The 71273-nt window shown below is 39.0% G+C and overlaps 3 protein-coding genes across 5 annotated transcripts; 1 reads left to right on the top strand and 2 right to left on the bottom strand.

The window, feature by feature from the left end:
• Positions 1-4265: 4265 nt before the first annotated feature.
• Positions 4266-22862, bottom strand: NUS1 (NUS1 dehydrodolichyl diphosphate synthase subunit). The gene is made up of 5 exons (XM_017829070.1): positions 22328-22862; positions 14150-14272; positions 11552-11704; positions 7496-7595; positions 4266-6797 (listed from the first exon to the last, which is right to left on the bottom strand). The coding sequence occupies exons 1-5, from the start codon at positions 22716-22718 to the stop codon at positions 6707-6709; spliced, it is 858 nt and encodes a 285-aa protein (XP_017684559.1). The 5' UTR covers positions 22719-22862; the 3' UTR covers positions 4266-6706.
• Positions 22863-25941: 3079 nt separating this feature from the next.
• Positions 25942-33505, bottom strand: LOC108503446 (nephrocan-like). Its single transcript, XM_017827395.1, has 4 exons — positions 33480-33505; positions 33039-33183; positions 29822-30723; positions 25942-26549 (listed from the first exon to the last, which is right to left on the bottom strand). The coding sequence occupies exons 1-4, from the start codon at positions 33503-33505 to the stop codon at positions 26102-26104; spliced, it is 1521 nt and encodes a 506-aa protein (XP_017682884.1). The 3' UTR covers positions 25942-26101.
• An 8864-nt stretch (positions 33506-42369) lies between these two features.
• On the top strand, positions 42370-69701 carry GOPC (golgi associated PDZ and coiled-coil motif containing). 3 transcript variants are annotated; one of them, XM_017829786.1, is made up of 9 exons: positions 42370-42639; positions 56000-56164; positions 58652-58675; positions 61957-62132; positions 62410-62575; positions 63818-63913; positions 64670-64834; positions 65497-65677; positions 66189-69701. In XM_017829786.1, the coding sequence occupies exons 1-9, from the start codon at positions 42370-42372 to the stop codon at positions 66305-66307; spliced, it is 1362 nt and encodes a 453-aa protein (XP_017685275.1). In that variant the 3' UTR covers positions 66308-69701. The 3 variants fall into 3 exon arrangements, with proteins under 3 accessions (XP_017685275.1, XP_017685283.1, XP_017685288.1); XM_017829794.1 differs by lacking the exon at positions 58652-58675; XM_017829799.1 differs by lacking the exon at positions 63818-63913.
• The last annotated feature ends 1572 nt before the right edge of the window (positions 69702-71273 follow it).

Raw genomic sequence — 71273 nt, 5'->3', positions numbered from 1 at the left:
TGCAGGAAAAGTGGGGTTTTGAAGAGGTGAGGACAAGGTGACAGGTGGTTTTGAGGAAGGGAGGTGTGTCTGGGAGACAAGGCACTGCCATGAAGGGCTCCTTGCTGCTGTGCTGGCAGGCACAACCCCGATCAGCCTTCCCCCTGAGGTGGATCAGCCAGGCTCTGTCCAGCTCCTTCCTGGGCACAAGTAGTCAGAGTACTAAGTCAACCCAACATTCAGAGTGTCTGGAATCGCTTTCAGCTGGAGGAAGCTGCAGACCTGCAGAGCAGAGATTGTTGTAGGCAGCCAGCTAAATAAAATGGGGTAGAAGCAAGATAATTGGAAGGTAGTGATCACCAGCAGACATGCTGTTTTATGCCTCCAGAATACACTTGCATAGAGAGGCTCATCAGACTGAAGAGGGCTTCAGTAATGAAGCCAAGGGTTAGGAAATGGTCTTGCCATTGCTGGACAGGATGGAGTAAAGTCCCGCCAGTCCCTGGTGTTGAAGCAATTTGGTGAGCAGTGAGCTGAGCCCACACCACTCCATCCATCTTCCTCCTGAGCAAAATTTTCCTGCAGTTCTGTATTGCTCATCATCATCTTACTCTGTTTTCTTTCACTGTCACTGAATTATCAAGAATCAGGACCAGCTCAAGTACTTAATTCTGTGTAATACATTGTTATTTCCATAATGCCAATATGACCTCCTGGGGTCCCAATTCCAACAGCGGACTGCTCTGTCATGATAGAAAGAGGAAGTTTTATTTGTATTTCAAGTTCAAATACTGCAAATTGCAGAATGACTCATGACATCAGTCTAACAAAAATGTCCTTGCATTGCCAGATTTAGAGAGAGGGCCCTTTGGTAATTACATTTTCAGACACCTTTGTTCTTGCAAAAAAATAGTAGGTACTCTACCAACAAAATGGCAACTTTTGCAGAATTATAGAATATAAAGCCTAATGAGAAGCTTTTATCATTGACAGCTGACTCAGAGAGAAATGTTCCATTAAAATTACAACAAACACCTGCAGCCAAGTAGTAAGACAAACGTTTTGTTTCAGTCTATCAGGTACTGGGCTAATGTTCACAGAATCACAGAAACATTTAGGTTGGAAAAGAACCCTGAGATTATGTCCAACCTTTGACACATCACTAGACCATAGCACGAAGTGCCACATCCAATTTTTTCTTGAACACCTCTAAGGATGGTGACCCTGGGCAGCCTGTCCCAGTGCCTAACCACTCCTTCCATGAAGAAATTTCTTCTGATGCCCAACCTGAACCTCTGCCATGCAGCTTGAGGTCATTTCCTCTCGTCCTGTCACTTGTTACCTGGGAGAAGAGACCAACCTCCACCTCACTACACCCTCCTTTCAGGTAGTTGTAGAGTGGTAAGGTCTCCTCTGAGCCTTTTTTCTCCAGGCTAAACAACCCCAGCTCTTCATATCACTTACCCTCTAGACCCTTCACCAGCCTTGTTGCCCTTCTCTAGACATGCTCCAGAACCATAAGCCCTTTCTTGTCATGAGGGGCTCAGAACTGGACATAGGACTCAAGTTGTGGCCTCAGCAGTGTCAAGTATAGGGTAGCAATCACTCTCCTGGTCCTGCTGGCTACACTATTTCTAATACAAGCCAGAACACCATTGGCCTTCTTGGCCACCTGGGCATACTGCTGGTTCATATTTAGTCAGCTGTCAACCACCATGCCCACTTCATAACATAGTAATAGAGTTCACCACTGTGAACTACACTACAAAACTGTTGTACTAGTCGTGTTTAGTTCAATTAAACATTCCCCTAAAAGTGTGTTTTCTATACAAGCAATCCATTAGGGTCTCCTGTTATGTGTGGGGGGTTTTTTTGGTTTTTCTTTTTCTCTTTTTTTTTTTTTTGGTGGTGGTGGGGGGTGAGGCAATATTTTTGCAGACCAGGCTGATAGGTGTAGAAAACAGAACTGACTGACTGCGCACGATTGGAGAAAATATGCTGTTTTAAAGCAGCAAGGCTTGTCAGGGAGATGAAAGAGCCCTAGCTTGTATTTGTACTCAGCCAGTTAGATAGTACAGCAAAAACCTCCAGGCAAACAGTTTCATTAAACATTAATTTGTGAAGCGCTTCAAAGTTAAGGTCGAGGCATGCTTCTCCATAATACATAATATTATTCATCACCTAAAAAAGTTGTTTTGGATGCAATTAGGGAATAATCCTACAGCTCTCAGCAGTGATTCAACAGAATTCTGGGAGGTCTTGCATCATTTAACACAGACAAACATACAGCAAAGGAAGGGCTTGCAAGTCTCTCTGCCTTTTAATTTAGCAAATCTGAGGGAAAAAAAGTTATGGGGTTTAAAGTGTGGCCTTTGATTCATTTGCTTTAACATTTCAAGCTTATCAAAGTACTTAGCTCCTAGAAGATAGCTAGGAGTTGTTTACACTCATTCACGTCAGCTGGCTTATTGTCAGCTTATGGTCATTCACGGTGTGGTGAAAATTGGAAAAATGGTAACCTCCGCAGCAACACTAGTTAGGTTTTGCATGGGATGGGCAACAATTCAGCCTTATTCTCCAGTTCCTTCCTCATCTCCGAGCTGAAGCTGCTGGTGTTGCATTAACTGCTTGGGGGAAGCAATAGGAACCTCTTTCCTAAAAGCAGAGCACTGTGGGGGCTGTGACCCCCGAGAGGAAGACAGCATGAAAGCCAGCGTGCTGAAGTAGAGCACCTGTCCCCGTGTTCCCAGTGCTCCTCCTGCCATAGGTGTTGGCTGGGGGACACAGTCCAGCTGGCAGTGCAGGACAAAGCCTACCTGCAAGGCAGCTGGTACCTCGGGATCAGTAGATGGGGACTAAAACTTTCTGTGCATACCCTTTGGTTTTATACATATACTTACCTTTATGTGCCAACGAATAAACTTGATTAATAGTGCAACATTATTTCAACTGTAAAGACAAAAAATGAGTCATTTTCTTAAACACACAGGACTATTCAAGGCTGTTAGGATTTCACACACAAGCTGAATTCATGAAATATTCAGGAAATCAAACCAGCAGGTTATACTTTCTGGTCACTTTTGTAAAGTACTTTAGAAAGCACTTAAGAGACATGCAAGTGCGTAAGAGTATATTTTCTTCTAAAAAGAATGACCTTTACATTCAACTTGCTTACCAGTCTTCATTCAGTATAGCATGCTATGGTGTACAGTTGCTCTGTGCACGTTCATATAAGAAGTCCTAAAAAGGACTTTCAAGAACTACTTTGTAGGCCTATTTTCTATAACAGCTGTATTATTGTCCATGTCCCCAAACTCCCTGCTGAAAAGCAACTATTTCAGAATCTCATCTGGCTCCTTCACTAGACCAACTACTGTGCACCACTGGAAGAGAAAAAAAGAAGAGGAAAAATATAGAAATTTGAATCATTTGTTGTGTAGCACTTACCGTGAATGGGAGCTCTCACTTCCAATGGGACGACTGAAGATGAATTTTCCACCACACAGTTCTAATATTCTTTGGTATTAAAATGACAACTGCAAGCCTCTGTTGCTGACTATTAAAAACCAGCTGAGACAGGAGAGCTCAGCACCATCACTGCTCTAGAGGTGGCTCCAGTTGGGGCCTTTCGCTGGACTAGGTTCACTAGGTCCATGTCTCTCTTGTACCAAGGAAGCCCAGTACTCCAGGGGTCTCACCAGATCAAAGTAGAAAGGATCAACTCCGTGGACCTGCTAGCAACACTCTTTCTAACACAAGCTGGGAGATTGCTGGTGTTTGTTGTAGGCTGGCTTATGGTCAGCTTGTCACGATTCCCAGTGTGTTTTGAAACCTACCTGAACACTACCCACCCCTTCCATGCTCAGTGCCCACACATCACTCAGATTGCAGAGGCTTCTGCCACACCACATCCCCACTTCACCCTGCTCCACAGCACACAGCTGGCAGGAGGCCCAGCACAACCCATGGCTCAGTCCTGACTCAGCAGCAGGGAGAGGAAGCAAGCTTTTTAGTAGCCAAGAACAAGTTTAGCAAGTTCCCAGGACTATCAAAGAAATATTTTTACAGTAAATGCTTTATTATGAAAGCTTTCATAAGAGCTTCTAATGAATTGGAAGTGATAGATAAAAAAGTTGTCCAGTTCTTACACTACAAAAAGTAATTTAAGAACAAAAAAGAGCACACCATTTGAAGTTCTCTACTTCTCCAGAGTGATGTAGCAACATCAATCAGGCTACATCTCCCCAGCCAAACCTCCAGAAGTATTCATGTATCACCATAGCCTGTAGAAAGATTATAGTCTTTTATTGATTTCTTGTTTTACAGATTCAGCTGTCAATAATAAAGTTCAATAAATTGATTCCCTAATCATAAAAACTCCTTTTACACATTATGTACAGGTACCCAAACAGCATGTTATAGCAATACCATAGACCTTCACACAGAACAAGCTAGGGTGAGGCGCTAACTGCAAGGATGTACATTCAGAGATCAAGTCATGGATATGCACAGTGCATTTGGCACACCTCACTGAAGATTGCCCACACAGGGACAGTAAAATAATCCCAACAAAGTGATAACGGGGATTAGTTCAACTACAGTAATTCCAGGAGGAACACTTAATTCACAATTAAACTAGCCATCAGAAGAGATTTGATTAAGTTGAATCAAATGCAGCTGAACTAATCATTTTAGTTTCATTAAGCAATCCTCTATAGACAAATCCTAGGCCTTAAGATCCGTCTCCAATATTAAACAAATCTCTTTAGCTGAGATATGCAGAAGTTTGAGAACTGAGGGGAACTCAGGTATTAGAAGTATTCTTTGGCAGTTTGACACAAATATAGAAAATACATTACCATTACTTTTGAGGGCTACACTAAGCTTTTCCCATTTTATATCTTTACTGCCAGCACTAGAACTGCTTCAGTGACACAGTAACACTTATATATGGTAAATTAAACACAACCTTACATTTTAATGAAACAAATTCATATTACAGATATATTTCAATACTCCAGATACCCTGCAACAGGCTATCCACTCCCCACAAAAAAGTTAAACTTAACATTCAGTGAGAAAACTTGCCTATGTCAATGACAGAACCCATAAAACACACTGCATTGTTGACCTTCTCTGCAATACAGGACCTGGCACACACAGGAGAGCAGTCTGCAAATGTTAGTCTGAGCATTCCAGCTCATATGGAAAGCAATTTGATGCCAAAACCATTAGTTAATTGAATAAACATACCTTTCTTTTTTATAAGATAAAGCAGACCACAGGTCTCCTGTAACTGCAATCTGATCTTGGTGTGATGAAAAACTGCAGCTAAGAGTTTATGCAATCTGCTTTGTAACATTACATCGAGCAACAACAGTTAATATACACCGTTTCACAGAGGCAGACATTCATTCAAAATGTGACAATTCCCTTTTAAAAGCAGTTGTTTTCCCTTCCAGTGACATGGCTATCCCAAAGGAGATAAAGCCACTCATTCTGAAGAGGTGGGGGGAGAGGGAAACAGGAAACACTTCCAGAATGAAGCGTCCAACAGTTCTACAGCCTGCAAGGCAAAAGGCTGCAGTATTAGTCTCCAGTAATACAGCTCTAAAGATATTGCTTTGTCCAAATGCTGCCATAAACTTTTAATTTCAAATTACTTCCAACAATAGGAATGTAACTCAAACAGGGCATTCCAAGATGAAGACCATTTAGCCAATATATTATCTCAGTTTTGAGATATTGTAGTGAAGCTTCACTTCATCTTCCATCTCGTCTGCTGCAGACCTCCATTCAAACTTGTAATGCTCAGTTCACAACAAACCTAATAAAAGGCTTAAGCAGTCTCCCTTGCTGGGTACAGAAGCAGCAAGTCGCATTATCCATGGAAGTTGACCCAGTTCATTTTCAAATCTTTCAGCAAGTGATGCCAGAGCCTTAGCCTGCTTGTTACCTTAAGTGAGCATTTTATGGGGCAAATAGGTATACAAACAATACATAGTACTGTTTATGCTTTTTCCCTATGAAAACTGAACTAAGAGATGTTTCACTCAAGACTGTAGGGAATACCTTCATTCAATCTCAAAGAGGGGGAACAAAAAAAAAAAAAGAGAAGATGACTAGTCCTACACAGACTGCCTAACTCACCATAGAAGCTTCCATTCCTTTTTATGGAATCTTCTTAGTATTTCTAGAACTTGACACCTACAACTGGCTTAGTCATCCCAGCCAAGTAGCAGTCTCTATTCTCAGTTAACAAAACAAACTTCTCTGGAATTCACATATTATATAGTAAATATATCCGAAGATAAACCATTAGCTCTGAAATGCCTGACCATGAAGAATTACGAAGAAACAAAGATGAGAGTTCTTTCTTGGATTTAAGGACCTTCAAGGCATGGAACTCCTATTTATGTTGTCCTGTAGATTTCACAAAACTTAATTCTTGCATGTTCTTTTGGTCACTTGGACATGAAAGTGAGGGTAATTCAGCTTTGAACAGCTTTGCTTACAACTGTCTTTTTTCATACAGGAAATCTACATATTCCCCATTCCCATAGATTCTGACGCATTCACACAGACTGTCTAGAAAGGTAAGACACTTTATTGAATTTTTTGATAAATTAAGAAAGGACTATGAACCAAACTTATGGGTCACAGGTGCTTGTAAACAGACATCGATTCCTTCCCATAGAAAGCCTGACTCCACGTGCTCAGCCAGAAGTCACTTTCCCCAGCGTTGCTCACAGGCTGCATAGTGATGGAGGGCAGAGAAAAATTCTTCATAGCTGATGTTTAGGTGGGAAGGCAAAGAACTGAGAAAAAAAAAAAAAAAAAGTTAAAATATGCTTTTATAAACACATTATTTGTGTGACCAGTCAGGAATATCATTAAAGGCAAGCTATTGTCTGAGCAACCTTGTGAAGTTGTTCTCAGCATGGTTATTGTCACTCAACTCTAGTAACTAAACCAGCTGTTAATATCCTGTCACCCTCTAAATTAAAGCCTCCTGAGCACACAGGGCCCTTCAAATTAGTGAGAAAGCTGGAGCTACAAAGGTGTGTCCTGATATTTCAATGCCCTATAAAATCTTTCAGATTTAAGAAGTACAGCAAATCCAGTCAGTTCAGTTATTGCTAAAATTGGAAAGTAACCCAGACGCACGATCATCTTATTTTATCGTATTTCCATTATATCTTTACTTTCCCCATTAGAAACCGGTAAGCCACTTGAAATCAACATAAGGAACACTGATCACTGAGACTAGGTGGTGACAGAAGTTATTCCTTAAACCTGAAGCACGAAGCCTGCTGTTGCCTAATCAAGACTAAAAAAACAATAATGAATGGTTGACAGGTTTCATTTCATAACTTTTAAACACCCTCAAATCTATCTCCAGACACTTGTTTAGATAAATCTCCTCTTACAGCTATTTCCATAAGCTAAGTCACATAAACGCTTGTTTAGCTAGATATTATTCCAGTCTGTTTCACAGCATTTGTAAGCAACTCACATGATCTCTGTCAGTCTGATGTGCCATGGAAGGAATCCTAATGTGCTGTCCACAGGACCAAACTTCAAGACTAAATCAGGATCAGGAAATCCATTTGTACCTGTAATAATAAGTTAGGTTTTATTTAATTCACCAGAGGATTTGTTTTAGTTCTAAACACTAAGGCATTTGCTTTTTTAGTAAACGCTTTTTTCCCCCCTCTTCTTTTAAATGAAGCTCCCAAGGACAAGTTAACAATTAAAAGCTCAAGAGGACAGACTGATCTTGAAACGTCTGACACAATCAACTGAACAAAAGCTTAGGTGGCCACTGCAGGCCCAGTTGGCCTCTTATTTTTATGCCAGGTAGTTTATAGAGACTTCATTTGGAAGTGACAGGAACAGTTACATTGTTTTGAACAACAGCAAACCTTAACAATGCAGTTTAATCTGATTTGCTCTAGTTTTGTCTTGGCAAACTCTATTTTAGTAGCATAGAACATGCTGTACCCTGATCCTACCTACTACAGTCCTTACTCAACTACATGGAGCTGCAGTCAAGTAAAAGGACTATTAACACAAAAAAAGCTTAAGGAGATTTCACTGAAGAACAACTTGATATTACAGACCATCAAGGAAACAAGTTGAAAAAATAATACCCTGTTAGATGACTCGTCTCTTTCTCAGTATGGGGCTACACAGAAGCTTTAAAACCAACTTTTACTACAAAATTTCAAGCAAACTGTTGCAGCTGACATCCTTCTGGTGAGATGAGTGAGGAAGAACAGGGCAGTATTTTTTTTTCTCTGTTACTATGTGGACATCGTGACCCATTTCAGGGCAGAGCTAGGTAACACTGATGAATTTCATCAGGTGCCCACACTTTTATTACTCATACCTTAAAACCCCAGCCACCGTCATTTCCTTAGTAAGAGCACCCTATTCATCTCTTGAGGCAGAAGATAATCAGTGGCCAAACACTATTGCCTCTGTCTCCCTTCCATATATTTCTGCAGTGCCTAGGCTACTCCAGGCTAAAATTGGAAGACAGGAAATAGGCTCAGAATGAACAGCATGAGTTCAGCTTTTCCTGTTAATTTTAGCAAGTTGATTAGAGCAACATGTGAAAACCAGTAGAGCACCCCAAGGGGACCCAAGAAGCTAGGCTGTTTTTCTTGCACCCAGCTAGCTCATATGAAAAGCATTCCAGCAGTCAAAACCCTGCTTTGCTATCATGCTGCAATTAGTCATGATTATTGCGTGCTATTTCTTGTCACCCCTTCCATTATTCACCAGTTCTGCAAGTTAGCTGCAAGAGTGCTTATACTGCATAATGACTACCTCTAGCAGATAAAGTTTAATACTGCCTATTTGCTCCAAACTTCAAGCATTTTCTCTCATTTTTTTCTCATTTGTTTAAAAAACAAACAAACAAAAAATAACACTAAACAAAAGCAGTCAAGAGCCTTTTAAAATTTCCAGTTTAGTTGTAGAGCAGCTTAACTAAAGTCCTATCACATTTTGCTCCACCCAGGTTTTCAAACTGAAGCTGGAGACTTCAAGAAGTTCACATTCACATTTTCCCTCCCCACGGAATCATCACAATAGTCATCCTTTTACTAGAGGTAAAAGCAAGTGCATTTCTAAGGAAGGATGAAATTTGCATACAAGTGTCTTGTGCCACAGTCCAATCTTATCTCAAAGTTAAGAAAAAAATTGTAAAGCAAAAGCCACTTATGTGTTCAGAAGCTAGCATGTTAGTGCAAAAGAGCTTTGCAGGGAAGCAGTGAATACTTAGAAGTGGGGACTCTGGAGGAAGTGAACAGCTTTACTCATCAGCTGATTCAGTAGCTGAGTACTCCTCAGCTGGTTCAGCGGCAGGATCTTCAATACTGCAATGGCTTTTCAAACAGGAAAAGACCTTCAGAGAGCCCAGTTAATTCTAACATTTCCTTCTGGTTCCTAGCTGAAGGAAAATGAAAATGCACACTGTAGTATTACTGTCAGAACAGCCTATTAAAAGACACAGTACACTCTGCTTCCCACTCTACACCTATTTCTCTAACTAAACATATCAGCACTACATATAATTTAGATTTGGAAGCTCCCTCAGAGCTGCTAGAGTTACAGCAGTCTTCAAGTTTAGAACACGCAAGAGAGAAGGATTTGGGAGCAGTCTTTAAAAAAAAGAGGCCAAAAGACTTGCACACTCAAGGGATGGGAATCTGGCAACATCCCTTCTAGGTCAGGAGTTGTGCAAGGGGAACATGAAGGAATTTGTAAAGCTGATAGCACAACTTTTCTCCACATAGATTTTACAGGGCAACTTGAGCAGCCTTAACTGATAGTTGTTTTTTACTGTAAGGCAGACAGCAAGTAGAGACAATATTACAATGCAGCTGGCACCTACTTTTTTTGAAAACAAGCTGGTTAGCTGAGGCATTGCTCAGAAGAAAGTGCTCTGACACTGCAGAAAACTCAAGCTGTAAGAATTAATTGCATGACTGGATTAAGAATGAAAAAAGCCATACCATTTTAGGACTAGGCTTCAATAACTGCATCCTAAACATGAACAGAAAGTTTAAAAACTACATTATCAGGTATTTAAATCAAAATGTGAAAGCCCAGAACTTACAGAAGACACCATGAACACAAACCCTAAAAATATAACTACTCAAGTATTGGTTTTCAGAACTCATTCTCAACTTAGATAAGTAACTCACAGATGTTTGCACTTGATACTGTTTCATTAAGGATGCACAAAAACTAAATCTGCCCACAACTAAAATGAAGTTTCACAAACGGCTGCTAAATAAGTCATGAAAGAATACTTCACCTCCAACAATGTCCTAAACATTAAACCAAAGCAAATTAATAAACAGGACTAGTTATAGATATTATCCTCAGTCATTAGCCACATAGATTAAGCAGCCTGTTTTCAAAGTTTGCAGTTTTGACAGGTTAAAAGTCTAGGAGATTTCTCCTTCTATGCTCAGCTAGCATGCAATACTTCAAAAATAAATATGCTTGTTTTAAGACTGGACCTAATACTTTTAATATATCCAGACACTTATACAGACAGAAGATCCCCCAACAAGTGTTTGAAAAGCTTCAGTTACACATAACTGGCCAAAATAGATAGATGGGTATCAATTGTCACCAGTTCAACATTTAAGTAGTGACTGTTGTAAAGAAGCAATTATTAATTTCCTTAAATTGCCTTTGGGGTATAACAGGATAGATGTCTTAGGCTACTTCTTAAGGTGCCTTAGTAAATATGTTTAATTATTCTGCTACAGGAGAAGCTCTGATGTAGCATGTTGACAATAGGGACAGAATTCAGGTTGAAGTGTCCAAACTGACACGGAAGTCCGTTCACAGAGCAATTCAGCTGACCATCCACTTGAAAAACAGAAATCACTCTCTACAGTCCAATTAATGGAAGCCAAACTACAATAATGTGCTCACAGGCATCCAAGCTGAAGCCTGCAACCCAAAACTTGAACCCTGCCAAGCTGCAATCGACATGCATTGATCACCAAGGAAAGCTGAGTAACTTATTACAGCTCCCTAGTACCACTGGAAAAGTGGACGCTTGTTCGAAACTGCTTTTCCCGGATGTGGTATTTAGAGCAGCCCTGCCCTTTTCACAGCTATTACATATAGCCACACACCTCAGCACAGAGTCAGGAACCTGCATGAATTAGTAATGAAGGAAACTAAACTAGTGTGGGTTATACAGCAACAAAAGATCACCAGGTGCCCTCTCATTTGCACTCAGGGTGGTAGTCAGGCAGCAGTAACAGCTTTAATCACTGTAACCAGATCTGGAAAAGACTGTGCATACCCACATTTGCAGCACGCTAACTTGCAAGAAGTTAAACTTTTTCTGCTTAAAGAAGCAGTTCAAAAGGGAGTAAACCAGTAAGAAATTTTTAACAGAAGACTGAAAGCCATAATCATAACTTATTCTGATAGACTAAGCATCAAGATGCATACATTCCAAGCAATAAGTATACTACAAATCAAATCTGTTATGGTTGAAGTACTCTTTCTCTATATACCATATTATACTTACTACTTAATAAGTTGTCTAACACATTCACATCCAGGTCTGTGTGTGTTCTTTGCTGCTGTGCTACCAACTGACAGAAGTTCTGAGCAGCTTTTACTATATCTGCTTTTCCATCTTCTGGAGACAGCACCTTCAATGTAGATTGGCATTTTAAAACTGAAAGTACAAAACACAGTTTAAAAGCAGCAGAAATATAATTGTTTTGCATATGCTTTAGATACTCACAGGAGGCAATTACAAGTAACTTGTAGTTTACTTCATATATTACAGCTAGCCATAAATAAACCTTATCTATCTTAGAGAACTGGGTAAGAGTTTTCCGGATTTGCTGTATTACTAAAACACAAGCTTAAGGCAACTATTTGGGGTAGTCTTAAGAAAAGGGGTTTCTTTAATTCAGTCTTGAAATGGAGAGTTTCCCAGGGAATCTGCATTGGTTCTTTATGCTGTCAGGCAAAGCACTGAGAGGAAAGGTGCCTGGATAGGAAACTAAGGGGTAGCAAGCGATGCAGAAAGACCTGCAGTTCAGGAAAAAGAAAAAAGAATAATCTAATTCCTACCTTAAAACAGAAAGGTGTTTTTAACAGCTACTGTGGACATTCATGTGTCACAATGATTAAGCCAGGGCCCTCCCTCAATGTGATCACAGATGTTCCAGCAGCACTTCAAAATTGATGCAAGAGTTACAATGTTGATCTAAGATTGCTACAGAGAAGCTAGGAACCAGATAATAGAGTCCAGAATTCACCTATTTATCAGTAATAATGGCTGCAACTTAGGAGGACACCTCACAATAATAACAACCTTAATGTCTGCACTATTGTGAGGCAAAAGTCTTCTCACGCTGCATGATGCATCACTGTCAGTTCTGGTAAGGTACCTAAGACGTAAGCTTACAAGGAAGCTGAAGGCTACATATAGTGCACTATAGTCAAATTGAAATAAGTGGGCTGAATTCTAGTGTATGAACACATTAGACTTATACTGAACTTAAGCTAGTTAAAACCAGATACTTTAGAACTGTAGAACTTGACTGCAAAGGACCACAGAGCACAGACAAAAGACTCATAAGATCACCTAAAAACCCTCAGCCACCACAATGAAAATAATTGTTCCTTGATATTGCTTGATTTGTCAAATGTCCTGTGTTAAAGAATATTTCTCTAACAGTGTTTATAAGTGTAAGATAAATCATTTTGCTTTTCAGAAGAAGTGAAAAACTGCAGGTTATTATAATAAACTGGATAGACATCAGTTTGTTCAGTTCAAAGCATGAAGGATCTGACCTGACTCTGAAGTCTTCTAAGAGAGAATGAAAATTTTAAAGAGAACAGAAAACACCCCTGCTTTTCACAGTTTCCAGTACAAAAGGTTCCTGAGACTTAAATGCACTCTTTCCGTCAACAAGTCCAAAGTCTCTCAGTAGTTCATTTGGTGTGAACATAAGTATTTTGATTTAGGTAAGTGCAGCTAAGCATGCTGGAGTTTAACATATTAACAGCCTCTCTACCCCATTTTCTGCTGGTTATTTCAAACCTCACAGGAATAAGAAGTAGTAACGTGAAACTTGGGTGCTTCCATGTAAATGCTAACACCTTAGGCAAAGTTGTTCATAAGGCAAGCTCACGCTACAACACTGAACTTTATACTGGAAAACTGGCACAAAGGATTATGGCACCCTGTCATCTCTTGTAGGGTAAGTAAAACTCAGTCAGTAGCATTTTAAATGCAGCTGGAAGGGCTACAGCTTGTGTAGTCTTTTCAGAAGTTTTTGAACTATGATGGTCTTTAAACATAAGGGTTGTTTGGCTTTTTATTACAAGATGTATTTAAATATTACGAGTTGTATTTAGGACAGCTGCAAGCACTAGCCTATCCCTTTAAGACAAATGCCTGCTTTCTTAAGTACATGCTTGTGATTTATTACATTTTGAACAGACTTCTAGCATTTGTGTTATGCAGCAGATCTCCAGTAACGAACACTTACAGTAGATATTATTGAATAAGGAACATTAACCTTGAAACATACTCCTGCCTTCCACATCTAACCACATGCAAGAGCTGCTATCACCAAATTTATTTGTTTTTTTTTTTAGAGTTATGCCCTTTACCTTCCTGGTGTCATTATATATTGTCATGACAACTAGCAGTTCTGCTCTTTCCCTTCTTCATCTCCAAACATACCCCTCAAAGTGGGAAAGTGGAAGTGTACACATTGTTAAGTTGACATCAGTTCTCCTGCTAGTATTCCGTGCTTTTTCAAGTTTCAGTAAAAGAATTCACTTCACTGAAACAGTGGGGCGTTGAGGTACATAGCTGCATTGAAGGGGTCATGGCACAGCAGTCAGGCTAACAGGAGAATCAGGCCACCCAGTAATGATTACTATGGCGAGGAGAGAGCAATGCTTAGCTGTTAGTTAAGAACAAATAAGCATAATCAAAGTTTAATACTAGCCCAGGAAGGTTGCATGTGTTCTGATAAACAGTGCTTAAAGAAGGAAAAGGTCACTGTACACAGGAATGTGTTTAAGTAAAAGCAGAATCATGATTTATATACAGCAATTTAGAGCCATAACAAGCTCCCCTTGCAGTTCATCTTACCTTGACCAGTTTTGTCTTGATTTGCAAATTCCACTGTGTACTTGGAACAATCTAGTCCTATGAGTTCTTGCTGCTGTTTTAAAATTTCATCCATCAATCTTGAATTATTCCTCTTGAAAATACCTTTAAAAAAAGTTGCATGTCAACCAACTCCTATAAAGCATGCTACAAAACAAATTTGACACTAGGCAGGAAGAAAAAAGTAGTCAGTACTGGTTTCAGACTGGAGTTCACAAGCACAGATAAGAATGCAAAGCAAATGCTACTGCACGTGACTTAATCTCAGTAACCTTGGAAAGAACTCATATGCTTTTGTTCCTCTTTCATCCACCTGATTTAAGTAGCAAGCTGAAATTGTGGAGGACTTACTTTGTTGTCCTTAGTATGCTAGCAATAGTTTGAGAAAGCAATAACCTACCAGGACAGAACCACCAAGTCAGATTAACACCAAATTTCTTCAATGCCCACATTGCTGAAGTCTGCTACCACTTAGTGCTCCACCCCAGGGCTGCAGGCTAACAAAGCAAGTCACCACTAAATCAGCATTTCAGGTCTTGGTAACCATCCACACTTACGCCATGGCCAATACCACAAATTTCCTAATAAGAGAATTTCACAAGCTGTATATTCCAAGCAGTTAATGCAGTCCGAGGCCTTTTCATACTTAAATAATTATGGCAGACACATTTTGAGTGCAGGAAATTACAAAAACTTGCTTAAGCAAACACACTTGGGTTCCTGTACTAAAATAAATTCTAGCTTTTAAGAAACATAATGCAGCAATTTCTAATTAAAAGCCACAGTAGAAACTAAATGTTACAACTTAAATATTTACAATCTAAAAGCATGGTTAGGCATATTACTTAGGAACTGGACAGTGCTTTCATGTATTATATTCAGAGGTTGTTACCAAGTTTCATTCAGAAACCTTATGTCAAGCACCTCTGTTGACCAGTCTAAAAATGCCCATACACTGATCTTACAAGACACACTGAATTTGTATGCAATTTTACCATCAGGCTTACGATTCATCACCTCAATCCGGTTCTAGCATTTGGAAATGCTACAAGTTTCCACATCAGCAGAGGTCAAACAGTATATAAGCACTGGATTAACACCATAATACACCAGGAGTTTGTTTGCAATATGAAGCGATACAATGCATTTATTTAACATGCTAGCCCTTAGGTCTAATGAGTTACTACTTTTCTACTGGTTTCATCAGAGGTTTTAATAGATGGTAAAGTATCCGTTTTTTTTCCCATACTGGATACTTCCTGTAAAATAAAATACTTTATTTCATTACAGAAGTTTTAGTGATGTTTATAACTGACTTCACATGCTTACAGGCAAGCAATCTTGGTAACACACCAACCCCCACAGAAAAGAGGGTAAATACTTTTGTCAAGTCTAAACTAAATTGTTAAGATTTCCTGCTCCTGCTTTGTAGTGTATATTTATACATAACAGCAGTTGAGAATGCTGCTTTGAATAATACTGTTTGATACAACTCCACTTGGCTAAGTCTGTTTTGTGTTAGGGTTAGCACTGATTGTCTTCCCTACACCTACAGCCAGGAGCAGTGCTGCTACTGCAATTGCTAATCCTGCACCATCTTCAACTAAGATCTGTACAAGGTCACATGTGCTTCACCTCTAAGACTCATTTGACTTCCATACACTTTGAGATGAGAAAAAAAAAACCTATGTTCAGTATCCAGACAAAGACATGACATAATTAGGAAAGGCTCCCAATCTGGGAAACAGGCAGTTGCTCCCTTCTTCCCCTTCTCCACCCAACACTAATAAAACCAAATACTTTCTCATGAAAGGTTTTTGCCTATTCCTGTCAAAGATCAGAATAATAGATTTAAGAATCCTCACTCTAGCTCTAAAGTAAATGAGGACATTTAGGACAACAAAAGAACAGACCAAGGTGTTTTCTGCTCAGTAAAACCAGACATCAGATAAAGGACTTGCTCCAGCTCTGAAGTGAAGGTCCTTAAACACACAGCAGATACAGAAGACTTGCTAAATGTGTTATTAAGATTTATCTGAGTATCACCCTTCTATTCTCCTCATTTATCTCACCCAGTTGTTGAAACTCGGGTCCTGTGTGGCTCTTAGAACAGCAGTTTAACAAAAGCAGGAAGCTACTGTAGTTGTACCATACAGTTTCAGTATCCATTTCTTGGAAAGGCCACCAAATCTAAATTCCCACTGATGCAGCAACGTTGACACATATGCACTTTTCCTGAAGAGAAGATCTTGAAGCACAGCAGAAGGTAGTAAAAATCCAAACTAACTGAAATCTTCATTTAAAACTAGTAGCATTTGGGAACTTTACTGCTTCAGTGTTTTGTCTCTCACTCAGTGAACAAGACACTTATGAATGCATATGACTGCAAACACAGTCCTGCCAAAGGCAATGTTCATGAGCCAAATTCATATTTGACTTCAAACATTTTATGTAGTTGTGGCTCAGATATATGTTCCTTTCCCTTGCAATATCTCAAACCCCCATTTGTCTAAAAGGTTCATTTTTTAAAACCTTGGAAATATACCTAAGTTAGCTCTGGAAGATGCTGCTGCTAATTTATACATGAAAAATAAGAGCAAACAAGTGCACAAGTAGACCAACTCACTAAGAGAATTAAAGTGTTCCTTTAATGAAAGTCAACAAAACTTAAGTCTTGATTTACTGCTGCCTTACAACTTTGTTCAGTCTCCCACATAAATTGAAAGAAAGTCCATAACATGATTTTAATGTTACAGAAAGTTAACGTTTGACAAATTTGAGCAATACAACAGCTGTTTGCTGTTAAGTGGAAAAGATTTCAGCATTACTACTATTTCTAATACGGAACACAAACATGAAATCATCATTATTTTCTCATTAGAAATAATTTCTGGTTTTGAAAAGCAGAAATCGTTTTGTTCAGTCAGAACTCCGAAGCCTTTGCAAGTTCGTGCAAATGAAGTGTTCTAAGAATTACACATATTTAAGCACTATAATTCCCAAAGCAAAAGTATAAAAATTCTAGTTTTGTGCATTTGTTTGTTTTGGGTTTTTTGTTTGTTTTTATTTTCAACTACTGAGAACCTGTGAGCTGTTTTCAGGGATAATACTTGCTTTTACAACAGAAGCTGCAAACATGCTGTTGCTCATTAGTTCCCACTGGAGCTGAGGCCAACCAAAAGTGTTTCAGCTTCCTGCAGTAGTCCCCCATTACACAGGTCTTTTCCAGGGCACATACCTTTTGCTTGGATTTACAGTAGCTACAAGCCAGGCCCCTTTGCTGGCAACCATGGTGGTGCAGCACTTTAGGGTTAGAGACTGACAAACGAAATTCGTAATTAAGAGGTTGAGAGTTCAGCAGAGGCAAAAGTGACAAGAATTGTGAACTAGAAGTCAAAAACTTTCAAGGCACAGAGAAACACCTGATGATGTCAAGCATTTGTTTGTCTAACTAGACTACAACAGTCACCACCTGTTAACACCTTGGTGGCATCTCAAAGTTCAACATTCTCAATTGGCCTGCTTTTTAAAGCAGCAGAATCTGGTAAAACACAGAATAAGAGTCAGCTCTTCCTTACAAGGGACGACCTTAACCAAAGTTGGGCATAGGGAAGAACATATTGCCACAGCATTCCAGTTATTTGCTTTTCTTCAGCTTCTTCCAGTGCTAACAAGAAAAGTTATTGTAATTGTTATGAGGTAACGATCTATTTAAAGCATCAAAATATTAGCATTTTGAGAAATGTCAAATCAATCCACTTCAAAGAATGTACAAGCAAGAAACTTTTTGAACACATGAACAAGTCTTGCCTACATCCTTGTGTTGGATCACGCTGGGTGATAATGGAGGATGACATGGTCACTACACTGGACCTCACAGGATATAGAAAGCCAGAAGAAAATACCTTTATTCCAAGAGCCTAGCAAAAAAAAAAAATTAATTCAAGTTTGAATACAGCTGAAGTAACTTAAATTTCAGCCAGATTAAAGCCACTTAATAGTGCTAACCAAACAAAGAATCTGAGTTAGAACCTTGTAGGTGACCATTCCTCACACAGTTCTTCTTGAAGGGGCATTCTGCACCAGAACAGGAGATCAGCAACTGAGAGAAGAGATACTACTTTATATCTCCCATACCTTTAAGGACATTACCTACTACAGACTAGCGTTAGCTCTTTTAAAAAATGTGGTCTGAGAACTCTTAACTCAACACCAAAACACAATTGTTGAACATGAAGTTTCACATGAGTGAAATCCCACAGCAGATGCCATGTGATAGCAGTATCTCAAGTGTTCCTGTGACACAAAACCACAACATACTCATCTTCCCCAGTTAAATGAACACACTACACATCCAAAAAATTTAATGGATTGATCAAATCAGACAACTACCAACTAATTTGGAGGAGACTAAAAGCCTACGTTTGGGGCTAATTAAATAATTTCTTTTGCATACTGGAGTACTCTAGCCTTTCAAAGAAATTCTAAGAGAAAACTGGTCAGAAGCAAGCAGTTCACTGGAAAGCTAAAGCTAGGATGAGGAAACCCAGGCTCTCAATATAGTCACACTGTACTGAGAACAAGAAACCTTCAACCTGAAGCATCTATTTGGGAACCCAAAGTACCCAAATATCAGGATTCAACAAGCTCCCAAAAATCACTCCAGACTTGTCCCCAGCTACTTCAGAAAAGCTTCACTGATGGACAGAAGTAACATTCAGGCAAGCTTTCCCAAGTGGCAAAACAACGAACAAAAGAAAAGTTTAAGTACATAGCACTGGTCAAATGCTTCTGCTCCCCAGAAGATATTTTAAATGCTACTACATAATTGCACAATCACTGCCTTTTGACTGCAGGAAGGCTTCAGTATTTCCTCAGAGATAAGGTCTTGACCAGCATGGCTGGATTTCTACCAACTAATAGGACTGGCAATACAGCAGACAACAGAAATAAATCTTGATCAAACCCCTACAATTTTAGTCAAACTGCATTTACTAACCAAGGCGCACCCTGCAGCATCAAGTTTATTATGGCTTCGTTCTGCTGCACATCAGTGAAAATCGGGATAATGAAAAGGGCCCCTCCACACAAGAGGCAGTAAAGCCGGGCCACCTTAGGCCTCCAAGTGTGCTGGGGAAGCAGAGAAAGTCTCAGTTCTGAGCCCTGCACAACTCCAGCCAAGTTGCCTTTACAGTTACTGGTGCAGCTGCTGTAGCAAACCGGCGTCAGCTGGAATACAGCTACTATTGGACACTGAAGAATACACAAACAACCCTCTATTTAATAATTTTGTTAAAAACATAGAAATTCATACTATAAACAAATAAAGAGCTTATCTTGCACTTCTTCTGCAAAGAACTTCATATGCTCTCTCTTCCTGTAGAGGTGGCAATTAAGGACACACTTTGAATTTAATCCTTCTGCAAGAAACTGACACATTATTTCTTCCAGAAAATGCAGCCATGGAAGACCACACTTACAATCAAAGTTTTCTGCTGCGATCCAAACAATCTCAGTGCTATAAACATGCAATGAAGGAAAAGGAAACAAATTAAAGTATACCTCACTACAGTTAACATTGATTCAGAGCACTCATCACTGGTTTTCCTTCTCCACCACAATCAGCATCAGTGGGGGCTTTCATAAGTCAATAGTTGGTACAGTTGTACGAACACAGAACCTTATAACTGAAGCACCTCAGCTTCAGTCCACAAGAGTCACCATCTGAGAAGACGGAAACAAGTGCACACTGTAATTAAGGTTCACCCCCTGCTACTGATAAGAACAAGCTGTACCTGACTTTATTAACCTTCACTATACCAGTGTTACTGTTCAGAGTTCCAGACATCATTATTATTCATGACCAGATTTAGCAGCAACTGCAACATCCTACTTAATGACAAGTCTATCTGGAAATGGTGTAGGCTCAATCGAGACACCATAAGGAGCTTAGCACCAAAAGAAAGGCAACGTATGTGCTATTACCAGAAGTAAGCATATACTAAATATACACGAATAACTACTTGCTCACGCTCTGAAATCAAGTCTAAAAAGCTCCGCTGTGCAACAAGCAATTGTGGCTGCTATCCTAGACAGTCCCACTGAACACCTGTGAAGGACATGGATGTGTAATGGCAGGCTGTTCTCATCCACCCTGAAAGTTGGGCTAAAGCCACTGATTTAAAACAGTTTAGTTCTCTGCATTGTCTTGCCTTCTTCAGTTATGCTCCAACAAATTGGAATTCAAGCTGGCAAATAAACTAGCATATTCTGGTATCAGATGATCAACAGAAGAACAAAATACTGAGAAGTATATGTTTCGATAATGAAATCACCAGATCGTAGCAATATTTTCAGATCTCAAAGGTGATAGCAAAATCTTTTAACACATAACTTCAGAATGAATGAAACAATACATAGAAACAGCAGAAAATAATCCGATTCTTTTTTTTTTCTGAACTGCTAGCAACAACAATTGTTCTGCAAGGTTATTTCAGCTCTTCAGAGGATAAAACCTTCTCATTTCTGGTCATGACACGTAGTCTTGCAACAGTCAGTCTTAGATCTGACTGGATATCAACACACGTTGGAGAAGCAGTAGTAGCTTCTCGAAAATTAATGCTTCGGACACTGCTACAGCACTGGTTCCACCTTGTTGGACAGGAGCTCAGCAGCAGTGGCTACCTAAGCACTGGCTGGTGCCTTCTCCCTCCTCAGAGTTGCACAGTAAGCAAGCTGAAAGCCAAAACCAACAAGAAACAAGATTCTCTGCTTCATCTGTTCCTCAGTCCAGTTCTCAGATGCATAATTTGTACAGTACAGTGCTGGAATCTAAAAAGGATCTAAACACACATACATATAAGACAATACTGCTCATAGCCTACTTGAGGTGAGAAGAAGTTAGAGATCCCACACAATAAAATGTCTCTCTTAAGGCTATGAGGGAAATTCTCACTTTTCTTTGGTACTAATGTTCGCTCTGCAGCATTACACCTGGCTGAATGCTTTCCAGAGCAAAAACTGTCAACATACAAATGACTTCTCAGAAGGCACTGTTTTCTGTATCCTTGAGATATTATACAAATATTTTATATCATTCCTTGACTTCCAAATGAGGAAGTGTTCTCCCTCTGAAACACAACATAATCAAGTTCCACAACAGCCTTGCACAGATGGCCAGTTTAAAGTGCTGACTGGTATTAAGCCCAGTTTCTTATAATAATCTTAGAGAAACTAGTGAAAGTCAAATCCTTTGAGTCTTGTTTCACACATGAAGGAACAGACGTGAAACAGAATTATAAATGGTGGTGCTTTAAAATAAAAATTAAAAAAAAAAATCACAAATGCCTATGCTCAAGGAAAGCTTTTAGCTTTTAGACAAAAAGGTTTTAGCTTCTCAATAGGAAAAGTGAGGAAGACAGATTTGTTGCATGACTACTTCAGATTGTTAAATCCAAACTCTGAGTTTATCTTTATGATACCCCATGATGTGGAATCAACATATCTGCAAGAGCAAGAGTTCAACAGTCTTACACCTGAGACCCAGTAATGAATAAAACCACAGAGCAGATATGAAAAAAACACCAAAGTTTCCACAAGCACTGGTTCAGGCTTAACTCAAATGCCAAGCAGCACCAAATGCAGACCACATAATGGTGGTCTGGAAGCACACAAGACACACATGATTACATTTAACTACCTGTCCATCCTATCTTTTCACATAAGAGTATGTGAAAATAGATGGCTACTTTCATTCATTCACTTCTGGAAATTCACATATAGCTCATGAACAGTGCTCATAAGAGCAGGCAGCTTAAAGCTCTTCCCTACTCCATCATGCTTTCAGGTGCCAGCAGCCCCTGCCAGCCCAGGGCTAGGGACAATGCTCTAGAAAGGCCCTACCTTCTGTTCCCTTCAGCGTGCGGGCAGGACAGGGTCACCCCGACACACGAGCCGGGGCAGGAGGGCCATTCCCCAGGCTAGGAGCGCTGCAGCGGCCAAGCAGCTCCAGGGGACGGGAAAGGAGCTGCTAGCACCGAGGCTGGCACCGGGCTTGGGAAGACCCCAGGAGAGGGCGGCCCCCTGGCTCCGCGCCAGGAAGCGCTGCTGGGGCAGGCACCGCCGGGGGCCTGGACTCGGGGCTGCCGCGCCGCCGCTCACCGTTGTGGTCGTAGACGCTGACGTAGGAGATGCCGACGGCCATGCACCACACCACCAGGCTGGCCATGTCGGCGTAGCTCGGCTCATCCTCGGTCACCACCAGCCCCACGTGCACCGGCAGCTTCCCCAGGGCGCGCCCGTCCGCGCGCCACCGCTGCCGCCCGCGCGCCGCCGCCGCGTGCCCGGGAGCGCGCCGTCGCTGCCGCCGCCAGACCGCGCGCGCCTCGCGGAGGCCGAGCGCGCGGGCGGCAGGCGCGAGGAGCGCGCAGGAGGCGGCGGCGGCGGCGGCTGCGCGGCCGCGGAGGCACGCGAGCAGCGCGCGCTGCAGGCAGAGCAGGGCGCGCACCAGCGCGTGCAGCGCGCGCCACGCCAGCCCGCCCGCCCCGCTCATGGGACCGACCGACAGGAACGCGCGGGAGGTGCCTCAGCCGCGGCGCGCCGCCCGCCTCGCCGCCGCCATCCCCTCACAGAGCCCGCGTTCCCCGCCCGGCAACCACCCGCGCCGCCATCTTCCAGCCGCCCCGCCTGCTCTTTCACCTCTCGACCCGCCACACGCCAAGCGCCCGTTGGCCGCCGGGCGCTAACGTCATTTCCGCCCGCGGAGCGTGAATTACGTGGCCGCGAGGGAGGGAGGGGGCGGGGCCAGGAGGGGAGGTGGGTCCGGGAACGACCCGGGGCGGACCAGGGAGGGGGCGGGGCGAACCGGGAAGGGGGCGGGGCTGGGGCAGGGCTGGGGCAGGGCGGCGGCCCCGCGGGTACCTGGTCGGGGGTAGAGAGAGTGGCGGTGTGTGGGCGGGGGGCGTGGGTTCGCGCTGACCTCTGCCCGGCCCTTGACCATTTCTCGGGCTGGGCCGCAGCGCTGTCCAATCTCCCGGCTGCTCCAGGGGCCCGTTCCTCTCTCCGAACACACGCCTTGGTCTTCCTGGCGCCCGCAGCGCCGGCGTGTGAAGCGAGGGCGGGGAGCACATCCGAACGCCGGAGGAGCGGCCGCGTCTCATGGGTGTCTTTACTAAACAGCACGTTTCAGCGTCAGAGCGTCCTGCGAATGCTCACTGGTGATTCTGCAGCACGGGCGTGGGAAACGGGGGGCGGCGCAGCCCCCGAACCTCGGCGAGTGTGCCCCTGCAGTGGCCGGGACCCACGTTTTGCAGTCTCCCGCAAAACCTGCAGTTCCCGGGATTTTGCTGCCTCACTAGGAGGTACCTAGTGAGGTAACAAACTACCTTGTCTTGTGACGGCCCAAAGGTCCGAAGATGGAAACGCCGCTGCAGGCGAAAGATAGAGCAAGAGCTAACAAGCCGGCTGGCTGCTCTCAGGCACATAGGTGGGCTGAAATGACACAATGAGATATTTAAAGCACTCTATTGAAAGAATCCGCCAATGTAAAATTAAATGAAAAATTGTGTATCAGGAAAATATTTTTCTTGCTCAGAAAATAGCTACTTCCCAGTCTTTTAATACAGACCAGCATTAGCCAGCAAAAATGACACAGTCAAACCACAAGAAAGGCTTGTGCTATTCCATAAATATCTGAACGCTTAGCTACCAAAAAGTGTGGGTGACTGACCATATAATCATAGAATCATTGACGTTAGAAAAGGCCTCTAAGATCATCAACTCCAACTGTTAACCCAGCACTGCCAAGTTCACCACTAAACCATATCCTTAAGTGCCACATCCACATCTTTTGAGCACTTTCAGGGGTGGTGATTCCACGACTTCCCTGGGAAGTTGTTCCAATGCTTGACAATGCCTTCCATGCAGAAATTTCTCCTAATATCCAATTTAAACCTGCCCATGCACTGCTTGAGGCCATTTCCTCTGGTCTTGTCACTTGTTTCCCTGGGAAAAGTAACCAACCCCAACCTTCTTCAACCTTGCTTCCAGTATTTGTAGAGGATAAGGTCCCCCCTGAGCCTCCTCTAGGCTAAGCTGCCCCAGCTCCCTCAGCTGCTCCTCATATGACTTACTCTCTAGACCCTTCACCAGCTTTGTTGCTCTTGTCTGGACCAGCTCCAGCACCTCAACATCTTTTGTGTAGTGAGGGGCCCAGAACTGGACAGAGGACTCAAGGTGCGGCCTCACCAGTGCCAACAACAGGGGAAGAATCACTGCCCTGCTCCTGCTGGCCACGCTATTTTGAATATAAGCCTGGATGCCATTGGCTTTCTTGGCCACCTGGGCACACTACTGGCTCATATTTAGCCAGCTGTTGACTAGCACCCCCAGGTCCTTTCCCGCTGGTTAGTTTTCCAGCCACTCTTCCCCCAGCATGATGGTGTTGTGATCCAAGGGCAGGACCTGGCACTTTGTCTTGTTCAATATCATACAGTTGGCCTTGGCCCATTGGTCCAACCTGTCCAGATCCCTCTGTAGAGCCTGATGGTATGTAAATGTAAAGAAAAATGAGCTTAGGTCTTTCTGTTCCAGTTGCATAGCTTAATGTGTCCAGTTGCATAGCTAAAGAAACCCAAGTGTCAGTTGCATTTGCATAGGTAACATAAACAAATAGCTGTGCTCTAACACCTGACAAATCAGCCTCTGTGAAGGTGAGTGATTGCTCGGTTACTGAACGCCAACAGAAGATAAAAAATAATAGAAACTGTTTGCTTTGAAAAGTAATTTGCTGATGTAATTACTCCTCAGTTATCACCTGAAATCATGAACTGCCAGGAAACCCTTTAGGTTACTGTTTGTAAGTCACTTCTTTAAGTGGACTCAGTAATCGAGTTTTGTTTAATTTTCACACGCTTTGGGAACTGCTTGATAAAATTTGTGCATGCATCAGAGTTAATGCATATACCATTAAGTAATTTCTTTTTGTGCATGTGCAAAAGTCTGGAAAGTTCCTGCCAGTGAAGGGGGACACTTGCAGTGTGTATTTGCACATTAAATACACCTAACCCAAAAGCGTACACACAGCATCTTAAGCTATATTGTAACCAATTAGCTATTCAGATACCAAAATAAACTCTTACAAAAATTCACCTCACTTGATCTTATCCTAATATTTGCCAGAGGTAGAGATCTATTTCCTGAGAATCTTTCTTCTTTTGTTTACAACAATTGAATAAGGTCAACTTTACCCCACAGTTTTCAGTCCTCATTATTAATAAACTTTGGAACTAATGTTAAATCTTATTAACCAGGACACTGATTCTTTGTTTATTTCATTTGCTGTGATGAAGATTTTGTGCTTTGCCTGCAGCTCAACTAATTTTGTCTAACATCATTTAAAATAGTCTCAAATAAATGAGGCAAATGTTACAGAAAAACTGAAATCAGTTTCTCAAAAGAAAGAATTTCTGAACAATCTCGAGAAATTTTTCACATCAGTGTAACTCTCCATCTCAAACTGCAAACCCATGAGTTTAAATGTGTTGAATACCAGACTCCCAGTAATAGCATCTTGTGGTATTGCAAGATTTTATTTGTGGGGGTTTTATGCAATTATAAGAATTATAAGAATGTTCTACTATAAAAAGGTCCATACAGAGTTACAGGCTGCTTTTCTAAGAGATAGTATTTGTATTCTTACTTCCCTCAAACTACATAGTACTAATGGCATAGATTAACAAATAATTTTTTTTTTTACAATATGCAGTTCACAATGGCATCCTTACTTCAGACCTTCTCTCACCAGTTATTACCTCTTATAGTACAAATAAAAGAGGAAAACTAGTGGCAGATGAGAAGGCCGCTTGCCAGTAGAGACACTGGTGGCAGTGGGCAGCTCTAGACAGCTTCAAGATTCAGTACAGATAAACCATGGGGTTAATCTAATTCATAATCATAGTAATCATCATCTGTGTTTACTCCAATGCTGGAGGCCTCATTGGGTTTCATTTTCTTTCTATCCTCTTTATCTGTTTCTGTGGAAGATAGATTGCCTTCACACTGCTGCAGAATCTTTTTGGAAGACATCCAACTTTCTCCTCGGCTTTCTGCTGGCGCTGCACACTGCCCTCCCTGGACATCCGTTCCTTTGGCCACCAGCGCTCTTCTGGTTCTGAGAAGGTCACAGGTGCAGTTCCAAGGGTTTCCATCTAAATACAGATGACGAAGACGGGGTAAATACTCCAAGACTTTGCGATCCAAGGCAGATATCTTGTTATTCCGTAAATTTAAAACCTGAAGCTGTTTCAAGTCCTTCAACTCTTGTTCTCCAACATCCTCTATGCCATTTCCTTTTAGATCCAATCTGGCAAGGGTGTCTGGAAGTCTGAATAAAAATAAAACAACAGAAAGATGTTATGTTCTTCATATTGTTTCTGTTTCTGTAAGTGGTATTTGCTGATGGTTACTTTTCCAGGCACATCTGATGTACTAAAATAAAACTATCACTAAAAAATGCAATCTTCTGCAAATAAAGATGGTCATGTTGAATTGTGAGTATTTGGGGGGTTTTGTTTGTTTATTTATTTGTTTGTGGGTTTTGTTTGGTTTTATAAGTTATAAGTATACTGCCTGTGTACCCTTGAACTCTTTTCCCAAATTACTGCAGTTCTGACCTGTACTGACTGTGCTTGTGGAGCTGAACTAAACAGCAGCCTTGCTGTGCTATACTATGAAGAAAATTATGTTTGAGTGTCAAGCTTAAAAATGCATTTTGTACTCTTCAATGCCATAAGCATGCCAATGACCAAATTATAGCACCATGAAAGATCAAAAGTTTAGAGAATCATGACAATGTTGCTTTTCAAGTGCTCCTATATATGATTTGTTTAAAAAGCTCTTTTTATTCATAAAGAACTAGAATTTTTCTTCTGTTTTGTTCTCCTGCTCCCATAAGACTCAAACATTAATCATCACAGCAGTAGTCCATCTGATGACATGCTGTTAATAAATCTGCAACAGGGAAAATACAAGTGCTTCTTGATGGTCTTTTTAAATTGTACTTCGGAGAATTAGAACTGGTTATATTTAAAAGAAAAAAAAAGCTGATAATCTCTGGACAAGATACTAGACAGGTTAGTATAATTCTTATTTTCATACATATTACAATTTTTTATGATAAGACTATTATTTCAAAAGTCTTGCTCATTTATGACCTAATTTTCTTCTGCTATAGTTAGTGACAAGTGCTTAACAGAAAAGCCACTTACTTGGTATGGAATATCTTTAATACAATTTATTTGAAAGTATCTTAAAAATCACTTTCGTATGGTAGTATTCAAGGTGATGAAATTAAAAGTCATAGTTAGAGATTTTAAGGAAACTTGTTGACTGAAACTCTCAGGGAAATTATAAATAATACTACCAAGACCTATTTATAATAGAAACAGCAGTATACCACAACTGGTATAGGTTCATGTGATAGTTTCTCTCAATGTAATAATATGAGATGCCTTTGAAAATGACTAAGAGGTTAATTGTGACCCTCACCAATTGTTTTTTGTGAAGCTGAGTTTGACCTCTTAAGCTGAAAAATGGTTCCCAAATTTATGAAAATCTGACATGTTCAGTGGTACTAATTCAAGAGTAGTGCAGATCTGTATTTTGCGATATTTCCAGTGGAGATGAGAATTTCACGTGTCGATACAGTGATTCACTCCACAAAATTTGATCTTACCAAATGCTTGTGCCTGCAATAAATCTGTTTTGAATCCTAACCACAGGCAATGACTATATTTGCTCAATATGACACTATAATGTCAGAAGGGTACTCTGGGGCACCCAGAGTGCCACTAATGTCAAGGGCAGTGGGAAATCATTCGAGATGTTTATCCAGACTGATTGCAGTCCAAAGCCTGACCAGCAAGTCCTTAAGCCTGTTAAGAGTCCTATTGTACTAATGTTAGACTTAGGCTTTGTGGCCATGTTATTTGACTTGAGGTTATGTAGATCTTGAGAAAATAATGTCACTGGAGTACATGATGACTGACCCTGCTGCTAGAAGATGAGCTGTGCTCACTCAGGAGCTGACTGTGGCAGCCACCTTGTGCTACTACCACTTTAGGGCACATCATCAGACTCTTCCCCACACTTGCACCACTCCCTGCAAGATTTTAGAAAGTACAGACTCTTCTCTAAAAGTCCTGAAAATACTTGGACTTGTGGATTATTTTCTTCTCAGAAAAGAAACAAAAGAAGTTTTCTTTGTCCTCATTCCTGCCAAAAAAAAAATGCTAGGACCTATTCACTTTAGCATATTATCCATATTTTTTAACCTTTTACAGTGGTGACAGTTCTCAGATAGCTGTCAAAAGTAATACTTTTATTTCTGTATATCCGTTCGTACCTGGTCATCATCAGACAAATAAATTAAGTACATACATTTTACATCTTGTAATTTTTTCCCCTCTTATGTGTTTACAGCCCTCCCTGGAAATCTGTATTCATTGTTGAATTGAAAATAAAAGCCTCCGATATCTCCTTAAAAGTTGTACTGTTTAAAGACTAATAGAGAACTCCTCCCTGTTAATTCTCTTCACTGCGAAGGTTGTAAAGTAAGATGGATTAGACAATCCTAAAGTAACTAGAAAGCATTAAACATTTCTGTCAAGCTAGGTCAAATCAAATATTTATACACCACTAAATCACTTTCTGATTTTAAAGCTGCTGCCAAATAGATTCAAATGCTAAAGGACCTTATGCTAAACGAATTGAAATTTTACTGCATTATTTATTTGGGCTAGTTAAACCTGTCCACAAGCCATAAAAATAAAGTTTTACAGTGCAGTTTTGTTAAAGACGTTGATGTTAATGGAATTACTTTGGTATTTTTATGCCATCTTATTGCACAGCTTTTTGTAATAATAAAATTGCCACTTTATATCAGAGCAACCTCCATTTGGCTTCATATGCTGTCTCTAATAATGGCCACGACCACACTTAGATGAATGTGAGACATCCTCTAAGCAGGGCATTAATGAACACAGTGTGCCCAAGGGATGTTTCTTTTATGCTGTTTTGACTGGAATTTTGCTTATAGCCTTAAGCTGGAGACTATATATGCATTCCAAATACCTCATAATGTGTGAATTTAATGAAGTTAGGAATGCTATTATCACTGAAAGAGCACATTCTTTTTGACCAGACTCAGTTCCTGAAATCTTAATATTTTAACAATAATAAACTCAGCATGGATTGGTGGAAACATCAGCTTTAAAATTGCTCTAGTTCCTTTCTATCAAATGCTCTATTAATTTTCTTTTGTAGGGAAGATAAATCTAAGTAACAGTACAACTTCTGTTGCATTCTCCTAGCAGGTTCATCTTATTCATGTGCTGATTAAACAAAGTGGTCTCACTGGCAGGAAGAGATGTGAAATGAGCAGATTCACTGGGGACCACAGATGTAATGAAAACAGCTCTACTTCTATTCTAAGACTGCTAACAGGAGTGCTAATTAGCGCTAGTTATGGCAGTTGGTTTATGCTATGGATAGACTTCTACCATGACTGGGGCTGAATACAAATTTTTGGCTTTTATTCTCATAATGCAAGGAAGGAGAGATGACACCTTGGAACCAGCTGCACTCAGATTCACTTGCCTCAGCGGAATAGAAATGAGGAGATTCTGTTCCAGCGCCAGATTTGAAAGCTGTGCACACTGTTGAAGAGCTCCCGCCTCAAACATGCTCATAGCGTTGTTGTCGAGAAACAGGTGCTTGAGGTCTTGTAGTCCTTGGAAGTCCTGGGCTGTCACCTTTTGAATCAGGTTATTGCTGCAGTCGAGTTTCTGCAGTCTGCCAGGCAGCCTGAATGGCATACTGTGGAGCTGGTTCTTAGAGAGCTCCAATGTTGTTAAGTTAGGAAGAAGCTGGGCACCATCTATTGATGTTAGCCGATTTTCTGACAGGAAGAACTCAGACAGGTTTTCTAGATGTTTCATGTCTCGAAGTCTCACCATTTTAAGTCGGTTTTTCTCTAAATTCAGTGACAGCAGGGATCTAGGTAGGTCAAGAGGCACTTTTGTCAGAAAGTTTCCACTTAAACTGAGAAACTGTAGATTTTGAAAAGATGCAAAGAAGTTGGTTGGGAATGAATTCAGTTTATTATCAGCCATGCTTAGATACTTCAGCCTAGGAAGCTTAAATGGTGCAGACACGGATTCCATGTTGTTGCCATCCAGGATCAGACTTTGTAAATTGCAAAGGGAAGAAAATGCACTTGGAGGCAGAGTTGCAATCAAGTTGTTCCGAATATCGAGCACCCTTAGTTTCATCAAACCTGCAAAATCAGTCGCATGCAGAGTGTTGATGGAGTTATCAGCGAGTTTTAAAATTTCAAGGCCAGATGGGAGAAAGGTGGGTATTTGCTTTAGCTGATTTTTGCAGAGTTCCAGGGACTTCAAGGAGTTCAGAGCTTTGAAAGTGTTGTTTTCTATTGATTCTGTGCCACTGCATGACAGGACCAGCTCTTCAAGGACAGACATTCTCCTGAAGTCAGTAAACTTAAAGAGAAAAAAAAATAAATTCATGTGATAGTACACCATCTATTTATAGATATCCTCACTGGTTACTTCTTCTAGATGCTCTGACAATTGCTAGTATATATGGAAAAGCTATATATTTAGAATGAGAAACAGATAAGTGGTAACTATAGAGGTGTTAACTAACTATAGGTGCTTGCGGTTTGTCACATTTCTAGAATTTTGTTAAGTCTATACTGTGTCTGGTTTTGAGCAAACACATCTTTTATTTCTGCCTGGTGGATTGTCTATATAAAATAGAGAGCTAATACAACCAGTGGCAGAAGTCTTTGCAGAGAGTAGATGGCTGTTAATATTCACTGTGCTCAATGGAGCTTGCTGAAGCAATTTTGAGTTTATCATACAGCCATTGCCGTATATCAACAGTATTGTCATTGCAGCATGTATTCCCCAGAGGAAGTATGCATGGATATCTTTACCTCTTGCTGCTATAAGGTTTTGGCAGGAAACTAGAATCCAACACAAAGCATGTTCTACAGCATAATCTCCCAGGAATCTGAGTGCAGTACGAGGTGGGCAGTACAAGTTTTTTGCAGTACAGGTTCTGGGTAGTAATTATTTTCTGTCATCCTGGTTGAATACATACTTGTGTATATGAAATCAGCTTATAAATATGACTGTTAAAAGATGCCTTCCAGCTTCATTAATCCAACTCCTGCATGTTTTGGGTTTTATCTCTTTATCTTAGCTATGCAGTTTTATCTGCATTTAACTTCTGTTAAAATTAAAGCCCAAACAGCTCTGAAAGAGGAGTCAGATTTCATTTTTTTTCTGATGCCCTTAATTTTTCCTTCTGATTAATTTTATTCTGTCTTGTAAAGGAATTCCTGAGCACTACCAGACTGGATGCAGTAAGGGAGAAAGTATAGATATGGAACCTCTATTGATGCAGGTTTCTCCATCAATTATGTTTAAATTCAATAAGGAAATGTACTCCATTAAAAACCTTATATTTTCAACAGCAATTAAAGTTGTCAGAATTGTATTTTTTGTTCTATAATGCAGTTTTGTGGTTTTTGTATATGTAGCTGTATAGCAAAATCAGAATTGCATGTCCAGTTTTGGTCATGATTAGGAGGCTAATCTTGTAAAGCTTTACAAAGAGAAGTCCCATAGGAATGAACTGCATTGCTCAAGAGTACAAAAACATAATCATATGTAATTATAAAACCATCTTAAGGAAATTGAAACAATTGTGAACCTTGACAATTCAACACATTTTCTCCTATTAATTCAAAAGCAGTATTTTTCTGCTTTTCCTCAGTTGATTTCTATAAGTCTCTAAGAGGCTTAATTTTCATCTTATTAAGTGACAGAGAGCTACGTGAAGGTCAATGTACAGACATTCACTCTGTAATGATGTTAGACTTCTTAATGTGTATTATTATAATTTCTATTTTCCACCTATTTGGCATGCTTTGCTAAGCTTTGTGATCATGCTGTTTTTAGACTTAAACATTTATCCATGCTGTTACAAACCACCAGTCTTTCTAATACAAATCAAGACATATTTGAAAGACTATCAGCTCTTTTTTTGCTAGAAAGTGGTGTTTTATTCTCTAACTGGATGGTCTGTGAAGTGATACTAGTATAGTTTTACATTTTAAAATGTTGATCTCCTGAAAATGGATCTAATATACTATTTTTTTAATAGAAACATTTTAATCAATTTGTAATTTTTAATGACTTTTTTTTCTTTTAGGATTGCTGTGAACTGGGATTTGTTATAAACAGTTTTTTAAAACAGTCCTCTGTTGTGGAGGCAAGATAGACAATTTTCTTTTAGCAGATAAAACACCACTTATTAACACAGTTAGAAATAAATTAAATCTTTAAGTTATACCTGACACTTGCAGCTCCAGAGGGGGAAAAGAATTTCCATTTCACTCATTAGGGAAATGATTCTAATGACATAAAACCTTTCAATTTACAGGCTAAAAAATTACTCTTAAAGTCAATGTTTATTTGACCATATATAAAACAAGTCACTATTTGATTCCTAGTTGTAAATTACTATTTTTTTGAGTTTCATAGAAAATATGAGTGTGACAGCATGAACTACTGCTTGGAGATTGCAGGGTAATGAAAACACTACAGGAATATATTTACATATTCTTAAAGAGTAAGTAAAAATAAAAAACCAGATCTGTCAGCATTTCACCAGTTTTTAGAACATGGAATAAGATTCTCTCCTCACTTGAAAGGCACTACCATCTGGGAAGCCCAACTTTCAGGTACAGTGCACTACAGAAAGTACTTTTGCTGAATTTTCCTACCTGGAGTTGTTTAATTTTGCTGTGGCTGATGTAGAGTCTCCTGGTGGTAAAAGGAATCTCTCTGGGTATCTCTGTAGCTCTGTAGCATTGCACTGACTGGGCAGGGTCACAGCTGCATCTTCTTGGGCAAGTGGTACTTAGACCACTGTGAAAAGAAAAGAAGACGACTAAAAGATATGACAAATACATCTTCCAAAACAGAAACTCTGACATTGTCTCAGCAACAGGCGGCTTGAATTAAGCACCAAAGCCCTTTTATACCATGAAATCTGATAAAAGGATATTATGACTGTGTATTTTATCCCAGTGAAAAAACAGCAAAAACAATACCGTAATTTGCCTGGGTTAAAATGTTGGCAGGCAATACAAAGACTGAGAAAATTAAACAGTGATAAGGTGCCTTTACATTTGTAGGTATGCGAAATTAGTGTTATTTATTACCTGACATCTAATCTGCAAACATCCATATTATCTCCAGTTTCCTAGTTTTGTTAAATGTGACACCACAGAATTAGTGGGGAAAAGATAAAGAGCTGTTTTATACTGGGGCTGTAAAACCTTTGTCTCTTCTGTGACCCAGTATTAGAAACAGAAAAAAACACAACTACAGCCAACACTAAAGCTTTTTCGCTCTTCTTCTTGCATTATGCAGATCACACACACACACTCCCCTAGACTCCCCAAACTCAGGCAGCTATTATTTTAAAGTGAAAATGTTCTATTCACTTTTTGAATATCTGTGGTACAGCTGAGTGCTGCTGGTTGGACAAAAAACTAAGTCACCTGTATTTGGGAAATTCCCATAGATCATAATTTAGTTATTCTTATATTTGAAAATTATAAATGTGAAATGCTTGAAAGCGTTTAGTACAAATCAAGTGACAGATATCAATAAGACCTATTTATCCCATGACAGATGGAGAACACCAAAGTTCCCCTCAGAGTTTTCTTTCTACTTACTGGTGTTTCTTTACATATCTGCTAGCTGTGCCAGCTGGAAATGTAAAGTTTCGAAAGGCATACAGTTTGAGTTGTGATTATTTTCCTTTGCACTGAGCAATTTACAATGTACAAACTTGTGTCTTTGCAAACCTTTGTACCTTAGTGATCTGCTTTGCACTGTTACCTGCTTCCTTCCATCCTCTGAATCATATCTTCAGTAGTAGCTAATCCTATTCCTTAAATGCAGAACTAGGCCACTTATTTTTCCAAGCTGAAGATAATGTCAGTTTGATTTGACAAATGGATAACAGAAGTGAGGACAGTCCTCGATGGGAATGCCTATTGGATGCAGCTGGGCTTACACTGGACAATTGCCATATTCTTTCCTGGACACACTTTTGTCTTCCTAATCCTTTATACTGCGAGTACAGAACTGCAACCCAGCATCTGCTAAACCAAAGAGCAAGAGCAGAAACCTTTTCCAAAAGCAACCTGTCAAATTGGCATGTTTAACAAACTATGCAGAAAAATCATGCCTGACTTATGCCATAGTGAGCACATGAGCAAAAATGAGTGGATGGAGAATTAGCAATTGTGCATTAAAACAAATATTTTAATGTGTCTCGATCTAGAGTTTGGTACCTGGCTTGTGGTTTTGCCTTTTTTTTTTAGCCCTTAGAAGAGTCAAAGTGCTCTAACAAAACTGTAAATCCTTCCTGCATCCTGACAGCTACTTATGTATTTCTTTGATCCCATCTTTCCATTGACATGGGTTTAAATGCTGATGTCACCTAGACAGTAGTGCTCAGTATCCTATGTAGGGATTTGTCTTCCTCAAAAATGTTGTCAGAAAACAATTCCTTTTTGCTCAAGCAGAGTCAAAAGGAATGAAGATCCAACCATATGGTTTGCAGTTTACAGCTCTAGAGTAACAATATGGTCAGTCTGCAAATCTCTTTAAGTAAGAATCATAGATTGCATCCTTCCCTATTTTGTAAATTTTCCTTTAAGTAAGAATCATAGATTGCTTTCTTCCCTATTTTGTAAATTTTAAGTCAGTCAGCTAATGTCAGAACTCATAGCTCTAGTTACAAAGTAATGCCACAGTAAGGTGTAATATTTTTGGCTCTTGGCCAAAAGTTTTGAGTAATATAATCCTTGGTCTTTACAAACTAATGAAAGGATACTTTATCGATTTAATAGTTTTTTTCCATTATATTAACAACAATGATGTAATCAATAATGATTAAATTTGATGATTAAGTTTGAATGATTAAATGATTACAGAAATTATGTATCCATTGATTTCTGATATGTGTGCGCTTTTGGCAGCTAGGTTCACCTGCCTGTAAAAGCTGCAGGTGGATCCCTTGTAATGTGCAGGACTTGTAATGTGCACAGACTGCACAAGGGAAGATGCAGCCTTATCACAGAAGATATGAAGAAGCTGATCTCCTGCAGCTGGCATGTTGCTTGCCTATGGAAAGGAAGAACTGCAGGAAAAGACCAGCTTAGGGCCTGCATTAGGGCATGGGTAGGAGCTTGGTCCCTGAGGGATATCACAAGCAGAAGGAGTTTGGCAACTAGAAGCTGCTAAGTGATGGCGTATGCTCTAAAGAATCCTTGGCGTATTTAGCTGCCATATGCTATCAAGTGCCTGCCACTGAGTATGTGTGAATTTATAATTATTTTTTACAGAAGGTTTTTAACTTGGATTTGGACCAGTTTTTCATAGGGACAACAAATGGCATTTGTCTCCAATCGAGCATTTCTCTCCAGAGTGGATCAGGATACTAAAGGAAACAATCATAACATTTTTTTAAAAAAACATGATGCTTCCCTTAATCATCTATTGGAATAACCTGAAGTGCTTTATAGAAATGTTTCTTAAACAAAGAGCCTCAGAGGGTTACACTGAATCAAAAATGTCAACCTATGAATTTAGGCAAATTAATGGGTCCTAATTAATATAAAGCTTAAAAATGTATCAAAAGTGATTTTGTGTTTTAATCCTACAAAGTAGAGTTTCACAAAAACAACCAGAGACCTGTCTGAAAAAAATTAAGTATTAATCTTCTTACACCAAGAATTTTGCAGAAATATTTTTTATCCATTTTTATAGTATGTGGAGAAGGCACATTCTAACTCCAGGCAAGGTCATCTTCATACACTGGAAACAGCTGCCAGATGAGTTAAAGCAGATTTTTTTTTCCACACAATAAGGTAGGTTTCCTTTTCTTCCTCCATGCTGGCTACATGAGGAGATGAAATTGATAACCCCTCAGGAATTTCTTGCGTTTCACTTGTCTTGTTTGCATTCCAGAGGAACTAGCACTGTGAAACCTGCTGAAAGGAATGAAACTTTGTTGAACAGAAATTCACATATTAAGGAGTTTTAGTCATTGCCAGTTTTATGATAGTGCTGAGGGATGCTAGCCCAGATCAGGTGGGACGCGTCTGGGGCAGGCACCCCGCAAACAACAAATAAGCAGAGGTCAGTTTAAATAATTTCATACCCTAATGCCACTAATGATGCTGTAACTGGCCTTCACAGTATTGTAGCTAATGGCATCCACTTGATGGAGGACTGTTCTTCATTAATTGAGCCACAGAGAGCTGTGCCCATGAAATCAGAGATTAGGATGTGGTGACAGCCTTTAGGATGTGTGACAGTTTTCTAGTAATGACATTCCAGGTAAGTCTGAAAAAGGAATGAAGAGGGGGAAATAAAGAAGGCAGATCTGATGGCTGAGTCCTCTCTCAACCTAAAGTATAAACATACAGATATTTTTTATATGAGCAGTTATGGAAGATCTGTAGTGAACTTATGAGACCATGCCTTGTACAGTACCACCTAAAAGTAAAACGTCAGGGAAGGGTCATCCAATCAAAAAGGGAACCATGAAACCAAGGGAACTTTTTCAGAGTCCTGTAGTTCTGGCCCTTCCATTTCCTTTGGATATCTTTAGGCTTTAAGAGCAGCCTGCTAGTAACTGTGCATCCAACAAAAACAGAATGGAGCTTAAACTGTAAAAATCATTTACTGTTCAAACTGCAAGGCACAATTTCAATAAGACAAAGACTCTGAAACAGCAGTTTTCTAAATTATACACTGGGGTCATGCACAGAAAGAGGGTTTCTTTCTTGCATGCTATAAAAGCTGAACATTTTTTGCATGTGTTTTATTAATTTTTTAAAATAAAACAAAAGTTCAGAGCAAAAATAATTAAGCATAAATGTATACATAGAAATAAGCATGAGAATAAGATCAGAATAGCACTGTGAAAAAGAAAAGCTGGCCTGAAGAAGTGACTTGTGGAAGTTGTGTTGTGTAAAAAGAGACCAATATAGAGTGAAGGTTCAAAACAGTCGTCAGTAAACTGTTGCACCTATGGGCTCACCTATAGACTGTAAAATGCAGCCAACTATGAACTCTCTAGGCCTGCAAGGCAGGAATCGCCTAAAATGTAAAAACTAAAAAGTCTGGAGTTTGTTAACAGAAATGTTCTGTAATGACAACTGAAAATGTATTCCCCTTTAGGTATCAATGCAGGTGGATGACTTCCTCCTCTCCTTCAGAAAGGAGTGTGCTTCAGAAAGATGCTTTCTAATCATCTAGTCTGACTCCTTTTTTAGCAAGACAATCTTGCTTTATCATCTCTATTTTCTCTGATACTTTGATCCTGCAAGATATTACTTGTTTTCACTCCGTTTCCCCTTTGGTGCCCCTGCTTGTGACTGCACAGCCACCCATGCAATCAAACCACTCAAGATGCTTCAGCATTAACCACACAGGAGATGGCCTTGACATGTGCAGGCACTGCAGCCCAGCACACACAGCTGGGCAGCTGCAATTACAGGGGTTTCCGGGGGAACTGACCCTCATGTGCAAACATAAGTGTTTATATTGTAAATTCTTTGTGCAGGGGCTGGGTCTAACCAAAGGTTTATAGAGTATCTCACAGTCTAGGCATGGACACTAGGTACAAAATCTACAGCAGTGGAGATGTCAATCCAAGCAATTTATTTTTTCCTTTTGATTTGGGTATTACTTTGGGGCTCTTTTTGGTATGAAAATGTGTCCTCCTCATGCTTAAGGTCATTTACTCTTTAAGCTCAAAGTAAGGTTTCAGATAATTAATTAGGTACTCCAGTAATCAGTCAAAGTATGCAGGTTTAAATTTATGAAGGACTGTTTGTACTCAAATGTACTTAATAACAGTATAATGCAGATACCTCACATGATCTATAGCCTGTGTAAAATAATTGAAATTATGTACATAAATTATACATGAAGAAATGATCTGGTGATTAGCTTCACCAGAACTACATCATAAATAAGGTCAAAGAAACAAATCACAAAACTTTCAGTGAAGTCCTTTTGACATTAAGGGCATTCAGCAAATTTAAATTCTTCTTGACATATAACTTCCTCCAACTATTGTTAGAAATGTCCCTTGTAGAAATGATTCTTACTGCTAGACTGGTTGACTCAGACAACTGCTGCTCTTTAAATGTTCTTCAATTATTTTATTGATGTTATCAGGGTGTAGTATTCTACAGTTTACTCTAAATCGATTGAATTCTAATTGAAGGCCAAACTTACTAACCTTTCTTAGGTTCAATTCCATAATTACTGCACAGCTTGCTTACAGAACAGAGTTACAGTTGCTCTGGGGGCTTTTGGTAGACATTTCAAGGATAACTGGAATTTATCAGAATTTTCTAGAGGATCTCCAAGTATAGTTTTGAGATAATTCAGTTATTCCTGTGTTTACCCTAATATCAGAGACACTTGCTTTAAATTTCAACCCCTCTTTTACACAGTATTTCTGGAGAGGAATATAAATAGTAGCTAATGATAGCTACATTTATTAAGATTCAGTGTCAAAACTGCTGATTTCCTTAACAACATCTAGTATTCCTTCTCATTTATACATAGTCCAGCAAGTATTAGACTGATATTACACTGCAAGTAAGCTTCTAAAAGGATTCCATTTGAGAAGCTAATCTTTGAGTAGAATAAGGAGAGACAAAACCTTGTTTGAGTGGTGAAATGTAAGGACATGCAAAACAAAGGTAGCACTGCTAAGGGATGAAAGAATTAAAATTAATGACCACAAAACTCTGATACCATTGTTGATAAAAACAATTTAAAATAGAGCAGGACCAACCTGTGAGCTAAAGGAAAAGGACACTAAAAAACTGACAATAAGCGATTCTTTAAAAAGAAGCAGTCATACATAAATTACATTACATCTAAGTTTTTAAAGGCAGTATTTGCTATAGATATGTTACATAGTAACTATGGGAAACTTCTTTCTCAAGATAAGTAGATACTGTTCAAATGCACAATAGAGGTATATTAGCAGAAAATGCTAATATTTGGCTAAGGGATAGCTTACTGTTCCATTAAATAAAAAAAGGCAAAAAATGTAACATGATTCTATAGGTACTTCTCCAGTGAGATATCTACCAGAATCAAAGCCAAAGCTAACATAAAAACTGATAGTTTTGAAACAATTAATTTTCTTGTGTGGCTGAACTAATTTAAACAATAAAATTAGTTTAGCTTTTGATACAGCAAAAGATTTGATTTTCTATGGGACGCTGTTGTGCAAAAAAAGACAGCTGTGAAGAGTGAATGCCAGGACGAAGGTCAGGCAAATGCTCTGTTCAGCTGGGCTCACTCCAAAGTCATTGTCATGGCTGGGCTTTGTGAACGAAGATTTGGGAAGGGCTCTACCCATGTTTGTTACAAGCGCGCTGGTGGCTAAAAAGGCCAATTCGAGATAGGCACGTCCGGTTGCAAAAGGTACAGCAGAGAGACTCCTTAGGTGGTAAATTCTGCAAGGGACGATTCTTTCTGCGTTGTCTTTTCTCCTCAGGAGTGATCCTGCGTGCTTTCTCAAAAGCATCAGCAGCGTTATAGATGGTGTGTCTCCAGACCTCCCAATTGGAGGCCAGAGTAGACCAGTTATGTTGATCAATATGGCCAAGGTTGAGTAGCTGTGTGACTTTAGACACGTACACCCTCTGCTCAGCTGCTGTTCTGAATACACCAATTTACTGAGCCAGTTTTTTTTCTGTAGATATACGTAAAGGTGTTTGTAGCTTTTGTTTCCACCATGGATGGGTTTAGCAGTAAGGGAACCCCGCCCAGTTTGTTGCTACCTACCTTCAGTTGCAGTGCAGACAATTTGAATGGTGTGCTGGTTTTGCCTGGGGTGGTTCATTTTCTCCACGGTGGTTACTGTGGGGATGTGGTTTGGATTTGTGCTGAACACAGGGCTGATAATATAGAGATGTTTTTATTATTGCTGAGCAGGGTTTACACAGAGTCAAGGCCTTTTCTGCTTTTTGTACTGCCACACAGGCAAGGGAAGTTGGGAATGCACAGGAAGTTGGGAGGAGACACAGCCAGGACAGCTGACCCCAGCTGACCAAGGGATATTCCATACCATATAACATCGTGCTCAGTGTAGAAAGTGGGGGGAAGAAGGAGGAGGGGGGAGGTGCCCTTACCGTTACTCTGGTATCCTCCACTGCTGACTGGAGTGTCCCTGTGCTCTCTTTGTTGCGCTGGGAGAGTATTTTGTGGGGCCATGTTGTAGGCAGGATTAGGGTCCTGATCTGCTTTACAGTGATTTTTTTTCTTTTTTCTCTTTTGAGGTGGAATTACGACTTCAATGCAATAAAACAAAGCTGCACATGTTCTCCACAAGACCTGCTAATAAAGCTCCAGCTGAAATCAACATCAGAGTTGCAGTATTGCAGTATTTCAAAGGAGACGAGCTGAAGCCAAGGTGAACATCTTGGAGAAAGCACCCGTGTAGGGGTAGCTTGTTCCCTGAAATTTGTTTCATTGTCAGAACCAGGATGAGCTAAAAAAAAAAAGCAAATACCTTTTATATGGGTATAACTGCATTCATTGGTGCTTCTAGAGATGCAAAGGTGACGGGGCAGTCCATTTAGGTTAGATATCAGGAAGGAGTTCTTTACTGTGAGGCTGGTGAGACTGGAACAGGTTGCCTAGAGAAGTTGTGGATGCCCCATGCCTCTCAGTGTTCAAGGACAGGTTGGACAAGGCCTTGAGCAACCTGGTCTAGTGAGAGGTGTCACTGCACATGGCAGGGGCTGTTAGGACTAGATGATTTTTAAGGTCCCTTCCAACCCTTAACATTCTATGGTTCTATGATTTTATGCAATACTTGCAAGTCTGCATCTTTTCTGAGCACAAGCAATTGATGTGTTGGTGCAAATCCTGCCGTGTGGTTTGCACCTGCTCATCACATCAGTGAATACAGTAATGAAGACTTCTCTTTCCTCTCCTTCTCTTTCCTCTCTTCCTCCTCCCTTATATATAAAAATAACCATATATACATAAGAATGATCCAGCTTTCCAATTCAGTTTGGCTCTATTTTGAATTCTCTTGTCTGGGAAATCGATAAGTCATAAATAGATTTTATATCTATCAGCTCAAATAAAACCCTGGTCCATACTGCAGAAATTTTTGCAATGGTAGCTCAGAAAATGAAAAAGCTTTTCCCAAAAATGCTGTCATTATTTTATCTAATGATGTCATCTCTGTCTGCCCCTCAACCCTCGCAACTGGTTTCCCTTTCGGTAGTGAGGGTTTGTTTCCTGTCAATATGGTCTGTTAGTCACCATCTGAAGTTTTCTGTTTCTGTGTGTTCCCTCTGATGCTTTAGATCTGAAGAGGTTGTGATATTGCTGTATCCTAGTGTCTCATTCAAGCAGTGGTGACTTGCAGTTTTAGCTGCCATCTGTCTGCTTCCTGTTGTGCACTTCTACACACAAATACCTCTGCACTTATGCTTCTCTTTATGTTACATTTATTCATCATTTCCTTCACGTATATACATTGTAAGTTGTTCGGGGCAAGGTCCACATTCTTATTCTTCACCATGTACAAACTTAGCATAGGTCTTATATGGACTATATGTCAATACAAAAGCGGCTATAATTACAATTACACGCCCGCTGCCTGCGGGGGTCGGGCGCGGACGCTCCCGGGGGCCAGGCCGGGGACACGGGGCCATGGGGACACAGGGACAGGAGGACAGGGGACAGACAGACACGAGTCGCTCCCGCCCCCGGCCCCTCCGCCCCTCCCGCCTCCGCTGGGCGGGACCGCAGCGCCCCCTGCCGGCGCGGCCGGGGCGCGATCGGGGGCTCGGCGCTCGGCAGGTGCTGCCTGCCACACCGCCAGGCGGCCGCCGCGCACGCGCGTGCCCGCGCTCCCTGCGTGGCTGCCCCGGGAGCAGCGCCGGGAGCGGGACCGGGAGCGGCGGGTCCTGAGGGTCGGGAGCGGCTGCGGCGGGGCAGTACCGTGCGAAGGCAGGGGGCGGCAGCGGCAGCGGTGGAATGTCGGCGGCGGGCGGTGGTCCCTGCGGGCCGGGCGCGGCCGGGCCGGCCCCGGGTGGCGGCGGCGTGTCCATGTTCCGTTGGCTGGAGGTGCTGGAGAAGGAGTTCGACAAGGCGTTCGTGGACGTGGACCTGCTGCTGGGCGAGATCGACCCCGACCAGGCCGACATCACGTACGAGGGGCGGCAGAAGATGACGAGCCTGAGCTCGTGTTTCGCGCAGCTGTGCCACAAGGCTCAGACCGTGTCCCAGATCAACCACAAGCTGGAGGTGAGCGGGATGCGGGGCCGGGGCGCATCCCCGGGGGTGCCCGGGGAGGGGACCGAGCCGTGCCCCAGAGCAGCGAGAGCCCGACCGGGTTTCTTCCTTCCCCTTCCCTGCGAGCGACTGGGGAGGATGAACCAGGCCCCGTGCTTTAGGATTCGGGCCTGGCCGTGACGATCCTCCCTCTGGGTTTGGTTGTTCCAGCGCGGGCATGGAGCAGTGCGTGCCAAAGGAGTTCTCTTGGATGTGGAAAACAGGAGTCTTGAGCAACAGATGCTGCTAACTCGTCTTCTGTTGGCATTGAGTCCCTGGTGAGCCGAGATGAGAGGACACAGTCTCAAGCTGTGCCAGGCAACGTTTGGGCTGGACATTAGGAAGAATTTCTTCGCGGGAAGGGCTGATTAGACCTTGGAATCGGCTGCCCCGGGGAGATGGTGGAGTCATCATCCCTGGGGATGTTTAAGGAAAGACTGGACGTGGCACTTTATTGCCATGGTCTAGTTGACAGAGTGGTGTTCGGTCATAGCTTGGACTCAGTCTAGAGATCCTAGTGGATTCTGTGAATTTGGAAAGCCTTTTTTAAAAAAGGGACAAAGACAAGATCGAGGTGCTTAAAGCTTAGTCTCAGTAGTCAAAATGAGGACATTATTCCTCCTTACAAGTAAAGAAAACATAAAAATGGATTGGGGATGGACTTTGACAGGTCCTTTTGTCCCTTCACACTACAAAGCAGATCAAACAGCTCTCTGCCAAGCTTAGTGACTGAAGATATTAGCAAAGGTCACACGTTCTGTCAGAAGAATAGTAACTGTCCTTCCTGTTGGAAAGTTTTCTTCCTGCCTGATCCAGAGTTTCAGTCAGGGGGGGAAGAAAGAAGCACCAGACAGAGCCAAGCTGTCTGGTGCTGATGCTGCTGAGAGGCAGGGTCCTTTGGCTTGTGCAAGAACTGCAGTGCTCTGGAAGGAGATTCTCGGAAACTTTGTGGTCATTTTATATCTGTCCGACCTAAGCATCTTTGGTTTAGTAAGTGTTGTCATTTGTCTTGACCTTAACAGGCAGGAATATGAACTGCCTGCTTGTCTTTCAGTAACTTATTAGAAGGCTGTTGATGTTTCTTCCTCAGTTACCTTTTCCCTGGGCTAAAACCCTCTAGTTTCTTCAGTATCTGTTGGAGGCCATACTTTTTAAAGCTTTGTTTATTGTTTTGCTAGCTTGTAAGTATATAGGAGTAAGGGGGGAAATTCTGAGAAACCATGAAGATACGTGCTTTGTAAGAGCTTCAATAGACAGAATTCCATTCTTTCATTTTTTTGTGTCACACTTGTTATAATAAAGGAATTCTAGAGTCTTCAAGCAGTCTTCTGAAGTTATGCCTTTCAGTAGGAGGTAAAGTAAGTAGATTGGCTTTGATTTTACTCAGGTTTCTTTTTGGTATGAAGACATTGTAATGGGAAAGAGGCTTAGAATATTTCAGAGTAGAGCAAAGAATTGGTTAAACTAGGATTTTTTTTAATCACATTCTTTATTTCAGCAGAATGCTTACTGTGGTGATGTTTATGTTCTTTGTGTTTATGTTGCATATATATACACTATCAACCTATCCTGTAGGCTTAATTGTGTAAGTGTAGTAAAATAAGATTTGTGAGTAGATAGATAATCAGTGTTTATTGCATATTATGCGGGGATGGTGGGTTTTGTGTACAGACCTGTAAACCAGGTGAGTTTTCAGGATATTTTAAGAGAATGGATTGGTGCTTGGTAAATATTTCTTTGAAAGGTTGTTTCAAGCTTAAATGTTTTTAAAAGAAATTATATAACTCAGATCCTGAAAGATTTTGTATCTTTAAGAAATTATCAGGGGCACCTAAGGAACTGAAGATCTATACCTAAATCGCATATGAGTTGAAGAGCAAAGGAGTACAGTTGTTAATAATTAGCATAATTATTGTGTATATCTATGTCTATGAGGTAATTGTTTGATAAAAATGATACTGCTAGTCTAGAGTGAATGCTTTTGAAGTGAATAAAAAGTCTTTTATTTTGTGGAATATTTTTATTACTAGGGGTAATATCAGGCCTTATATATCAGGAGTTTTTTTTCTTTCAAGTAGACCTTTAGAAGATTTTAGTATTGCCTTGAAGGTTGCTAATTTTAGGACTTCATGTTTATTGAAGTCATAAACTTGAAATGAAAGCTGCCATTTAAAATCTCCAAAAGATGGAGCTGCTCTGTTTAAAGTGAGTGTCTTGTCTTTTCATGTGCACAGATGTCTAGCGGAAAGCCACAGTGTCCAGCATGAAGGGTACAGTGACGTATTCTGAAAGAAATCACTAACATTAATACTAGAGCTTAGGGTGTGATCAGTGTTTTTTTTTTTTTTAATAATGCAAGCTACTGTATTTAATGTAAGTTTTAAGATTTTGGTCATTTCTTAGTGACCCACAAGTGTAGTTTTATACTACTTGTACTTTTTATACAAAGCTTTCATCACATTCGTAAAAATGTCATCAGTAAGAGTTTACTTAGGTACAAACACTTATTCAAGCCAATAAGATCCATCTTCAGAAATACGCCTCTGTTTGAATTAAAATAATACTTTGACTGAAGCTAAGTTTGATTAAACTTACTCTTGCAGCTGCATTTGCCTGATCTTGTCTTACTGAATGACTGATACTATTTCATAAAGAAAAATAACAAAAAATTATGAATATTGTTATATTGTTTGTGGATTCCATTTCCTTGACCAAAATTGTTGGGTCTTATTGTAATATTACAGGCAAGAATAAAGAAATGCAGTTCAGGCTCTAATTTATCCACTTTATCAGCTTAATATGCATCCTCTGGTTCGTACAGTTGGTTTTAAGAGGCACAGCTTAGTTTGGTGGATGAAAGCTCCTGCCGTAGGACTTTTCAAAAAAGTTTTTGCCATCTTGGTGTACACCTACTGCTAGAGAGTTGAATCCAGATAAAATACTCTATGAGGGATGTTCCTGAATAGTGAAAGATGTGTTCCAGGAAGATGGTAGTTTCCAAAGAGGCAGCCATATGTTGGCAATTCAGGGGTAAGTTATTTTTAGCAGGAGCCTGAAGGTATGGCAGATGCACAGGGGATGTATGCAAATAAATTTACTGGTGCATTAGGTTGGTGAAAGTTCATAAACATACTACTGTGCTAATAACATTTGCAGTCTTAAATTAAACTAGTGGTATGACAGGGAAGGAGGACTTGTTTTCATGATTTTCCTCCTGGTCACAGTAGGACAAAGTTGAATTAAGTAGCTTATCAAAGCTTAAAAAAGTGTTAGGCAATAGAAGCCACTGTCTTTTCTGAGATCAGCTTCACTTCACTATGAAAAAATAGCAAAGTGTATCTTGATGGAGGACAGTCAGGGCCTCAGGCTTTTAGAACAAAAGGAGATGACAGCCATTTTAAAGGAGATTTTTTGTGGTGCTCTGTCTCTTGGAAAGCCATATAAATCAGCAGATGCAGGCTGGGAGTCAGTGTGTGAGATTTCAGTAGGTATTTAATTGAGAAGCAGTTAATAGGCTTTTGTTTTTCCTGTTTGACTGTGACTTGACTATGGCATTGTCCATTTCAAAAAGTTCTGTGTAGTGCAGTACTGTAGAAATAAAGTTAGTAGGTCAATGTGCCAGTGAAGACTGAGCTTGACTTTAAATCTGGCACTTTGCCAATCTGATTCTGCAATTTTAAATGAACAAGCTAGAAAGGAATGTCTGATGGAGCACACCCTGTATCTTGGCAGTTGTGTTAAGACAATATACATGCTGAAGTTAAAGAAAATATATATGTCTAAGAAGTTAATTGCCTATTTAGTTTTATGTCTGTGATTAACTTGGAATCAGCAGGTTTAGAGGAACATATTTCTATAAGCTGAATTCTTCTGTAAATAACTCCTTGCTGTTTCAGCTAAAGCATATGTAGAATAATGTAGGTAATATATATGTGTAATAATGGCCAGTCTTCGCGAGCGAAGATTTGGGAAAGGTCATTGACCCTTCGAGCCTGCGCAGTGGATTTTTTAGGTGAGACACAGCGTGCGCTGAACTGAGCCCACCCTTTAATCCTGAGGTTCATCTGCCGGGGCCGAGCAAGCTTGGACAGTGGCAGTGAGGGTCTCAGAACGTAGGTTTGTTTAGAGTGACCTTCTCTTAGATGGATTGCCTCACAGGGCTAACGAGCTCCATCTGCCCGGGGGGCTGGGAATCGAACCCGGGTCTGCCCGGGGGGCTGGGAATCGAACCCGGGTCGCAGCGGTGAGAGTCCTGCACCCTAACCACTAGACCACCAGAGGCCCCTATATATATGTGTATATATATAAAAATTATATATAAACCCTCCCAATGGCAAACTGAAAAAGCTAAATGTAGGTGGCTTTGTGTGTGTGATGACTTTTCATACAGTGTGTGAGTCTGGCTTATGGAGCACACTGCAGAGTTGTAGTCCTGCTTTGTTGTTTGATAGTACTTCTTAAACCAAGGTAGGACCTTTCACCTTCTTAGGAAGGTCTGTTTGGATTTTTTTCACCCTCTCCCCTTTATCTTGCACTGAGAAACTCACTTGTTGAAGACCAAGATATTTCTTTGCCCCAGATGAAATATATATATAAAACTGGGAGCATAGTTGCAAGAACTTGTTTAATTTTTTTCACATTTCATTAATATTTCTAGTATTTAGGGAGGTGTTATTTTATTGATTGTACTTTTGACTCTTAGTACTTTTTCTCTTTTGGATAGAAATCTGTTGGTACTGGACAGAGTGTGGTTTTTTGAAAAAACATTTGAATGATATTTGATCCAGCTTATTTTATATCCGAAAATGTGAACAGTTTTCACGTATTCAGGAAGTGGAAATACGGATTTATGTGCATTTTCCAGTTGGCTTATATGCTAAATTGTCATTAGTTTGATACATATAACTTTTATCAGAATAATTAAGCCCTTTTAAAGAGGTCACCTCTACTTAATTCATATTTTCCTGTATCAGAAGCCCTGGAATTCTATGGAAGTTGAACTAGCTTACTTCATTTTCAGTCTGCATATAGAAAGGGTTTTCCTTTTCTCTGTCTCATTTGTTGGGAGTTGCCAAAAAGAAATTGAGAGGGAACCAGCATTGTAGTTTATATTTCATAGTTTTATTTCCTGAATTACATTGCATAGGTAGTATGGCTTTCAAAATAATGGCAATAACAAAACCATCAACATGGTTTCTAAGAACAGATTTGTGTCTTCTTAATAAGCAATCAGAAGCATGGGCAACCTGACAAAAAAAGTCTTTGTGAGGCTGTCAGAAATTTGTCACTGGCAGTGAAGTGTACAAGTAGTGATTAAAAAAAAAAATAATTTGTGCTTCTGTAAGTAGGTGTAAACAGAATGAAACAGTCAAATACAAAGTAAAACAGTAGCAAGAAACAGTACCTAAAGCGAAGTGAAAATGGTAAGAGATTGCTGCAGTAACAGGTATTTTAATGATAGAGCTGAAAAAGGTCAGTGACTGGTGTATAAATGTTGGTTGATGTATCCATTTTTGTAAATGGAAACCAAATTCTTAAGATGCTTTACATGTAGTATTATGATTATCTTTTAATTGTTGGGAGGAAAAGTGTGCAAACAATTATGTGTCCAGAACTAATCTTCAGCAGAGAAGATAAAAAAGGAGGAATGTTGTTTTGCATCCTTTTAATTTGCTGACCGGTCTTTTGAATGTTTTGTCAGGACCAGAATAGAATCTAAGAAACAGAGAGGTTAATTTGTCTCATGTGCTTTGTAATCTGTATGAGACATAATAAAAGTGGATTAAATTCATTTACAGTTCATTTGCATCCTCAATATCGTACACTGCATTTTTACCAAGACTACTTACATAGCTACACTACTGTAACTGTAGTGTTTATTTAGGGAATCAGTAATCATCAATTTTGTCATTCATGTTCTTATTAGCCACACGATAAAGACCATTTTATTAAATTTAAAGCTTTAGCTAAAAATTTAAGTCATGTGTCCTTTTTGGGATCATAACAAAAATGCAATAAAAACTTTTAATATAATTTAAAAATTTGTCAGTATAGTCTTTTCAAATAATTTCTTGAAACATTGGCATCATTGACAAGTGGTAAGCATTATGTTAAAACTGGGGGGGATTTATCATCAAAAATTATGGCTCCTAAGTGAATCGTCTATTCAGAAACATTTTGGACAGTGGTGTCACATTGTTTAGTTTTGCAAGGAGCACAGTGAGATTTATAGGGCTCTGATCTGTTTCATGGTTTCTTATTCAAAACAGTCCATTAAACTTAATAGGGATGTGTGAGAAATTGCAGCAAATGTTGCTTAGCGGACAGGAAGAACCAAATAGTCAAGACTGAGGAAGGGTAGAGTGTTCTTGTCTTTTGGAGAGCTGTAGACAAAGTGGTGAAGTGATGCTGGTGAGATAATGGAGACAGTCCTTTTTTGTAGCAGTTAGAGAAACATAACATTAAGAGCTTCAGCTGCTTCCCATCAGGGGGCTGATGCAAAGTTAAGAGTTCCCCCTGAAAACTTGGTAGTAGGTGGGTTGTGTGGTTCTTAACTGTGCACGACAGGCTCTGTTCTTGTTGAACCAATGCCACTTGGGTGTCTGTGAGTGTGTTTAGGCCTCAGGCTGTAAGAGCTGCAGCTGTCACATCCTGAAAAATTGTTTTCTGTCCTGCATTTGTCTAATGTTATGGGAACACTTAGGAATAATGATTTTGTTGTTTGTAAAGCATAATTAGGGATTTTTTTTAATTTAAATGACATTTCTGTCTTTAAAAAAATGCCCCCAGAATGAAATGTTAGGCAAATATGCTAGTGTCATATCTTGATATTTATATTGCTTTTTTGTGCATATATGGGGGCATAAGCATTGTAGTATGCTCTGTTGTGTTTCATGATCCCAGATCCTGCAGCCTCTATATCAGAAAGTTAATAGTCCTGATCAGGAGTCAATGTTGAAATGTATAAACATGCATGTTGGTAAACGTTTTGGAGTCAAGTGTAGATTACATGAGGACGTTCTTCTGAAGAAGTAAAACCACCTCATATACTTGATTGGTCTGTGAATTTTGATTTGATCCCTTGGCAAGATTGATAGGGATCTGTCCTGTAAAATTAGCTATTAAAAATATGTGTATATATAGTGGAGGTGTTTTATTAGTAACAGAATCAAGGGAGCTTGGAAATCTTGTGCCCTGCTGATTTGTGGGGAGTGATTTGTCCTAATGGAAGTGTTGAGCACTTTCTCAAGTCACTAAAACCTTCTGATTCAGGCACTCCCCGTTCTCTCCCGTGATCTGCGAGTTTCCACGTCACAGCATCCTTTGCCTTTTCATCTACCTATGTTTTTTGGTTAGTTGGCTGGACACAGAGAGCAGCTCAGTCTCAAGATCAGAACTGTACTTGTGCTGCCCAGACACTGGGCTGTTGCCTCCTGTCTCTGGGTGGATTAAACAAATTAGCTGAAGATCTGATGCGTCCCACTTTTTCTTCTGTGAGGGCACTAGTCCCTCACTCTTTACTACTAGCAGCTGTTTTGTGCAAAACTTGTATGTTGTAGGAACTTTAATCATACACACCTTTACCTCTTTAACAGCTTGGTTTGAATCTTGAAAATTAATTCAGTTCAAGAGGGAAGGAAGGCAAAATAGGGAGAAATGTAGACATAGAGATAAAATGATGTCACTAGACTGTCTTGTTTAGGTAAATAAGAAATTCTGAAATTAAGTACTGGCATTGAGAGATTATATGGTGGGAAAAATAATCTTTTACTTTAGAAAGACAGTTTTCAGACCTTTATGAGTTTAGAAGGCTTGATATGAGAATGAATTAGGTGGACTCTAAAGGCCTGAAATTAAACGAAAACTTTAAAGGCATTTGATGAGTGTTTGGCTTATGACTTTTAGTCACTGGAGGCTGGTAATATGATGGATAATTTTGTATGTGTCTGGCTTTTCTTTGCTGAAAAATGAGTTTTCTAATACATGGATTATGCTTAGTCTTTTTTTGAGCTAGAAATTCATATACCAAAAAATGCATTCGTTACACTTTGAGGGATTTCAGGTCTTCCTCTCATTTTTAATTGGTGTGGTGAATAGTGCCACTGTATTGCTATTCAGGCCTATGGCCCACCTTTCCAATTCAGTTTGGCTGTATTTTGAATTCTCTTCTCTGGGAAATGGATAAGTCATAGGTAGATTTTGTATCTATTAGCTCAAAGAAAACTCTTGTCCATACTGCAGAAATTCTTGCAGTGATAGCTCAGAAAATGAAAAAGCTTTCCCCAAAAACACTGTCATTATTTTATCTAATGATGCCATCTCTCAGTTTGCCTCTCACCCCTTGCAACTGGTTTCCCTTCCAGTAGTGAGAGTTTGTTTCCTGTTGACATGACCTGTTAGTCACCATCATCCCACTCTCTTAGGTTTACTCTGTTTCTGTGCTCCCTCTGATGCTTTAGATCTGAAGAGGTTGTGATATTGCTGTATCTTAGTGCCTCATTCAAGCAGTGATGGGTATGAGCAGTGGTAAGCTGTGGTTTTAGCTGCCATCTGTCTGCTTCCTGTTGTGCACTTCTACACACAGATAGCTCTGCATTTGTGCTTCTCTTTATCTTACATTTTTTCTTCATTTCCTTCACATATTTACATTGTGAATTGTTCAGGACAAGGTCACATTTTTAATCTTTTCAATGTATAAAGTTATTATATGATCTTTGAGTGTATCTCTGAGATCTTACAGAAATAAATAATTTTGGTTAGTTTTTCTAATGCTCACTTTTCTATGAAAAGTATACAGGTGACTAAATGAGTATTTTTTCTGAGAGTTCAGACCATGATATGAAAAAATTATATGATATGGTATAAACTAATGGGAAATACAAAATACTTGGTAAATGACAAAGTATGCCCCAAAACTGAGTAAATATTTAGTTAGGCTTTCAAAACTCTTTTTCTGGTATCATCTGTATGTTAGATTGTTTGGAAGATAAATACTGAGTTGTACCTTTTGGTGAATTTGACTAAGATCTTCAGTTTACTCAAATATAGACTTTCGTGTGGAATTTAGAAATAGCTTGTGCGATAATTTGAAGCAGTAGCTCTTTCTGAAATACCCTGTGTTTACTAGTACTTTGTGGAGGAGAAGGAAAACCAGGCTTTTCTTCCTGCACCACAGACAGATCAGATCACTCTTAAAGGTTAGTTTGTTGTGTTTTTTTTTTATTCCGAACAGTGAGGAGAAAAAAGGTAAGAAACCAAGAAGCATGTCTTGTGTACTTGACAGTGTATGGACTAGGGACAATAAGTACAAAGAATTAACAGTAATGTGTTTAATAATTATTGATAAATTAGGGAACAATCTTGAATGGGGTACTTAGGGAATAAGTGATGTCAGTAATGCTGTTCTTTTTTTGCTTAATGTTTTCCATGCTGACTCGTTTACATAACTTCTCTGAGTTCTCACTTAGCAGGCAGTGCTTAACTGAAGCATTTTTCAGAGCACTTCAGGAAAAGTTGTCCATGACAAGAGAGGTGGGGAAAGTGGAGAATTGAAACGAGCCTGACTTCCTTTAATAACTAAGAAACTTGCTTATTTTCTAGTTGACTTCAGTAAGTTTTGGTTTTGCTGTAAGGTCCAGACCAGCACTTCCTATTGCCATTGGCACCGAATTCCAGTTACAGATCTTGGTCAGAGAAAAGTATCCGTGACTTCAGTGAGTCACAGACAAATGAGCATATCTCAAAAGGCATTGACTTTGCCAACATATGTTAGAATAAAAGGAAAAAAAGAGCTGTGCAAATTCTGTCTCTCATGTCCTGTGTCCTTGATTCATCTAGGTCTAGGTGTAGGTTTTCATGATTAAATCCTAGTTCCATGAACCACAGTCCTGTTGTGCTATTAGCTGTGTGTTGGCTGGGGCATAGACACAAATGAGTTAGCAGGTGTAACCTTGCAGTATGGTACTTGCTAATGAGTGATAAGTACTAATCTGCACAGTTGGATACTGCCCAGAAGAGTTCCATTTTTGGCTGAATCAGCAAGTTACAGTTAAAGGGATGTTATGAAAGTAAACACACTACCTTCTCTTCACCCTCTGCCCCTTATTGTTCCCCAAGGAAAGTTTGTGTTCTCTATTTGTTGTTTGATGGCTTTTCCTGAACGCTCTTGACCCTGAAGCTCAATGGTCTCCTGTGATTGGGTGTTTGTTACTTCTGCCCACAGCTGACTTCTCTGCAAATTCTAGAGCAGTTGCAGGTGACCATCAATATACGTGACATTTCTCTTCGACAGTCTTGTTGGAGAATACATCCAAAAAAGCTGCCAGTGAAGGATTAGTACAGTTGCTTGTGCAACATTAATTTATCCTTGTGTTTATACAAATTGAAATATTAAAATTGTATTATTTGGGACCATCTTTTTCTGTAGAACCCTTGCCTCCTGCAGTGTATGATGCTCTAGGAAGGAATGGCCTTACTGATGGTTCTTGTTCGTGCTTGTCATTTCCTCTGCTGTCTCTGCCCCCTGTCTGGTTTTTACTGAGTAGCTTCCAAAATTGAATATAGAGCTGTTGAATTTCCAGCAGTCTTTCCATATGTTTCCTTTATAACAAATTGAGGGAATTTGGGTAAAAAATAGTGCTAGTAAGAGTAAAATAAAGGGAAATTAAATGAGCTGGCCGAGCAGAGAATGACGAGACTTCTGTGAAATAATATAAAGATTTGTCAACCTTCACAGAAGTGATCACAGGATTTGAAACCAGCTTTGCTGTGTTTGCATTTTGGAATGTCTCCTGTGTCTGCATCTGTACCTGGGGATAGATTTGTGACTTTTCATAATGTGTAAACAGATTATTTCCATGATGTATGCTCATACTGTTTCTCATTTTGCTCTCTTTATTTTCTTCTCTTTATTTATTAAGGCTTTCCAGTACCTGAAGGGAGCCTACAAGAAAGATGGAGAGAGACTTTACAAGAGCATGTAGTAACAGGACAGGGGTGAATGGTTTCAAACTGAGAGACAGTAGGTTTAGATTAGATATTAGGAAGAATTTCTTTCCTGTGAGGGTGGTGGGACACTGGAACAGGTTACCCAGAGAAGTTGTAGATGCCCCATCCCTTAAAGTGTTTAAAGCCAGGTTGGATGGAGCTCTGAGCAGTTGGTCTAGTGCGAGGTGTCCTTGTCCATGGCAGGCTGGTTGGAACTAGATGATCTGTACAATCCCTTTCAAACCAGGCCATTTTATGATAAAAACAGCAGGACATGAATTTAAACCATAGGTCATATACAGAGTACAATTTTTATTTTTTATTATGAGTTTGACAGTCTTTTTGTGATACTTTTGGAGCATCATTCATGCCACAAAACTGGTAGCTGTCATTGGTCTTTGTAATTTGCAGAGGGAAATAAATTTATTTCTTTTTTCCCTCACCAGAACTCTGTTTTGTCTGCCATTCTCTACTGAGTGAGGCTGGACATATTAAACTGCTCTAATTTATCTGTTCTGCCACTTTGCCCTTCTGCAAGTATTTTGAATTAGAACAGACGAGAGAGTGTGTTTACATGTATAAAAAAAGCAATAAAAGTCAGTATGTGAGCTGTAAGTACCTGTTAGAAAGGAGGAAGACATTAGTGGTCTTTTTTTTTTTTTTTTTGAGTAGAAGTGATATGTACCTTATGTAATAATAACAAAATACTCTTATTCAGAAAGTATGACTGGGACAAACTGTGCCTTCATTATTAAAGTCTTTGTTGTCTGCTCTGTACCATATCATCACCTTTTATGCCAGTGATATTTTCTTTTGCTACATTAGTTCAGGTGTGTGTCTGCTTTTGTTGGAGGGTAGATAATCCACAGCAGAGAAACTGTAACCATGGCTGGTCACTGGGGAATACAGTGCAGTTTTTTAAGTAACCTATTTCTCTGAAACTGTTTGGCTGTGTGATATTTAGAGTATCATCTTTCTGTAGAAGGCAGTTTCTGCTTTGGAGTTCTATAAGGGTTTACAAATTTTTCAAGGTTTTTTGTCATTCTGGCAGTTGGAAGGTGGAAATGCATGCAGCTCCATTCCTTGGCAAAAAGTAAATGCTAGCCTGGTCTGTTGAGGCTCCACCTAAACGTGGGAAGGGAGATGTTTCTGTTGGCAGCAGCAAACTGGAGGTTGGCTTGACCCATCTCATCAAATTGCACTTTAATTTAGGTGCTCTGAATCACCTCTGGAAAAGCCTACTTATGTCTGAATTACTCTGGAAGCTTAAGGAGGCTGTCCCTTTAAATTATGTACCTAATGTTAGACCCAGTAAGTACTCCCTACTGAGTCAAATCCTTCCTGCTTTTTTTTCATTAACTGATACAGACATTTTATAGCAGTGATTTATGTAGTTGAATGGGGTGAGCATTGCAACTTGCAACTTGATATTCATCGTGAATTTGAACATTAGTATAATGTTGTTATAGTACCCTGCTTTAATATGAGAGGGCTTTTTTTTAGAGTTAGTGGCTTTTCCTTTTTGCTCTTCAGTTCCAAATTTTTTGGTAGCAAAAATATGCTCTGGGAATTTAGCTAAAAATCCCCTGAAATCGTATTCGGGAGTGGGGTTTTTTGTAAATAGTAGCTTTAAATCTTATATATATATCTTGTCTTATAAAATGCTACTTGAACTTAAGGATAAAAGCAACTTGGTAAACTTGTTCTTTTATTCCAGATATAAACCCTACATGAAAACTGGTTTTAAAATGTCTCGAAACCACTTTTTCAAGAGTTACTAATTATTTTTTGTTTTCTACATGTCCATTCTAGGGGCATGCTAATTTGTGGCTTCTGGTTTACCCACCTAATTTGCTGTTTCAGTTAAGCTGTTGATAATAGACCACTTACTTGTAAATAAGATTATTTGATTTCAGCATTGCATAAATAAATGTCATTTTGCTTTGATCAATATCTTTCAGTAAGATTTAATAATATTACAGTTTAAAATTGTGTTTACGTTGGTACGGTTGTACACCCTACATAGGTTTAATGCCATTTCCCTGTTTTGGAGTGGACATCAGCATCACACGCCATTGTCTGCATGAGGAAGAACTCAGCTGTTATTGCTTTTGGCAGTAGGGCCGTTTGATGCTGCTTTTGTGGGTAAATTCATTTTGTGGCAGTTGGGGAGAAAATTCTGCAAATGATCCAGTGCTTAGGTTGGGCTACAGGGGAAGAGCGTGTGCTCTTAGCTGTATACACCATGTATAACATGCATGTACCAACAAATGATGTGTTATGTATCATAGTTCTGGTGACTCTGTTTAATCATTGCTCATTACTATGATGGATTATATCTTCACAGGCACAGTTAGTTGATCTGAAGTCTGAACTGACAGAAACGCAGGCGGAGAAAGCAGTGTTGGAAAAGGAAGTGCATGATCAGCTTTTGCAACTCCATGCTGTTCAGCTTCAGCTACATGCCAAGACTGGTCAGAATGTTGATTCTGGGGCTATTAAGGCAAAACTGGTGAGTGTGGTGACTTAAATCCAGGATTATATTATTCTTTTCCCTCTCTTGACTGAATTTTTTCACTGGAAGATGTTAATAAACTGATTACAGATTTTCACGTTGAAAATATTAACTTTTTCTTTTTTAAGTAATATTTATGGTTGGTTGTTAGCAACCATGAAAAACAACATAAATAATGTCAGAATAAAGAATTAGAATTAAAGAAGTTGTTTTTACATAGTGGTTTTTTAAAGTAAAATAAGAAAATATTTTGGTGATTTATAGAGCTTTTCTGGAGACTGAAGTTGCCAAAGATAATAGTTTCCAATAAACAGACACAACCAAATTTTCACAGATTTTGCAAAAGCCTAAAGTGAGATAAGTTAACTGTTTTTATTGTAATAACAGTCTGATAAGAGTAAGAATGGGATTGGTTTGCCATGCAGAAAGAGAGAGAGAGTAGATGGCATCACAGTCCTCTCTCTGTGGTCATTCCTTCTCTTCAAGAGTGCTGTGAATGCAGGGATGGTGCAGTTACTACATGCAGCAGACTGTTGTAAAAGAACTCAGTAAACCACTGATAATTTTGTACAATATGTTTTTTAGAAACTCAGTCCTTTTGCGAAGCACACCAAAAGTTAACAATAATTAATCTGCGCAATTAGTTGGCATTGACTGGTAGCCAGAGCCTAGTCTGCCTTGTTACTACCACAGCACAAATTCAGGCTCTAACACTAAGACTTTGTAAATTAGAAGAGTAACGTAGTGTTGTAGAGATATGTTTTCTAACTGTTGGCACGAATCCAAGTCTATCTCTGACTGTTTCTAAAATTGCTTCACAGTTGGGTTGCAAATACCTAGTCACAGATATGTGGAATATTAGATACTTCTGCTATTTTGTCCTGTTAATTAATGTATAGTAAAACACAGTAATAGACTATAAGGCTTAAAGGATGTCTAGGCTAATCACTGAATAACAGCAGTAACCCAAATTCTTCTATTTCAGATCCAAAAGCTGTAACTGAATCTTCTTAGGGCTACACGCTTGTATATTCAGTATAAGAATAACATTTTCTGGATTGTCTGTACATAATTTATTCTGTACTGATTTATAGCTTAAGTATGATGAAGTTTATTTAGAGCTGTTAATAATTCTTATGGGTTTGTAAATAAGCATTAGTTAAATAAATTGTAAATAAGCATTTTGTAAGTGTTAGGCTACAGGTTTACATGTAGTAAATTTTTTAAGTCAACACATCACTGTGAGTAAATTTTATTAGTTAGACTTAACTTCTGAGTGACATGGAGAGTAATACTTTTAACCTTTTTGTTTCTCTTTACCTTGTTATAAACAATTTCCAAAGATATATTAAATCTCCATGCTATTGACAGCAGTTTTCTTCCCACAGGTGACAATAAATACATTTTACTCTACATAGTTTCAGATTTTATCTGTGCTGAAGTTGAATTTTGTTAACAGCTTAGACTGATGTTCTCTCCTTAATTTCCCTTAGTTTTTCCTTTTTATAAATATCAGAACTAGTCTTTAGAGTTTGCTTTACTTTACCTTTAGGGAATCCATAGTTATGGACAGAAGCTCAACTTTAAACTCTTCAAGATAAAGCAAGCTGTAAAGTTCTGTGAAGGTAGAACAAGCAAAACTGAGGCTGCTGAAATGAGAATAAAATGGGAATTGTGATATTTGGGTAAATAAAAACTGTTGTACTGACCTTCTGGCAGTCAGAAAGCCTCTGAGGGCAAAGAAGGACTGTGTCAACAGAATATGTAATGGGGAAATAAAGTTCTGTACTAGTTGACTTCCTGCTTTCTTTGAGAGACAGACACTCTTCTTTTGTATGTAGACTCTTAGCATAAATGTATACGCTGTAACCTATAAATTTGTACCTAGTGGTGAACTAAGACATTTCAAAATGTTTATATTGCTAAGCAGTTGATAACATTATGTAGTCTAGGCTGAATCCTTTTTTAGGAGTGGTGAATCTCACTCCAATCACAATAACACTTTCTTTGTAAAAATATGCAATTGCCTAGTTGAATTTTTTTCTTGAGTTTTGCAGTTGATATACCTTTTCTGATACTTCTTGCTGTCCTTTGTGTCCCTCTTGTAACACATGTTTTGTTGTTCTTCTGAAAGGAAAAAATCTGTTATCTGCGTAACAGATGTTATAGTGCAGAATGGTTTTTTGTGATACCTTCATGTGTATTGCATTACCTCACTATTCTATATAGAGATACTTGGTATTTTAGGAGAAAATATTGGTTTTAATGCTACAATAAGACTAAGCTTTTGATAACTTCTACTGCAAAATACCAAAATTGTTGCTAAATACAATTGTAGCAGAGTGCTTGTGCTTTATACCTTGCAATAAAATTTACAGTCTGCTGGTGAATGTCTTTTGGAGTAAATAACTTATGTTGTTGCATTTTCTTGATGTTTCTGTTGCCTTTTTCTCTAATTATGAAACTCTTTTCTTGTGTCTTAAGTCTGTCCTTTCTGTGGATGAAATGGTAAGTATGCTGATTGCCAATTTTTCTTTATGTTTAAGCAGTGCTTTTGTTTTGTGCAACAACTTATATGTTTGTTGGCCTCAGAAACTGGCAAAACAGATCTGGCTTGTTCTTTCTTCCTAACAGTTGGCAAGATGCTGTGTAAAGAATTTCCTTTGCATTTTAAATTTCTTTTCTAGATGTGGTGCCCTCTTTCCTAAGTCTGTATATGTTTTATTTATTATTGCTACAGCTAATTTGAGGTGATATCTGGAAGCTTGACGTTGTGAAAGATTGTCCTGGCAGTATCTCAAAAAATGTGTTATACAATTTCTAAAGCATAAACACTGTACACATCTGTGAGTGTAATCTGAAGTATTTTGCATGTTGTATGTAGAAAAATCTTGTCAACTTTTCCTTTTTTTCCCCTTTTCTCTATTCTTTTTATGGGCCTGATTTAATATGATGTACTGTCTTGTGTAACAGCCAAAAGCATATAAACACGACAATACATAAATAAGAAGACAAAGTGAAGCAAAGGTGACTTTTATCTTTCGGTTGTTCTCAGTGATAGACTTGAGAGGTTTTTAAAAAGTGTTTCCACTTTTATTATCTTATATACTTCATTATCATTACTCAGTATTTGCTTTTTGAAAAGCCATGGGATAGCTGGTAACTGTAAGCTTTGATCTTCAACCTTGCAGTTGCATTTTTGGTTTAGTTTTTTTTTATATTACCAACAGAAAATATGTTTTCTATTTTCAGAACCTGTGCCATACTATCAACACTAGAAAACATGAAATTCTGTAACTTCTTTGATTTCTTGAAACATTTTTGGGACTTTTGTCACATCTCCTGACATTCAAAATGAGATGTGTTCTTTCAGTACATCGTCAGAGATTCCGTATTGCAAACCTTTTGATTTTTTTTATTTTTTTTTTTTAAATTCGTGTGGTGATCAGTTGGAGACAGTCCAGAAAAGAATGGCTTCTGGGTGTGAAGCCATTTCCACCTCAGTCATAGAACACTAGTGTAGTAATGGGGAAAATAGCAAGAAAATACTTCTATGGGATTGCACTGTTACTTGTATTTTAGGTCTAACATTTAAAATGCATGACTAAAAGTGATTCTACTTAGAAATGTAACATTGGCTTTCTGTTTGAATTTAATTTAAATAACAAACCAAATTCAGAGAAAATCAATGGAAAATTTCAGTCCTGATGAGAGTGTGTAAGCTGGATACTTTGTATAAATACAGTAAAATGTGCTGCATGAAATTTGCTAGTGTTATCAAATATCTTGGATTGCTTCAACAATTCAATTTTCTGAAGCAGGTTGGAATATGTCTGTCTTAAATTCTAGTCTTTATCTTTTTATATTTGTCAAATAAAAGACATTCTAAAAATCAGTATGTGTAGGAACAGGGAGCCTATCCTGTTTAGAACACCTTGGTGTGATATTGGCAATATGTACATAGTGAACAGGGGCACTGTACCTGTATGTGGACTTTGCAGCTACTGTAAAACAGGTGTTATATTTGAACTGTGACCCTTCTCACTGCCAGGGTGTGTGGCAGAGACAACACAGCATGGTGGCACTCTTGAATTCTTGTAATTGCCCTTTGGCTACTGGCAGTAGCTGTGAATTAAAGCCCAAGACCAAAATAATAGTAGAAAGAATTGGTATAATCTTCGGAACTCCTATTCTTGAAAGGTAGATTAGTGAAAATTCTTGGCTTAGGAGGGATCCTGCGGTTCAGAAAGAGATTTGCTGAAGAGAGTCATTCTCACAAGACAAGACCCAACTCAAAGACCAGAGACCATAAGTGGCTTTGTGTGACGTTTTCTAATGTGCATATGGGAATGACAGGAAGTGAAATGCAAGTTTCAAGCAGTCTTTGTGCTGCTCCTACTGAGCACTGTGCTAGGCTAACACGTACATAGGTGTTCTCTATTCATCTGTCTAACCTGATACAAGTATTTAACAGCTGAGGGAGATAGTAGAGTCCATCAAATTCAGAGTTGACTTTCTGGCAAATAGCTATAAATGCTTACATGTATCTATTGTGAAAATAACTCTCTGGGAGGACCAACCTTGCATAATTTCTCAAATGTGGTAATATTGACTATATTAGTGGTTTATATCCAGGCTTGGAACAGTGAATATCATATTCACAATTTGACGACAGATTTGTCTTGCCAGTTCTGTAAAATTTTGTATCTGTCCTGTTGCTTCTTTAGTAGCACTTCCTGGTTTTATTTGCTTAACAATGTAATTGATACAAGCACAGAGAAGAGTTTTTTTGGGTACTCTGAATGTCTTCAAAAATGCGTTATGGTGAAATTAGTTTTTATTGTTGTTTGAGTTGTCAGCCATTTTTTAAAGGAAACAGTATTAGACCCTGTGTCTCTTCCATTTTCCTGTTTCCTATTTGCGGTGAGGGGGTTTCCTCTCCTTGTAAAAGCAATTCAGAGCAAGATATGAAGATACAAGTAATCAAACGTGCTCTCCTTAAAGTAGATTTTGTACATTAGCAGTCTGAGCATACTAATTCCTTTTGCTCCAGTGCCCTAGGTATCAGAAAAGGTAATAACTATGCCGTTTCTGTACATTTGGGATGGAGCACTGTGGGACTAATTTATGTTTCCATAATTCCTTTTTCAGAGGGCAGGGCTTAAAGTGTGATTTTAGTGTGGGTTTTGTTTTTGTTTAGTTTGTTTTGGTTTTTTTAAACAAAACTATTTTGCACTAATTTTACTTTAAGTTTGTCAGGGTGGGCATCTTTATGTGTAGAATCTCTGGCATTATTTATGTGGTCTTCAGACTCTAATTTGGAAATGTCGCTGGCTGGACATTTCTCAGTTGTTTGCATGAAAACAGTTGTCATTTTAAGGACACATGGCGTTATTAAACGTTTCCTTGACGTAATCATCATCATCATCATCATCAAATAGTTAAAGAATGTGGTCAAATTGAAATATAAAGTGACTTTATAGATACTCTTTAATTTTAAAAATAGTATTCTTTACCTTTGAATCTTCCATTTGCAAGACAGTAAAAAGTAAGGATGATATTTAGTGTACTTAAATTTTGCCAGCTTTTTATAGGATAGTATGCAAACCACTAGCTGTAGTGCCAGTCCATGCTTTCTTTTTTTTTTTTTTACTGCATGCATGTCTTGTACGCGGGAGAATAATTTCAGCTTGTGTATGCAGAAACAGTAAGTGCTCTTTCATTATTAACTTGGATAAAGGCTTTTCAACATATTTTTCCTTTTTTTTTCTGTTTTTGCTGTTGTAAAGGAGAGAGAACTTGAAGCTAACAAGAAAGAAAAAGTGAAAGAAGCTCAGCTGGAAGCTGAGGTGAAGTTGCTGAGGAAGGAGAATGAAGCCCTTCGTAGACACATAGCAGTGCTTCAGGCTGAGGTTTATGGAGCAAGACTAGCAGCCAAGTATTTAGATAAGGAGCTAGCTGGAAGGTATGTGAAGTCAATCGGCGTCCCTTAGCATGAGATGTTCTTTGTTGCTGTTTTCTTCCTTTGCATCCCCAGAGGCAGGTTCAAAGTTAAGACTGAGTAAGAAAAGTCTCATATTTCCAGTTAATTGAACAAAAGGTAGAAATAAAATCCCCACAGTTCTTGCAGTAGTTGCTGCGTGACTATGTGCTGTAGCCACGTGAAGTGTATGAGTCGTACAATGCATTGATTTTTTGGTTGTAATACAGCATCTTGTTTTACTCTCTTTGTCACTCTGTAGGGTCCAGCAGATTCAGTTACTGGGCCGAGATATGAAAGGACCCGCTCATGACAAACTGTGGAATCAGCTTGAAGCAGAAATACACCTTCACCGTCACAAAACTGTTATTAGAGCGTGTCGAGGTCGGAATGATCTAAAACGACCAATGCAAGCACCACCAGGTCATGTAAGTTGAAAAGATAAGCCATTCCTCCAGGATTTCCACCATTTGTGGGAAACAGACACGAGTTACTTCATCTTTGTGATTGTTTTCACTTTAATATTGTGTTCTTTCAAATGTCACTTGTAAATGCATAATTCTTCTGTATGCTGAGGGACAGTTCCATGCTGAATAGCGTGTCCCTATAGATGACAGGAAAGATGATACAATTCCTTTGACTTACCTGGGAACACCCAGTCCTTCTGAAAACTGAACCTCTGCTATGTGTGTTTATAAATATAAATTTAACGGCATAATTTTGTAACCTCGGTTTCGAAATGTGGAGTAACTTACTTACAAAAAACAAGAATAACATTTTTAGGATTAGATTGAACTGAAGTAAATTTAAATTTTTTTTTTAAAGACCACATAAATTGACACTGTAAAATAATTGTTTGTTGGTTTGTTTTGTTTTTTTCCTCATAAAGGTACTTTTTAAAACTAAACCTTTAAACAGCATTTCACTGTGGGTATCTTAGAACTCACCCAATGTGGCACATGTCCTGTTAATCACCCCAGTGTTCAGTGCATAAACCCAAACGTTTTCAGGAAAGTGCTTTACTTTGATCTGTTCTGAATACCTTAGTTGGTCAGGTGGGTCTTACTTCTTATGTTCCTGATTGCATACAAAATACTGGCGGACAAATATGTGTGTGATTTTAAGAGTGTGCATAATGCTGTCAGTGACTTAACAAAAGCAAAAACCAATACTTTGATTTATTTAGTCTGGCATTTAGTTTTGTGTTCAATGGCTTTTGGTTTGGTATATTTTTATTACAATAAAAATAAACTTGAGCAAGCAACCTCTTCATTGGCACTGTATTACCTCTTCTGTCATTTGCTTAGTTATAAGTTGAGTTTACATCATGTAACATTTTAGTAGTGATCGGCATTTCTTCATGTAGTCCCTTTATATTTTTAGTATGTGGGTGATTTCCTTCTTTTGAAGTCAAGTTCTGTGTTGTGCATCATTCAGCACTAAAATAATTTAAATAATTACTCTCATCAGGGGTGCATGATGGAGAATCTTTTCTGATTTCATACTGTTTCTGTAATGGGGCACTGTAAGTTGTCCTGCCTGGAGCTAGCCTAAAACTCTGTTGCTCATCCAGTGCCTGTATATAATTTAAAAAAACCAAAATGCTGAAACGCATCAGTTTTTGGTTCACACATTCATGCTTGTGCTATGTTTGTTTTTTATCAAACTAGGATCCTGATGCCTTAAAGAAGAGTCAAGGTGTTGGTCCAATCAGAAAAGTTTTGCTAGTTAAAGAAGACCATGAAGGCTTAGGAATTTCAATCACAGTAAATATTTGCGTTTATTTTCTATGACACCGAAGTCCTACTTCTGTAAAATATGTGGATCAGTAAATGTATTGTTAGAACATATGAAAAAAACATACAAAAATCCATAGCTATGGTCATAGAACTTGAAGACACATTTTGATAGATTAGAAAATAGATAATTGCTACTTTATGTCAAACTTATGATTTTGAGGTTTAAGGTATAGACACTTGCCAGTGGTGAATTTCAGGTGTGGTAAATGTGTAGAAGAGCAGAGGCAATCTGAGACTTGACTACCAGACCTTAGCTGTTGTGATTATAACCTTTTTTTTCTAAGTATCTGTGTTGGCATCTCATACCTAAAAAAAACTGTATAAACTTTTTACAACAAATTTTAAAAATTTCGACTGTTATACTTGTATTCTAAATATGAATACTGTTTCTTACAAGTCAATATGGTGCCTGATAGGCTTTTTTTAATGAAGTTTTCAGCTTTTCATCAGCTTGTATATGATTTTATAGTGTTATTATTATTCAAAATTGCCTCCTTTGACTCTCTGAGTACATATTTGAAATATTCCATTCTGTTGTGGGGAGAAGAATTAAAGGAAGCATTGCATGTGTTCTTCTTAAAGATTCTTTTTGTCTGAAGAATGATTTCTAATTTTCTAAAATAGAAGTTGAAATAAGCACTTTAGGAGCAATTACCTGCATGTTGATTTTATGTTAAAGGGCATCTCAGTTTATTAAAATATACTTTTTTTTCTCTTAAATAGGGTGGGAAGGAGCATGGTGTTCCAATACTGATCTCCGAAATCCATCCTGGGCAACCTGCTGATCGATGTGGAGGACTGCATGTTGGTGATGCTATTCTGGCAGTAAATGGAGTTAATCTAAGAGATGCCAAACATAAAGAAGCTGTAACTATTCTTTCCCAACAGGTCAGTTAGGACCTGTTATCCATAGGCACGTTTAGGTGCTTCTTGTGTTCTGCCTGTTGAATTAGTTTGAATTTTTATGTTTACTGTTAAGCACAGTGTAATGCTAAGCTGCAGTGATTCCTGAGGCTGTGTCACCTTACATTTAATCCTTTTACGTCTTGCAGTTTAAGGAGGAAAAATGCTGGGCCAGTACTGGTTCAGTTAAACGCATGTATTGGCTAATTCAGTTAGGCTGATGGAAATCAGTTTGTCACATTGCCCCACAGAAATAATTCTTTAGTGACATACACTTCAGTCTTTTATGACTGAACAGCTCCAGCCAAACAGTGTTTCTTTGTGGTCTAGAATCTTCTTCCTGCCTCTTTCAGACAGTTAACAGGTCTGTTTAATTTAGCAAGCGGCTTCCTCATTAGAAGTCACTGTTTGAAATATATTAGAATATATCTAAGAAATTCAGGTAATTTTGTAAAAAAAAATACATCTTAGCTATAGAGCTGTACTATTTTAGTCAGTAAAAGCTTAATTCAGATAGGTGTCCAAAATACTCAACACAATTGCAAGTGTGTTTACAATAGTAAAATGTAATTACCTAGCTCATCTTGGTAATCCTATTAGGTAGCTGTGCAGTAGTAATTAAATTTGTAATTTTCATTGCATTTCAGAGAGGTGAAATTGAATTTGAAGTAGTGTATGTTGCTCCAGAAGTTGATTCGGATGATGAAAATGTGGAATATGAGGATGAGAGTGGACACCGTTATCGTTTATACCTTGATGAATTGGAGGAAGGTGCAAATTCAAGTTCTAATAGGAAAGATGCAAATGTGGATGTCAAACCTTCACAAGGTAAACCTTCTAAAATGTGTTACATGCAGTTTAATTCTCAATATGCAAACCAATTTAGGGAAAACACTGGTTTTATATTCATTGTGAAATTAATCTACTGTTAATTCAATTAACCTACTCATAGACCGTCAGCTCTTCTGGTTGGTCCTTCACTCTTTGGCCTGATTTAGTTAGATACACCTGAATTAACTGAATTAATTTATGGATTTTTTTCATGGTCATTTTTTTCCAAAGGTTGAAATTCAAACTTATTCCTATCTTTTCCTGCCTCTGGTCTGGGAGTAGTTAATGCCCAGTAACACATAATGTTTTGGCTTCATCAGATACAATTGTTAAGTTAGAGAGGTAAAGAAACAGTTCCCGTTTTCCTGACATACTACATTCTGCTAAAAAACTGTTAGCTTTGAGTAGCCATTTAAACACGCTTTCTAGTTTCTGAAATAAGGATCACTGATTTGTCCTTCCCAATATTGCTTCACTTCCTTAAATAAACTTTCTTTTTATCTTGCAGTGTTTGATAAGAAGCCAAGTATTGATGGACATGAGAATGGAGACCTGGGGAATTCAGTTGAAGGTTCATTAGAAGACACTGCACCCAAATTAGCCCATTCTGCTGAGTCTTTATCCTAAAAACAATCAATCAAACAAAAAAAATCAACTGGACAAATCCCATCTTTGGGAGCAATTGATAATCAATATTGACTGCTTAAAGTTGCATATACTAGAGTAGGTTGTAAAAGGATGATTAAATGTCAAGAGAACTGTATTACTGTTGCCTGGAAAAAAGGCGGTTACCTCAGGGCTTCATTGTGAGCAATTCTAAATGTGGAAAACTGTCTTTTGCGTGACACACAGTAGTTACCTAACACATGGCATGTGAAATGGATTTCTTTTAATAATAAAAGAGTAATCCACCAAAGTGTGGGATTTCTAAAATTAATAACCTCAATATACTCCACTTTTAGTCTCATTGATGTCCCTAAGGAAGTAGAATAGTATGTGGCCAGCTTCATTTTGACCCTTTGATGTTGTAAAGGAACAACTGATGTTAAGTTTGGTGCTTAGACCGTAGAAGGATGAGGGGGGCAGACCAGAGCTTTTATTTGAGCAAAGACTATCAAAACCCAAATAGGCAGTGGGTTACTGGCTAATCATGATCTTTCAGCCCATGATAATTTTATGAGTGAGATTTTTGGAATTGTTGTTTTAATTTAAATTCACCACCATATTACAGGGTTCTAAAGGTGAAATTAGTTTAAAAATTACTCACAATTGTGTGGGCCCTTTGGTATTTTTTTTCTGAGCATCGTCAATGTAGTGTTTGGTTTTGAATGGATATGGTTACTGCTAATGGAGTTGGTCATTATTAGCTTTGCCTTATGAAATGCTCAGTGCTTTTGATGGGTACTGAACATATTAATTCCACATTAAAACAATCCTTAAAGAAGTGGAAGTTGAGTGCACAGTACTTTACAGAAGGTGCTCAGAATGATACTGTGTCTGGCCCTATCCGTGTCCTATTAACTTAAAATTGTCTTACTGTTGAAACAAAATGTTACTGCCTTTGTGAGAGCGGCGTATCTTAAAATTGTTTTTGATTGGTGTACATCTAAAGGCCCATGACAGGGCTGCAGACAGCAAAGTTGAGGACAGTGTCTTGACCGGTTTCTCATACTCCATTTGTAGATCTGTTGGTGAAGTGCAGAACACTCCACAAACACTCATCGCACTTATTATTTCAGGATGCGGTGCTGTGTTTCCCGCCCATTTCTCTGTGGGCTGTTGAACTGTAATGTGAAAAGATTTTGTACATTGAAAGAGGAACTAACGTGAAAAGACATCTTTGCAAGTGTTACTGTGTAGGATGTACATACATAAGAAAAAACTCAAAGGCCTTTAGAGTAACATCAACTAATCTTATGTTCTAAATTGTGATGTAGAACACAGTTACTTTGTCTCTCCTAGGAGCACTATATATATATATATGTTTATAGAAAAAGCCTAAAAATGTATATACTTTATTAAAAGATTTTGCTATTTATAAATCCCTTAACTTCGCTATTTACACCATAGTTTTGTGTGTGTATACGTGCGCGCATCAGTTCCACTTACTCAGTGGAATAACATTATTTGGTTCATTTTTTATAATAGTCTTTGTCATACAGCATACTGTTGAAGGTTTTTAAAATAGTCAAGGCTGTACAGTTTTCACTGAACAGAAACTAGTATTTAAAAATAAAGTTGTGTGAAGAAGAAACAGGTCCCCAGGCATGTTTCTTTTTCTGAAGCTTCAAAAACTTGAGGACATGTTGGCTGTGTGTTAGCAGATGAATCCACTGCCAGAACTTTGCATTCAGATTTGTGTTTTTCCCACAGCTACTCAAGCAGAGTGCATTCTGAAACTGTATGTAGCCTGGAACACTCAATGTCCTCTCTGTCAGGAGGGATAGTTCAAAGCTAAGTAGTGGTCATTTTGTCCTTGAAAATCATGGCTTTATTAAATCTTGCTGCAATTCTTAGAAATTAGGCTTGTCCAACCAGTCGTGTAACTTTTTAAAAAGGCAGTAAGTTTGCCTGTACAGTTTCCCTTTATTTGAGGGAAAAGTGAAATTTTTAATTTATTTGTTTTCCTTACTTCTTGGCACACCTGTTTTCTGTTTAATGCATTTGACCAGTTTTAACCTGAAGTGGGGGAATGTTTCTAGAGTTATTTTCCTAACATTTCTTGTCCACCAGTTTTACATGATGTTGTATTCTCTTCTTCATCTGCTAGACCCTTTACTCTGCTCTTACCTTGTCTGTTTTTGACTATATATGAGAACTAAAGGAACATGACTAGGAGTAGATGAATCAGGTAGCAATAAATTATCATCAGATTTCCTTCCTGACAGTTTTTATAATTTTGTTTAGAAAGTCTTGAATGGGAGGATTTTGCTCAGACACTACAGTCTGTCTCCATGTACTCTGTACTTCCTACCAGCTGATTTAACATGCTGGTTTATTTGTAATCATACTGAGATGCTTAGAGATTAATATTTAAACTGAGAAAAGTTTTGCAAGTTGAGATTTCCAGATTCAGTAGACAAATATGTGTTCTTCCCTTTGTCAGTAACTGGAAGACTCAGTCCTGCTGATTCCCAGGGGTTGAATGAGTTAGACTTGGAAGAATTCCTGAGGGAAGTCAGTGTTCAGACGTCATTTTTATTTTTTAAAGTGTAAAATGGTTTACTTGTGTGTGCATATATATTTTTACTTAAAAAAATAAAATAATATTCTAAAGATAATTTTGCAATTCTTTTTTTTTAGTAGATAATTCTTTGCCTATTAAAATTTTCAGTGAGACAATTGTGTTCTAAGCTAAAGGTGGACAGTGTTGGCATCTGGGACCATTGTTAATTAAAAGCATGTAAGATAAGGAAAATGCTTTATGGCAATAAATTTAAGTCTGATCAAAGGCTGTATGTAGTATTTCCTTTGTAGAAGTGCGTTCTTGGCAGTGAAGATGGTTTGTATCTGTCTCACTGTATTTTAATCCACAGTTGTATCAGACAAAATTAAGGTATTTATTGTATTTGTCCAAACTTAATTACATCATCGGTTACTCTCATTTCTGTAGCAGGTACAACATTTTGCAAAAAATGTGTACATCTCGTTGAGCTGAATATAATATATTTTTATTAGCCTGCAAATAAATATACTCTTCTGCATTGCAGTGATTTCTGCACCTAATTCAGACTTGTATTTAATTTTCTTCTTTTTTATATATAAAAAACACCCAACTTTGTATGTGATATTTTTCTGTTAAACATGTAGTTCTCACCTGGCCTAAAAACTAATATGGGGCAAACCAAAACTGCGTAATTTTGACTCTACTCCAGTCTTGACCAGCAATGGTTAATAGCAAATTACATTTTTTGAAAGATAGTTATAGGATATGTTTATAATTTCATTGACATAAATTTTCTGCCGAATGTTCTTCAGTTAAAAAAAAAAAAAAAAAAAGAAATATTTGCAGTGTCTGGCTGTATAATAATACTATAAGTATTCCGAAGCCCTTGACTAAGAGCTACAAAGACCCAAACCTGTCAACCAATTAAGTCATTTGGGTAAAATTGTGGATAGTGCCTTTTTTGTTTCCCATGCATTATGAATAATGTGTATTCTGAGTTTTTCACTGAAGTTACGAAACACGTTTTAGTCCTGATATTAAGGTCTTGTTGTTCAGATTAAGTGTCTGTTTTGTATTCTAAATTGTATTTTAAAAGAAATAATCTCTCACCTACACTTGAGTGATCATCTTGCCCTAAAGCATCGAGTTATTCTGAATGAACAGAGAGCTCCAATGAAAGGTAGTGGTCTGGTAGCTGTGGTTAGTAGTATAATTATGGTAGTACTTAAGGACTTATTGAGAGTGTGTAAGTAGAGAGTAGAAAACTGTGAGTGTAGGAACTGTCTCAATAGACAAGGCTGAGTCATTTTGGATGAAAAGATGTATAATGGACAATTGGTGAGGGCTAGAACTGTAAGTATTTTTTAGCTCTAAAATTTTTAGAAGGGTTTGGATATGGGTGACTTCAGCAGATGGAAGGAAGAGGGAAAGCAGAGAAATCTTGCCTGAGTTGTCATAAAACAAGGAGAGGAATAGAGGCAGCTATGAATGAAGATGAAAATGGAAAGAGGAGAAAGAAAATTACTTTTTTATGTCACCTGGGGTCAAGGAAGATCATTCAAAATTTCTTTGTATCCCAGTGCCCTACTGAAAGACTTCAGAGGCTGCTCACTAGTCCTCTGCATTTTTCTTCCAGGAATCCACATGTGATAGAAGAGAAGAGAAACACATCCTGACTTAGGGTGCGTGTGGGAAGTCTGTTTTGGTTAAAACTTCAGCTCAGTGACCTGAGAAGAAAATTGGCTAAAATATTTCAAGCTTGCTTTACAAGCTTGAAATTATGTTACAGCAATTGAAAAATATTACAAGCTTGTCCAGTGTGTCTTTTCCAGCACAATGTGATTTCTAATTCTTTAGAATTTTCACAGTTGGAAGGGAACCTAGGAGTTGAGAAGTGGAAAATGTGATGACTTTGAAAGATAAATACTCAACTTCTTTGGATTTGCTTTTCTCAGCGAGGCAGCTGTTTCTTCTTATGCTTCGGAGTAGTCTTGCCTTAGCTGTGTTTGTCTGATGTTCCCCTGCTTCAGACATGCTTTGGTATCTGCTCCTCATGCCTGCTTCTGTGCAGGACAATGCTTCTAAGCCAGATGGTTGAAAAAGGCCAAGTGATATTTTTCAAGGGTTTTCACTTCTTAGGTGAAAAATTGGAAGTCACTTGCGTAAATTTTCCACACTCTATAAAAAGTGTTTAATTATTTGGTATCTCTTTGTCAGCCTTCAACTTTGTGTGCTGAGACTTGTGCTTCCCAGCTCTACCTAGGTAAGTGTTGGAACTACCGATGTTTTGAAGGCTCTGCCGGGAGTATGCTCTTCCAGTCCCCCGTGAGAGGTATGTTAGAAGTCCATCTACTGATCCCTAAAAAAGATTGCAGGAAAACCAGTTAAAGTTGTGCTGGTTTTCTTTATTTGTAACTTTCTACAGGA

Source organism: Lepidothrix coronata, unplaced genomic scaffold, assembly GCF_001604755.1.
Source record: "Lepidothrix coronata isolate B3197 unplaced genomic scaffold, Lepidothrix_coronata-1.0 Scaffold5, whole genome shotgun sequence".
NCBI lineage: Eukaryota > Metazoa > Chordata > Aves > Passeriformes > Pipridae > Lepidothrix > Lepidothrix coronata.
Note: the sequence above shows the minus strand (reverse complement) of the source record. Positions and strands in the feature narration are given on the sequence as shown.

What these genes read in the sequence shown, in the direction of transcription:
- GOPC (XM_017829786.1), top strand. Translation starts at nt 42,370, where the DNA reads ATGTCGGCGGCGGGCGGTGGTCCCTGCGGGCCGGGCGCGGCCGGGCCG. An exon ending in GATAAGGAGCTAGCTGGAAG is followed by an intron (nt 62,133 to 62,409) that starts GTATGTGAAGTC and finishes GTCACTCTGTAG; the next exon opens with GGTCCAGCAGATTCAGTTAC. An exon ending in GGATGTCAAACCTTCACAAG is followed by an intron (nt 65,678 to 66,188) that starts GTAAACCTTCTA and finishes TTTATCTTGCAG; the next exon opens with TGTTTGATAAGAAGCCAAGT.
- LOC108503446 (XM_017827395.1), bottom strand. Translation starts at nt 33,505, where the DNA reads ATGGATGTTTGCAGATTAGATGTCAG. An exon ending in GTTTGCAGATTAGATGTCAG is followed by an intron (nt 33,184 to 33,479) that starts GTAATAAATAAC and finishes TTCTTTTCACAG; the next exon opens with TGGTCTAAGTACCACTTGCC. An exon ending in GCAAAATTAAACAACTCCAG is followed by an intron (nt 30,724 to 33,038) that starts GTAGGAAAATTC and finishes TTTCTCTTTAAG; the next exon opens with TTTACTGACTTCAGGAGAAT.
- NUS1 (XM_017829070.1), bottom strand. Translation starts at nt 22,718, where the DNA reads ATGAGCGGGGCGGGCGGGCTGGCGTGGCGCGCGCTGCACGCGCTGGTG. An exon ending in CAGCGTCTACGACCACAACG is followed by an intron (nt 14,273 to 22,327) that starts GTGAGCGGCGGC and finishes CTTTTTTTAAAG; the next exon opens with GTATTTTCAAGAGGAATAAT. An exon ending in TCAAGACAAAACTGGTCAAG is followed by an intron (nt 11,705 to 14,149) that starts GTAAGATGAACT and finishes TTGTACTTTCAG; the next exon opens with TTTTAAAATGCCAATCTACA.